The sequence below is a fragment of the Pelmatolapia mariae genome, linkage group LG3_W, assembly GCF_036321145.2.
Source record: "Pelmatolapia mariae isolate MD_Pm_ZW linkage group LG3_W, Pm_UMD_F_2, whole genome shotgun sequence".
NCBI classification, from domain to species: domain Eukaryota; kingdom Metazoa; phylum Chordata; class Actinopteri; order Cichliformes; family Cichlidae; genus Pelmatolapia; species Pelmatolapia mariae.
Genome location: NC_086229.1, coordinates 66,928,288 through 67,000,143, shown reverse-complemented (window position 1 = coordinate 67,000,143; position 71,856 = coordinate 66,928,288). Strand labels below are relative to the sequence as shown.

The 71,856-nt window shown below is 41.8% G+C and overlaps 3 protein-coding genes across 8 annotated transcripts; all 3 read left to right on the top strand.

The window, feature by feature from the left end:
• Positions 1-31,338: 31,338 nt before the first annotated feature.
• Positions 31,339-36,629, top strand: LOC134624746 (programmed cell death 1 ligand 1-like). Of its 6 annotated transcripts, none has more exons than XM_063469760.1 (4): positions 32,474-32,641; positions 33,472-33,807; positions 35,401-35,464; positions 35,590-35,699. In XM_063469760.1, exons 1-4 carry the CDS (start codon positions 32,581-32,583, stop codon positions 35,678-35,680), a joined length of 552 nt encoding a protein of 183 aa, XP_063325830.1. In that variant the 5' UTR covers positions 32,474-32,580; the 3' UTR covers positions 35,681-35,699. The 6 variants fall into 6 exon arrangements, 2 of the variants coding, with proteins under 2 accessions (XP_063325830.1, XP_063325831.1); XR_010573614.1 differs by lacking the exon at positions 32,474-32,641 and adding an exon at positions 33,987-34,121 and having other exon boundaries at positions 33,699-33,807; XR_010573613.1 differs by lacking the exon at positions 32,474-32,641 and adding an exon at positions 33,987-35,081 and having other exon boundaries at positions 33,699-33,807.
• Positions 36,630-38,994: 2,365 nt separating this feature from the next.
• On the top strand, positions 38,995-51,857 carry LOC134618050 (low affinity immunoglobulin gamma Fc region receptor II-like). The gene is made up of 7 exons (XM_063463247.1): positions 38,995-39,096; positions 39,481-39,516; positions 43,588-43,851; positions 43,931-44,176; positions 44,263-44,448; positions 44,734-44,835; positions 51,727-51,857. The coding sequence occupies exons 1-7, from the start codon at positions 39,066-39,068 to the stop codon at positions 51,768-51,770; spliced, it is 909 nt and encodes a 302-aa protein (XP_063319317.1). The 5' UTR covers positions 38,995-39,065; the 3' UTR covers positions 51,771-51,857.
• A 5,865-nt stretch (positions 51,858-57,722) lies between these two features.
• Positions 57,723-65,636, top strand: LOC134618046 (uncharacterized). The gene is made up of 9 exons (XM_063463234.1): positions 57,723-57,877; positions 57,957-58,202; positions 58,289-58,495; positions 59,250-59,336; positions 59,781-59,876; positions 63,968-64,015; positions 64,820-64,872; positions 65,013-65,102; positions 65,188-65,636. Exons 1-8 carry the CDS (start codon positions 57,856-57,858, stop codon positions 65,073-65,075), a joined length of 822 nt encoding a protein of 273 aa, XP_063319304.1. The 5' UTR covers positions 57,723-57,855; the 3' UTR covers positions 65,076-65,102; positions 65,188-65,636.
• Positions 65,637-71,856: the final 6,220 nt, after the last annotated feature.

The window sequence follows — 71,856 nt, the reverse complement described above, 5'->3', positions numbered from 1 at the left end:
GGATGGCCTTGCAGTTCATATGCATGTAAAGACAGATGAGTAAATACTTTTGGCACTACCTGTCATGGTCCTGGGTCGTTAGACCCAGCATTTGAGGCGATCGTGGCTCAAGAGTTGGCAGTTTGTCTTGTAATCGGAAGGTTGCCAGTTCAAGGCCCTGCTAAGACAGTCTCGGTTGTTGTGTCCTTGGGCAAGGCACTTCACCTACCACCTACTGGTGATGGCCAGAGGGGCCGATGGCGCGATATGGCAGCCTCGCTTCTGTCAGTCTGCCCCAGGGCAGCTGTGGCTACAACTGTAGCTTGCCTCCACCAGTGTGTGAATGTGAGAGTGAATGAATAGTGGAATTGTAAAGCGCTTTGAGGGTCTCAAAAAGTGCCATATAAATGCAATCCATTATTAGTTTGCGTTTGAGATTGGTGTCATCTTATGTTTCGGGTTAATTCTTGTTTTCTTAGTTCCTAGCGTTTTGGTTCTTGTGTTTAGTGTTCTGTTATCTTCTTACCTGTACCCTCCCCCAGTGTTCTGTTCATGTCTCTGGGTTTAATATCCATAGTTTAGGTTTGTTTTTAGTTCTGTCCTCACCACTCCCATATTTGTTTGTTACTCCCCACCAGTGTTGGGTGTAACGCGTTACTGTAATTAAATTACTTTTCCACTGAAAAAGTAGAGTAACTAAATACTGTTCATTTTTAGGTATTTTAATTACAGTTACTTACAATGTACTTGCGTTACATTGTAAAATAATTAAACTCGCTGAATATCATTATTTAATTTCAATAATTTATCTTCTAAAGGTAAAAGTAAACTCTGCCGCTTTAACATCGCTGTAGTGCAGCTGCACGTCATTTCGCGCCAGTTTGCTGCATAGTCGTATTCTACAGCGGAAGACGTCGGACTCGGCTGAAGCGTGTGGCTGTTTTATGAAATGGACATATTCCTGTCTCTTTACTTTTCTGAAACAAGCAGACAAGAACATTACAGTAATATGTAAGCTATGTGCTGGGGAGAAAAAACTATCGGCTGCTGTTAATAGCGCGAGTAATCTACTGAAGCGCCTGACACCAGAGCATAGACGAACACTTCTAAGTGATCCTTGTTCATCATCCATGGATAACACCGCGGCAACTCCTGCTAAGCAGCAAAACCTGATTTTACTTTAGCAGCACAGAAAGCGTCTGAAGGTGAGCTTAAAAAATGATTGCAGGCTACATTGTGGAAGAGATGCTACCGCTGCGTACTGTAGAATCTCCGTCTTTAAAAAAATGTATTTATTATTTAAAGAGTTTAATTTCTATTGTTTGTCCACTCAAGATTTATAGGGATTTTAAAAAGTATTTAGTTAAATTACTTATTGAGTATTTAAGTTACTTTTCTGACACAGTAATTAGATAAGTATTTTAAATATAATATTGACTAAGTAATTAGTAATTAATTACTTTTTTAAAGTAACTTACCCAACACTGCTCCCCACTGTAGCACTGTCACTGTCACAGCCGTGACACTATCCTCCTGAGAACCAAAGAAAACTTAATCTTTCCATTTAACTTTTCTTGTGATTTGCTTCCTCCTTGGAGCTAACAGAGGCCACCCAGATTCATGAGATATCAATGGAAAGCAAAAGATGTCCTCTATTTCGTACACCAGGATTTATTAGGGTTATTAGCTCATATAAGTCAAAAGATATAGACCACTACAGAGGATGTAAATGAGCAGGCTGGTGTATGTGTTTGTATATAAATATATATATATATATATATATATATATATATATATATATATATATATATATATATATATATATATATATGTACACACACACACACAACACTGGAGGAAGGGCTGGGTATACAAGTCTGGCCTAAGTCTTCGGTCAGAAAGACTGCAGCAGTCCGGGAGTTTACTTCACTGTCTTTAATTATGCTCCACAGAAGAATTGGTTGCATACGAGCTAGCCATGTTCAATCCAAACAGGTTGCTGCCAGATATGAACTTATAGTTGTAGCAGATGCAGTATATGTGACTATAAGCATGGTTGTCTGGAAACAGAAACAGGTAGTAGGGTCAAAGATAACTAAGAAACAATGATAACACATCATCTACTCAGACACAGCAATATTTTACAATGTCCACAAGGGGTCGCTGTAAGACCAGAAGTTGGCTAAATAGATAAATAAATCTTACAAGTTGCTAGTACTAAGGCAAGAATTTGGCAAGCTAACAACAGTTAAACTAAACAATAAACAACATAAAAATCCTTTAACCGCGGGATGTAATCATTGGAGGAGATTCTGGCCACTGTTATTAACTTATTGCAAATTAATTAAATACTTAAATAAATCTACAACATGATATCAGCGTACCGAGGCATAACTTTAGTTTTAACATGCACAAACAACTATAACTACTGTCAAACCAGTTAACCTGTCAAAGGTACACTTACAGGTTCATTAACGCACACGGAATCACACAAAACTGCGTTACAACTGCCATGCTCTGCCGCTGCACCTTTCGTCTCTCAGGCTGTGTCCCAATTCAGGGTTAGAGCCTTAAAGGCTCACTGCGTCAAATACGTGTCGACATTCCTCCCCCCTGAGATATATGACGTGTGTACCTATGTACTAGCGTAACACCCTGATATACGCCACTGTAGATGTGAGTCCCAAATAGGAGTGTGTGCGCCCGCAGCCAGCACACTGCAGAAACACAGCCCAGGACATGCCACACACGTGCAATTAACCAAAAACCCAAATAATGTCACCACAAGCACAGTGTCTACTGCCTGCCAAGAAAGGAACAGCAACAGTCAGAATAATAACTAGAATAAAAGAATGTCTGTCATGTCCTGTATTTACTTTCACTTTCCGTTCCACTGTCCACCGCATAGTGCACAGGGTCACAGAGGAGGTGCTGGCCACGCGCCACCCGGTCATCCACCTCCCACGGACCCCCGAAGACATAGATGCCATGTCCAATGGGTTTGCACAGCTGGCAGGCCACAGGGCCTTCGTGAAGGCTGCTCGTGCAATTGACTGCTGCCATGTCCGCATCACGATCCCAGCGGCCCTGACGGTCAGTGCTACAGGAACAGGAAGTTGTTCCCGTCCATAATCCTGCAGGCGGTATGTGACCATCAGGGCCGCTTTGTCGATACACATGTGGGCTGGCCGGGGTCAAGGCATGACTCCAGGGTCCTCGGTGACAGCCCACTGTACCGACAGGCTCGTTACCCTCCCCCAGGGCATTTCATCCTTGCAGATGGAGGGTACCCATATCTCCAACATCCACTCCCCCTCATCACCCCCTACATATCCAGTCATTCACCCATTCACACACACATTCACACACTGGTGATGGCAAGCTACATTGTAGCCACAGCCACCCTGGGGCGCACTGACAGAGGCGAGGCTGCCGGACACTGGCGCCACCGGGCCCTCTGACCACCACCAGTAGGCAACGGGTGAAGTGTCTTGCCCAAGGACACAACGACCGAGACTGTCCGAGCCGGGGCTCGAACCGGCAACCTTCCGATTACAAGGCGTACTCCCAACTCTTGAGCCACGGTCGCCCCATGGAGCAACATCTGGGGACACCTGTGTGGAATGCTCCACTCAGTACCTGGCTATGCAAACCGGGGGTCTTACCTGTGGCACCTCCCTCATCTCTCTGGTCCTGGTCCAGCAGACCAAGCAGCCCTGCCCAAGACTCCCTGCTCAGGCAAATGTCAGGCCTGGTTGATGATGTATGTGCATGCTGGGACACTCAGGTTTATCCTGGACCACAGTGGGCAGTGCATTTCCCACAATCATGTTGTGTTTTACATTGCACTGTTTTTATTTTCACAATTTGGCATGTGCAATAGGCAGTGTTGGGGAGTAACGGAATACATGTACCCCTGTTACGTATTTAAAATACAAAATATGAGTAACTGTATTCCGTTACAGTTACCGTTTAAAAAGGTGGTATTTAGAATACAGTTACTTTGTTGAAATAAATGGATTACACTGCGGTACTTCCCTGTTTCATATTGTCGCGGGTCAGGATTGTTTGGGTTTTGTTTGACAGCTATGTTCTGTTGTTCCAGGCGGTAGCGTTACGGTTGCCATGGTTACAGGGTGACGCACTCTCTCTGCGTGTTTCCTGGGTGAGAGAGCGCCTTTTTGTTGTTGTTGTGGTAAGCTAATAGACAGAATGCTACAGGCATAGCTCTAAAGAATGTAGCATCATGGGCAGTGTAGTCGATGCTGCAGGGAGAATGGACTACCATACACGTTATGTGTCTGTGAGTGAGGGAGGGAGAAAAGGGAAAAGTACAGTTGTCACCGAGCAAAAACGGGAGCTGGAAGCATGTAAATATAATAATAACCACTGCAGCCAAGAAGAGTGCCTGACTAGCCTAGTTGTAAGTAAGCTATTAAGACTTGACTGTACACTGTGTTCGTGTTTTCCTCCGGAAAAAATAAGTCCCGTTGGAGCAGCCTTTCAACGCCTTTCTCTGTCTTTTGCTAGCAAAGTTGACCCAGACAACAAAGTAAAGCTAGTTTTCACCTACGAGTCCGACGCGAACCTGACGTATTAGCCAGAGGCCCCTTTACTACGGTTCGGAGCCGCGGACCTTCAGTAACAGTAATAAATCACAGCAATAGTGCATTAATGTAGTTGTAAACAGCATGATAATATATTAAATAATCCAAAGTATTCAGAATACGTTACTGTCATTGAATAACGTAACGGAATACGTTACAGAATACATTTTGGGGCATGTATTCAGTATTTTGTAATGGGATACATTTTAAAAGTAACCTTCCCAACACTGGCAATAGGTCAGGCCCCCCGAAATTGTGTTATGTAGTTTGTGACAGACATGCACTCGCAGTTGGGATATTCCCACTGTCTTTATTTACATAACTGAACAATTCATGTTAGTACAAAACAAAGGTTGGGGTGCCAGCATAAATAAAGTGCAACTATGTACAGTGGCTGTCTGTGGACACGAGTGGGCTGCAGACTGCTGCACTGGGCCCTGGTGTGTCCTACTGGATGGAGGAGATTAGGACAGGTGTCCTAGCACCTCATCCATGGCACCAAACCAGGGCCATGTTGCGGCAGTGGGCTTCCCACTTGCACCCTCGCCCGTCGCTGGATACTTGCACTCCTGAGGGCATCACAAGTGGCAGTTGGCTACAACAGCAACAGTGCAGGTTTACATAGGTGACTTCTCAGTGTTACGTGTGGAGTTACATCTGTCACTACCACTGTACATACTTTGTATTTCCTCTTCAGGTTCTCCCATTTGCGTTTGGCCTGCACAGAAGAGATCTTCCCCACCAGGTCCCTCTTCTCCACGATTTCTCTGACAGACGAAATATGAGAGCACATGTATATCAGGTCATTCCGTTTATGGCATCCACAGCAGGATGTACTGATTGGGACCACTTGGCAGACAGTTCACCGTCCCTTGTGCCTCAATAATTGTAAACCTCATAGTGATGGGAGTCAGATTGGGGTCAGGGGGTTCTCTGTCAAATTTTTAATTAAATTCGGTTTTATTTAGATAGTGCCAAATCACAACAAAAGTCGCCTCAGGGTGCTTTAAAATATCCCCTTTAAAATATTTGACATGGCAGGAGTGATAACCGTTGCAAATATATATATAATGTGCTGCGGACACAGCTACATTCCTGCCTTGTATATGTTGACATTTCTGTTTGCGGCTCAGGAAGGGTCATATTAGTACAGTTGATTGCACTTGTAGTGGTGATACTTTGATTCATACTGCCCTCAGTCTGGTACAGCATTCACAGCTTTGCGGGTCTGTGCATTTACGGTCACGTGGGCCCGACAGGTGTCACATGATTCACCTTGACGTTTACTATTAACCTTCCATTAACTTATACATCTTGGCATTTGTTTCACTCCTTCACACGTTTGCAGGAGTTGCTGTCCTCCGCCACCGTTTCAACCTCGTCCGCAGCTGATGCCAACATTCCGCACTGACCTGGCTGCGTCGCGCTATGCATTGTGGGATATATGGGACCACGAAGCGTGCACCGGACCACGCTTGATATTTGGAGAAATCAATGGCGCATTTGGAGTATGCATTTGAAGTACACTTCAAATTGGGACAGCCATCGTCGTGTGCCGGTGTCAATAGAAAATTGTATTTTTTAGTCAGTATAAGCTTTTAATGATATAAGTTTGCTTGTGATAGAATGCTGCATGATGATCATTTCCTTGCTTAGAACTGATTGTTCTTTTCATTGTTCAGGACTGATTCTTCTTCATAACACGTGTTCTGATATTTGTATCTGAGTCTTCTCACAGCGATAGTAAGAAGACAAACAAGCAGTTCTGACCTCGAACACACACACACTCACACACACACACACACAATCACATACGCACATGCTCACGTCAAATGTATTCATTTTTCTTGTGTATAAATAAAGACAAGTGCAAGAGCAGAGTGCGCATCGCAGGGCCCCCACTCTGGTGTGAGCGTTCTGTGATCGCCCTTGTATACATGTAAATGCTGCAGCATCTGTGTGTGTTTCTCCTCTTAGACTCTTAGCTGAAGAAGTGTCATTTAGAGTAAATCTCTTGACATTTATTTTGGTCCTTCGAGCCGGATCAGAAACATCAGAACTGTTATCTGTGACTCTGTTCCAGGATCCAGCACTGCCTCCCGACGCCGTGGGAAGCCAGCACCGAAGTCTGTGCACAGCCCTCTTAGACGAGGCCGAAAGACCTGGGACGCTAAAATTCGGGTCCAGGCCGGTGTTTTTAGTCTGGTACACGGCGGTGGGATTCAGTCTGACGATCCGAACCACCAGTGAGACGTCTGAGGGTGAGAGAAACGCTATTTTGGTTAGGAATCGCCGTAATGAACCGAATAACAAACAGAATAGAAAAATAAAATAGGTTAGGATTCGCCGAAATGAACCGAATTAGATTTAGGTTTTAGAAGTAGCCGCAATTACTTCATAACAAATTAAAATAGGTTAGGATTCGCCGTAACGAACCGAATTAGACTTAGGTTTTAGAAGTAGCCGTAATTACTTCATAACAAATTGTAAAAGCGCGCAAATGTCTATGTCTGTATGTGTCTAGAAGTAAGTTGATTTTACAGCACAATACGCTGCTGAACTACTTCTATTTTATTTTGTTTTCTTTGCTGAGGCTCACGTACTGGTGACATAGGAGAATGGTTGGGCTTCGACTCGTAAAACTGATACCGCTTGACCTTTAGGGTCAAGTCGAAGGCCGTATCAGTAAACCACTCTGAAGTCAAGCGTGCCAGTGACGGCCCAGCAAAATCTTTGAAAATTGAGAATAAACAAGCAAAATTAACACCAGATGAGGAATGATTAGAAAAACAACAAGCCGGAGCAGGACTAATCCAAAAGACGGAGAGAGGAATGGGGAGGCAGACAGGCGAAAAAGAGTAAAAGCATTAACAAACAATGAAGACAGTGACTCAGAACAGGATAGCAGCTCAGGTGAAGAGAATAGTTCAGATCAGGAAGAACATAATAATCCCTCACCAAGTGAAAAATTCAAGATCAAAGTAGAAGTTTAAAAAGGGCTGGAAACAGACCCGACTGAATACATATAAATACAAGAGGAATAAAGTAAATTAAATGAAAGGCTAAATTAAATTGGAGCCTAACTGTAATGTATTCAAACTGATAATAGCAAGGATAACAACCTGTAAACTGGTATTAACAATGACACATAGTTAGGACGAAGACCATGCCCAGCATGAATAGCATTCATGAATGTAATGAATGAAAGCAGATAATTCACACAAACACATATTAAATGAAATAGAGAGATGCATAAGGTATATTAAGGTTGTGTCATTGCTCAGCCAGTGTGTGAAAAGGTAAATGTCTCCAGCTTGGGAGGGGGTGAAACTGCAGATCACCCCCAGCCCATGGTGGATACAAAATAAAATATAAATAAAATATTGTAATATGCTATTGCTGTTATATAAAGATAATAGCATTGATAATGAAATAATATTAATATGAAGAGGCACCTCAGTCAGTTATGATGTGAGGTGGATAATTGTTAGAAGTAGTCTGCATCAAGCTTAAGGTTGCTCAAATTCAGTACAATGACATATGAGATGAAGAAAATAAAGAAAATATCTAAACTAATTAAGTGCATAGAGGCACTTGACCTGATTGAAAACCTGTCATCCTAGATGAGATATTGCTGAAATATAGAGCACACCTATACTAACAACTAATAAGCTAAAACCTGTATACAATAGCTAAAGCTACAAAATTGAGAAGCTGAATTAAATATGTGGTCACTGCTAAGCTAATGAGCAGGTTACACATTTTTTACAGCAGGAGCTACATAAGAACACATCAGAGGGAGGGAAACAGCTATTAAGGCTCAAACATGCAGCTGTCTGTGGGCTCAGTTTTTTTCCCTCACACTTCTGATTTGTCTTTGGCAGCAGCCTTTTTGCATCCTGACTCGTGTGTAAAACGTTGATACCATCAGCAACTTGTTTTTGTTTTGTTTTGTTTTTTGTTTTGTTTTGTTGGTTTGAAAATTAATTAAATTTGTGATCACACTCGTGGATCACAGTGACACATAATGATTAGGCATATGATTTACTAATGCAGATGTAATAAGTTTATTCTGTGTAGTGCGCATGCGCCATTAGCGTGCTGCCTGCTGTAACCCTAATTTCCCTTGGGATTAATAAAGTATATTGCTTGATTGATTGATTGATTAAAATTCAAGGAGAACAAACAAGTACAACACCTTCAGTTGTGTCTTGGCTGTTGTTCTCTGTGTAGTGTGCTGAATTTTGTTTTGTTTTGACGTGTTGCTTGAGTGAGGAGTACTGTGACTTCTGTAGTAGCTCTCACCATGCGACCTTGATGATGATAAGTTCAGAGCCAGCTGAGAGCTGGGTTGTTTACTTTGTTTTAGGTGATAAGGCAGAAAAGTTAAAACTTAGTTTCTTGTCCTGAAAAAAACAATAAAAATACAAAAACAAAGGGGGTTTGAGTTTCTCAGCCAAGAACAACTACAATTTCATTTTCTGTTTTTGAGAAAAGAGGATTTAAAATAATAATAATAATAATAATAATAATAAACAAACAGAGAGTGATGTTTTATTTAAGTAGTGAAGAAAGCTAATACTGCAAAATACCGACTAGTGCATGATCTGCGAGCAATAAATGAAATCACTGAAATGATGCCACCAGTAGTAGCAAATCCTCACACTATACTGAATCAAGTCACCCCAAAAGAACAATGGTTCTCAGTTATAGATTTATCAAACGCCTTTTTCTCAGTGCCTTTACACCCTAACTCACAGCATCTGTTTGGCTTCACTTTTGAGGAACAGAGATACACCTACACTAGGTTGCCTCAGGGATTTCAAAACAGCCCCACTCTCTATGCTGAAGCTTTAAAGAAATCAATGATGTCCTGCCTCCTGCCAGCAGGAGGACAGTTTCTACTTTACGTAGATGACATTTTAGTGACTGGCCACACAGAGGAAGGGTGTAAACAAAATACTATGGCTGTGTTACGTCACCTAGCAGGACAAGGCCACAAAGTGTCTCTGAATAAACTCCAATTATGGAGACCTGAAGTAACATACTTAGGGTACACCCTCTCAGGTGAAGGCAGAAATATACTAAACAAAAGAAAAGAAGCCATACAAAATGCGCCACAGCCACAAAACTAAGCATTTACATTCTTTCTAACTCCCAGTGAGCCTGAGTTATGACCTTGGCCCACTGTTTTTCTGCTCCCGTGCAATGTGCTCTGTTGTCTCTACAATGGAAAAAAAAAAAAAAAAGGCCCTGACTCTCTGAACACAATATTCTCTTTATAACTCAGCAGTATGAAATGTCATGAAATAGTCTAACTCACTCACAGTAAATCAGCAGTATAGGATAATACCAACCTATCTAATTAATCGAATGATTTTCACATTCTTTTAACTCAGAAGTATGATGCAAACTAAAACTACATACTGATTACACAAGAAGTCTGATGTGGCCTACAGCGGTGTCATGATTCACTCATTTTGATTACAGGTATAATGTAATATATAGCAGCATAATAATCTTACAGCTGCTAATAGCACATTTGCCTTTTTGTAACACACATGAGAGAAAGGCAACTGTTAAGAAAATGCCCTTATGGGTGAGACAGGCCCAGAGGCCCTGCATGCAAGCATACTATCACACATGAAGAACAATGAAGAACAGCTTACACTATAGCACAAACTATATACATGCGCCTCTATATCTCTCATTGGTGTTAAAGCAGGAAAAACTTAACAGAGTTTTTTTTATCAAATGCTGAACTTATCCACCGCTGACATTTAACTCTTCAGCTTGACAATAGGTGAAACGTTTGTGAAAACAGAGAAGCATAAATAAAGACAGAGAGAGTCTGGTATGACCAAGCAGTAATCAGACAATAAATTTAGTTGGTAATACAATAAATTGTGGAATGCTTTCTGTTTGATTGATGCAAAACAAGTAATTTAATGTATGAAGGAAATTCTCTTTTGTGATAATATTTTGAACATGCATTTCTGTTGACCTATCAACTTAGCGCATTATGAGCTGATATGCAAATTAGTTGATTGATACTGGATTTGAAAAAATGACTGGATTATAAAATAAGTGAATAAGATGTAACAACGGTTGAAATTAGTTTCTTATTTCTAGTGTGTGGAGGAAGATTTTATCATGGCACACATCTGTTTACATGGGAGAAAACTCGTCATGTGATACAACGTTTAGCAATATGCTTCTGATGTTCAGCACATCAGAAGGATGACTCTGAAATTAGAAAGGGAAACAATTTTGCTGCAAAGCTGAAAAAACAGCAGCAGCCAAAAAAAACAGTTTTATTAACAACTCGTGAAAATCAGACCATTCGACTGTCTGTACTGCAGGACGAACAAAAAGCAGCACCACCTAAAGAACAGAAAACAATGGCTAAAACACAGAGCAGTACTAGACACTGATGACATATTGAAAATAGCAGGAAAGCCCATTCTTCCCAAATCATTACACAAAACAGCCGCTCTAGTGAGTCATAGTTTTGAGCCATGGCTCATCAGGAGGGGTGATCCAAGGAATGGTCCTTATTAGAAACCGACAATTTTACACTATTAATTTTGAAACTTTGAAACATCCAAAAAGTGCAGGATTAGTGGAGAGAACAAATGGCACTATAAAACAAAGGCTCAGGAAAACAATGGAAGAAACTGGCAGGCCGTGGCCAGAATGTGTAGGCCTAGTCAAAATGTGGATGAGAATAACACAAGGAAATAACAAACTGTCCCCATTTGAAATCATACATGGGCGACCTTTTCCATTGCCAGTTATTAGCGAGCCACTAGATAAGTCAATCCGTGAAACCACTCTGGCAGATTGGATGACTCAATTGTTGACAAACAGAGAAGTCGTTTTGAACAATAAACTGCCGCAAGACTCTTTTTCATCTATTTCCTGCAGGTTGAAGCCAGGTGATTGGATCCTTGTCCGAATACTCCAAAGGAAAAATTGGAGCTCGCCCCGCTGGGAAGGTCCCTACCAAGTGCTCATCACCACTCCAACTGCCTGCAAAATAGCAGAGAGACCCTCCTGGATACATCAGAGCCACTGCAAAAAGGTTGAGGTCCCAGGAAACCCCGGCACCCCCAAGACGGCACGTTAGGGAAATCTCGCCCACACTTGGTTGCTTCAGTGGTGAGGGGGGAGTGCAGATTGGGCCCCCGTCGGGTAAGCTCGCACTTCAACCTCCAGCCTCTGATCAACTCTAGGGCAACCAAGTGCGAGGTGTGACGTACCTGTGTGCAACCATGGGAATGTGGACCCTCTTGGTTACCTTGACTACGACGCTCACCCTTACAGGACCCCAGCTGACGCCAACAACAGCTGAACCACAAGGCAGACAGAGAAGATGGACGCACGACAACTCTCACCTAAGAGATATGACGCAAGACCACATACACCCTTGGATGAACAATGCCTGGTACCGCTACATCCACGACAGGACCAGAGCAGAATCGGAAAATACAGACTGTTATGTCTGCTCTTATATGCCCAGCACATCAACACATCCCACTTTTTATGGAAACTACATGAATAAAACACAAGCCAAGTGCGCTGCCAGCTTCGCGGGCATTGGCTATCAACATAAGAAAATCATCATTGATGAGACAAGCTCTATCATCTATTCGCTTAACCTTCTTAGTATCTTTCAGGGACCACCCCGACACGAGGTAATCATCGTCGAAAACGCTGGACTTGACAACGGAACGTGTGACCGGCTCTTCTGGATCAACTTCAACGTGACGAATCGGAACACGTACATTCACTTCCCAGTGTTTTTGGACCAAACCCCAGGGAAGAACCACTCCATGTGCTACCGACAAGACAACGGTAACAGACCCCTAGGCAACACCACCAACTGTAACCAAACTGCAGCCAATGGAGAGGGCGCACCTGTAAACACGTCCGCGCCCAGCAACGGCACCTACTGGGTGCAGGGAATGGCCTGGCTGTGTGGACAACGTGCCTACTTCATACTGCCACCCGGATGGACGGGCACCTGTGCCCCAATCTTCATCTCAGACCACACCTTCAGGATGTCAGCTGTAAATGACTCTCAGACTACAAGACGACGACGAGACGTCTCCACACTACAACCACATGACCCCATCTATGGCGGTGATGTGCCAGAGGAATTTAAGCTTTGGACCACCGGACAAAAGGTTCTCCACTCACTGTTTCCATGGGTGGGCACCGGAAAGAACATGTTAAGAATTGAAACTTTGGACTACCGCTTTGGACTGTTCCTGAATGCCTCGTGCAAAATCAACAATCAACAAAATGAAGAGATTGATGCCCTGCGCATAACTGTGATGCAACACCAAGTCGCACTGGACATGATTCTGGCTGAAAAAGGAGGACTTTGCGTCCTCTTCAACAACACCTGCTGCACTTACATACCAGACAATGTACACTCATCAAACATGACTGATGCCCTGAACGCCTTGAGACAGATCCAGCAGGCCCAAAGTCAGGACTATGTGAGTAATACAAGTGACTGGTTTTCTTGGCTTTACACTGGCTCCTGGCTACAGGTGCTAAAAAGACTACTCATCGGAGTTGGAGTATTTTTACTTTTATTTTGTGTTTTTGTAACATGTATCCTGCCATGTCTAAAACTCATGATTAACCGCATAATCATTTCCACTGTAGCTGCATACATAGCCGTGACAAATGATGATGATGACTCCGACCTGTTGGAATGTGAAGACTTTGCGTGATTAATGATGATGTGACAGAAAATGTGCAACAAGATGTTACATACTGATATCTCACTTAAAGGTTATACTGACAACAGGAGGGAATGTCAATAGAAAATTGTATTTTTTAGTCAGTATAAGCTTTTAATGATATAAGTTTGCTTGTGATAGAATGCTGCATGATGATCATTTCCTTGCTTAGAACTGATTGTTCTTTTCATTGTTCAGGACTGATTCTTCTTCATAACACGTGTTCTGATATTTGTATCTGAGTCTTCTCACAGCGATAGTAAGAAGACAAACAAGCAGTTCTGACCTCGAACACACACACACACACACAATCACATACGCACATGCTCACGTCAAATGTATTCATTTTTCTTGTGTATAAATAAAGACAAGTGCAAGAGCAGAGCGCGCATCGCAGGGCCCCCACTCTGGTGTGAGCGTTCTGTGATCGCCCTTGTATACATGTAAATGCTGCAGCGTCTGTGTGTGTTTCTCCTCTTAGACTCTTAGCTGAAGAAGTGTCATTTAGAGTAAATCTCTTGACAGCCGGTGAAGTAATCGCACTCAAAATGCGTACTTCAAGCGTGCGGTCTCTAAATGAGCACATGACCACTGATGCGCTCATTTGGGTGCACTTGATTCTTGACATTCTGAGGCCCAGTCAGCAGGGAATTCGCACCTAAGTCATGGTTGGCTTTGTTCAGCATGAAGACAGCTAGCCTTACTCTATTCAAAATTGACAAGCAGCTGTACCTCTGCGGTCTGATGACAATTTGCTCATAACTGACATCTTCAGTTTTCTCTGTTGAGTAGATTATGGCTGGATTATTCTTTGTTGCCCATAACACATTTTACTTTACATTTTAAAACAACTACAATATTATACTACAGCAACATCAAAATACTTTTACTTTTCTTCTTATATAAGATTTTACAAAAAAGCAGCAGGCTCCCACACTTCGTATTCTTAACATCTCATGAGAAACAAAAGCTTTCACACAAAGGTTTGTGTGAAACAGAAATACCCAAACCCACAAAGCTGCCATTTGCTTTCAGTGTACGCTGACACATTTTACCACAGAGCACATTCTCACGAGAAGAAGACTGTTCTTAGCTGAAACAGAAAAAATGAGGTTAGTTAACTAGAGTCAGCAAGAGCACTGTGGTTTTAGTTTCAGAAATTTAAGGAAGTCAAAAGTACTCACTGTATTAAAAGGATGTTTGTGTCACGGTCTGGCTGGCAGACCGTGGGGGTGTAGGGAAGTACCCAGGCGCAGTGCTCTGTGTGTGAACAATGCGTTTATTTACAGTGGAACCAAACAACAATAAATCCCCGTGTTTTCCCCAGACTCCCGTGTCGTGTCTTCTCAAAAAGTCCGTGCTCCGTGTTCTCCACTCTCGTGTGTTCCACACAGACACACCCCATGCCTGCTGCCCTCCGATGTTCCACGCTCCTCCTGAGGGGAAAATAACAGAGGCAGCCATCAAGACACTGTATTCCGGTAGGCATACACTCACAGACTTTAACTGAGCTAAGACTGACGTGAAGACTCATGCAATGATCCCGCGTCGGTGGCAGCTCCAAGATTCTCCTAAGTAGCTAGTAGTGAGACTTGGTTTCACTAACTGCCTCAGATGTTGACTGGCTGCCCTTTATAGACTGCGGCTAACTGGCCCTAAAGCCACACCATTACCTCAGGTTACATGGTAATATGGTCAACTACACCACACACACATTTTCTAAGAACCCTCATTAACAATGAATCAACACTGTTGACATACAATAATTTAGTATTTCCCACTTGGCCTACCGACTACAGTGCACCATAGCTGGGCATTGGGCATACTATGCATTTGTCTGGTGTGCAGATGGGGATTTTTCATTTTTATGGTCCATTGCTTTTTGTTTTGTTCTGTTTTGTAACAGCATAAAAATGAAAAGTGGTGGATTGGCCAGTTGGTCATGATCGACTCTAGGCTGAACCAATTACAGCTGAGGAGGTCGGATTCAGCCTCCCCCATGCTTGGGCAACAGCTCTGAAAGCAATCTTATCACGGACAAACAGAAGAAAATTGTATTGAGATGTAAAGAAGCACAATTTGTACCATACTTCAGCTAGAATGACAAAAAGACCCAAAGCTGGAGTTATTCTTTGTCTTTATGCTGTGCAGCTGTCTCTTCTTCTCATTCCCTCCCTTTCCCTCTCCTGTTGCTACTTCAATAATGAAACTGATCCATGATCAGCTGATCGGCTTTTGTGATGGAAGTCACTCTTGTTTACGCCAGAAAAATGAAACCAGCAGATGTCGCGCTAAACAACAGCAGCAGGTTTAACCTTGATAAGCTGTTGTTACAATTTATTTAATATAACTTTCTATTATTATTTTATTTAATATCAGCTGATGATTGCCCGAGCTACAGCCATTAAAGCTGCTAAAATGTCTAGCTTTTAATAAATAATTATCTGAATCTTACAACTGATGTAAAATGTATAGAAATCATACAATCTTCCTCAATCTTCCTTACATCTGCTTAGTTTGTCCTCTAGAAGGTTTATGTCCCAATCTGAACTTTCTGAGACATGTTGAGAAGGTAATTTATCCATTTAAATCAGCTGTGATGGATCAAGGACACATCTAAAACCTACAGGTGCACCGGCCCTCGTGAACCTCTGATCCAGGTACACGAAGATGAAAGGCAATACAGTCCATCAATCACTGAAAAGTCATGGCAGCACTTTTCAGGCAAAACAACATGCGCAAAAACCCGCAAGGTGCTTTATATTGTGCAGTAAATCGTACAATAATAGATACAGAGAAAAACCCAACAATCATATGACCCCCTATGAGCAAGCACTTTGGCGACCGTGGGAAGGAAAAACTCCCTTTTAACAGGAAGAAACCTCCAGCAGAACCAGGCTCAGGGAGGGGCGGCCATCTGCTGCGACCGGTTGGGGTGAAAGAAGGAAAACAGGATAAAGACATGCTGTGGAAGAGAGACAGAGGTTAATAACAGATATGATTCAATGCAGAGAGGTCTATTAACACATAGTGAGTGAGAAAGGTGACTGGAAAGGAAAAACTCAATGCATCATGGGAATCCCCGGCTGCCTACTTCTATTGCAGCATAACTAAGGGAGGATCCAGGGTCACCTGCTCCAGCCCTAACTATATGCTTTAGCAAAAAGGAAAGTTTTAAGCCTAATCTTGAAAGTAGAGATAGTGTCTGTCTCCTGAATCCAAACTGGAAGCTGGTTCCACAGAAGAGGGGCCTGAAAACTGAAGGTTCTCCCTCCCATTCTACTTTTAAATACTCTAGGAACAGCAAGTAGGCCTGCAGAGCGAGAGCGAAGTGCTCTAATAGGGTGATATGGTACTACAACCTCTTGTCTTGCCAAAGTCATCTGCTGGCCTGTCAGCTCAGTGTGTCTGGTGTCCTACTAACTCAATAGCAGCAGGGCAACTGTTGTTTAGCCATGTTTCGACGAAAAACACGCCATTTGAGTCCATAATCTGTCTGTTGTTGGTGAGGGAGCTCTATATCTCATCCATTTCGTTTGTCAGAGAATGGACACTAGCGAGGAAAATGTTGAGCAAAGGGAGCCAAGGTGGTGTTAGCTTTAGCTTAGCTCAGAGCCCTCTACACCATACCCACCTTTGTTTACATTCTTGGCGCCGCCTGCATGCACATCCGCCCGGCCGGGAATAGTGGACAGCCTCCGGTGTTCTGGAGATCTCTGAGATTTGAGATTCGGGAGTCGAGATCGGCGACAAAACTACTGGAGTTACCCCAAATGTCAAGAAGCTCTTGTCTGCTGTAGGTCAGCAACACACAGCAATTCAGGCTGAACAATCCAGTCAAGAGTAAAAGAAAAACCCTGCTACACAGCAGATTCTGGAGAGACACTGAGCCTGTTTTACTGTTGGATGGTTTCATCTGTGAAAACACATCATATTAAACAAATTCAAGAAAAACTGTCAGACTTTATCCGATACAACATAATGAAGAAAATCACCTCCATCATAAAGAGGAAGTGTAATCAGTTACTGTCCTGTTCTCTGATTACAGTCGCTTGATTTCCAGGAAGTGCTGCAGCAGCTGCATGCCCTCTCTCCCTGCGGACTATTTGCTGCTCGTCTGTTTCTGCTGCTTCTTCTTCGTCCTCACTGTAAACAGATATACTGAGAGACTCCTGCACTGATGTTTCATAGGAAAGTCCAAACAGCCTCACTGGTTCTCCATAAAGAACAAAGATTTGCTCTCTGTGGCTCCAACACAACTTAAAGACAATCAGAGTGGACGAAGTTCTCCAGAACAGCTGCACATGAGGTCATGACCTTTGACTTTTACTCATTAGACCAAGTTCATTTTATTTCCTTGACAGACAGAGTGGAGGGTTGTCTCTGTACACTGACCTGTTTTCTTTGAAACAAGGTCATTTCCTGTTACAGTAATACATTGCAAATGGGGTTGACTGTGGGTTAAATGGTTTACAGATATCTAAGACGCATCTGTAAAAACAGGATGTCAAAGTGAAACAAGAGTCATTTGAATCAGCTTTCTTCACCTGAGGTCAGTTCACCCACAGATTAACGTGTTACATTTCTTTTAATGGTTTACATTTAAAAATGCTTGTGTTGAATAAACCTAAAAAGGAGTCAGTGAGTCATATTTCATCCATCAGTGAGTGTAGCACAATGTTGTGTTCAACATGTTACAGAAAAAAAACAGCATTATAAAGAATTTTTAAGTTGTTTTGTGTTTTTTGTCATTTTACAAAAAATCTTGTAATATAAGAGTTAAACTCTAATTTCAACCAGTTGTCAGACACCAAAGTTTGTATGCCCAGATTCAGCTTTGCAAGTATAATTTGTGCCCCCATATTGTTTTCAGAAAGAAGAGGCTTTGTCCTGTTAACAGTCAACACTGCTTCAGTCTTTATTTAATTGTGTCATGAACTTAAACATTTTGTGCTGCTGTGCTGCTGCTTTGCCTTTTCTTTTGGGGTTTCCTTTCTTTTTGTCTTTCCTTTCTATGTTGCTGCCAGCTTCCTAGAAGTGAACATTCTAGAGCACAGTGGCGCCGTACATGCCAGATATAGAAGGCTGCTGATGTAGACATTAATGGACTGAATCCTCCAATTAGAGGAGTTGGATACACCCATATGGAAAAGAAATAGAAAAAACTTATAAAAGATTTGCATCAGATTTGGCTTGCTTCATATAGTAAATCATATAAGGCTTATATGATTTACTCATGAAAATGGCCACTTTCTCATTACTTTCATATATTGTTTTAGGAAGTGTCCAAAACATACAAGTTTCATTTATATAATTTTTAAGGGATCTCTGTTTTCACTCTTGTATGCTTTTCATACAAGTTTCACACAAGACAGATACAAACTTGATAAGATTTATATCTATCTTTTCCATATGGGCATGCTCTAGATTGAAGGGTTCATTTATTTTAATGTATATTTTTATTTTGTTTTACACCACTCGGAGGAGGCCCTTTGTCTAGCTGCGGATCACCAGTGTGTTTCTGCAGTTGGGCTAGCCAAGGGGGTATATTAGGTTTATTTTAAAATACATTATAATTTTGTTTGTTTTTTTCATTCAGATGAAAGTGTGGTTGTTTCTGCTGCTTCTTTGTCCTCACTGTAAACAGATGTACTGAGAGACTCCTGCACTGATGTTTCATAGGAAAGTCCAAACAGCCTCACTGGTTCTACATGAAGAACAAAGATTTGCTCTCTATGGCTCCAACGCAACTTAAAATGGTAAATGGCCTGTATTTGTATAGCGCGTTACTTAGTCCCTATCGACCCCAAAGCACTTTACACTACATTCAGTCATCCACCCATTCACACACACATTCACACACTGGTGATGGCAAGCTACATTGTCACAGTTGCCCTGAGGCGCACTGACAGAGGCGAGGCTGCCGGACACTGGCGCCACCGGGCCCTCTGAGGTTGCCAGTAGGCAACGGGTGAGGTATCTTGCCCAAGGACACAACGACCGAGACTGGGAGCTGGGGCTTGAACCAGAAACCTTCAGATTGCAAGACCCAACTCTTGAGACAAAAGACAAAGTTGCTTAAGAACAGCTCTAAAGGAGGTCATGACCTTTGAATGTACTTATTAGAACAAGTTTATCTGAATTAACTGACAGACAGAGTGGATGGTTGTCTCTACAGGTTCATTTCCTGTTATTGTAATACGTCTGTCACTTTGCAAATGTGGTCGACTGTGGGTTGAGTGGTTTTGCTAAGCAGACATATCTAAGACGCGTCTATAAAATAGGATGTCAAATGAAACAAGACTCAGGTTAGTTCAGCTGTTTTGTACACAGTTGAGTTCACCCACAGAGTATTTTAATTTACTACTTTTTAATTGCTTGTTTTGAATTCAGTAGGTTCCTTTTGACTTACAGAGAAAGCAGATGGATTATACCAACATCACATTGTTTTTTATATTCATATTTATATCAATCTTTGTTTTCCATTTCAAATCAAATCAAATCAAATCAAATCACTTTTATTGTCACATCACATGTGCAGGTACACTGGTACAGTACATGTGAGTGAAATTCTTGTGTGCGAGCTTCACAAGCAACAGAGTTGTGCAAAATACAATAACGTAAAACAAGCAAAATATAAAAATGGCTAATCTAAAAAGTAATAAATATATGTACAATATGTAAAGGTATATACATTACTGAATGTGTATACTAAATATGTTTTTCTACGTGTGTGTGTTTGAGTGTGTATATAGTATGTATATACATGTTTTACAAATGAAATAAAGTAAACAATAAAATAAGATATATAAAATATACAGAGGTTGGTATGTGCAGAACAGTGGTATTTATATACAGTATGGAGTGCATAATGTTGAAGTTCCAGTAGTGAGGGTGAGGTGTCTATGAAGTGTTCAGCAGTCTGATGGCCTGATGGAAAAAGCTGTCTCTCAGTCTGCTGGTACGGGACCGGATGCTGCAGAACCTCCTTCCTGATGGAAGTAGTCTGAACAGTTTATGGCTGGGGTGACTGGAGTCCTTGATGATCCTCCCCGCTTTCCTCAGGCACCGCTTCCTGTAGATGTCTTGGAGGGAGGGAAGCTCACCTCCAATTATCCGTTCAGCACACCGCACTACTCTCTGGAGAGCTTTGCGGTTGTGAGCGGTGCTGTTGCCGTACCAGGTGGTGATGCATCCAGTGAGGATGCTCTCAATGGCACAGCGATAGAAGGTCCTGAGGATGCGGGGGCTCATGCCGAATCTCTTCAGTCTCCTGAGAAAGAAGAGGCGCTGCTGCGCCTTCTTCACTGTTTTGTTTATGTGTACTGACCACGTAAGATCCTCAGCCAGATGTACACCAAGGAAGCGGAAGCTGCTCACTCTCTCCACAGCAGCGCCGTTGATGGTGATGGGGGTGTGTACTCCTCTGCACCTCCGGAAGTCCACTATCAACTCCTTTGTCTTTGCGACGTTGAGGGTGAGATGGTTGTCTTGACACCAGTGGGTCAGGGCGCTGACCTCCTCCCTGTAGGCCGTCTCATCACCGTTGGTAATAAGACCCACCACTGTAGTGTCGTCCGCAAACTTCACAATGATGTTGGAGTTTCTAGTGGCCGTGCAGTCGTAGGTGTAGAGTGAGTACAGGAGAGGGCTCAGTACACACCCCTGTGGAGCACCAGTGTTCAGTGTGATGGGGGATGAGGTGGTGCTGCCCAGTCTGACCACTTGGCGTCTGTCAGACAGGAAGTTAAGGATCCAGCTGCAGAGGGAGCTGCTCAGTCCTAGATCCTGCAGTTTCCTGTCCAGCTTCGAGGGAACGATGGTGTTGAATGCTGAGCTGTAATCTACAAACAGCATTCTCACATACGTGTCTCTCTTCTCCAGGTGTGACAGGGCAGCATGGAGTGTCAGGGCTATGGCATCATCAGTGGACCTGTTGTGGCGGTATGCGAACTGTAGAGGGTCCAGTGAGTCGGGTAGTGCAGAGCAGATGAAGTCCCTGACCAGCTTCTCGAAGCATTTGCTCACGATGGGGGTCAGGGCTACGGGTCGCCAGTCGTTCAATGAGGAGATGGTGGAGGATTTGGGTACAGGGACGATGGTGGCCATTTTGAAGCAGGCTGGGACTACAGACAGAGAGAGGGAAAGGTTGAAGATGTGTGTAAACACTCCAGCCAGCTGAGCCGCGCATGACTTGAGGACGCGGCCGGGAATCCCGTCCGGACCAGTAGCTTTGCGTGCGTTCACCCTCCTGAAGCACTTCCGCACATCCTCCTCAGACACAGTGTGCGCACTGACGTCATCCGCGGTGCGCACACTGTCCGGTCTCGTGGTGTTCGCTGTGTCGAATCTAGCGTAGAATACGTTTAGATCCTCACACAGAGAGGCCGTGGTCTGCGGTGTGCTGGTTTTCCCTCTAAAGTCTGTGATCGTGTTTAGTCCCTGCCACATACTCCGAGGGTTGTCAAAATGTTGCTCCACCTTGTCCCTGTACTCACGTTTGGCTGCTTTGATCGTCTTCCGGAGTTGGTAATGTGCGTGTTTGTAGTCCGATGTGTTCGCGGAGGCAAAAGCGGTGCTCCGTGCCGCCAGTGCTGTGCGAACATCTCTGTTAATCCAGGGTTTTTGATTTGGGAAGGATTTAACTGTTCTGGATGGGACGACATCTTCTACGCATTTTCTGATAAATCCGCAGACTGAGTCTGTGTACTCATCAATGTCTTTAGCAGCCACGTGAAACATTTCCCAGTCCGCGTGATCAAAACAGTCCCGCAGCGTAGACTCCGATTGGTCCGACCACCGGTGCACCGCCCTCAGGGTTGGAGCTTCCTGTTTCAGCTTCTGCCTGTAGGCGGGCAGGAGCAGGATGGAGCGGTGATCTGATTGGCCGAATGGGGCGCGGGGGAGGGCTTTGTATGCATCCCGGAAAGAGGTGTAGCAGTGGTCAAGAAGCCGGTCTCCACGAGTGCTGAAATGGATGTGTTGGTGGAGTTTTTGTGAGACTTTCTTCAGGTTACCCTTATTAAAGTCCCCGGTCGTGATAAACGCCGCCTCTGGGTGTGCGGTTTCCTCACTGCTGATCGCGCTGTACAGTTCCCTGAGTGCTCGGATGATTTTTTGATGATCGGAAGAGTTTTGGACAATTTACGAGATCTCTTGAGAACAACAGTAAGTGTTTGCTGTCTTTTTCTAACATCATTTTCAGTATAATTTCAAGACTGTCTTTCTGCTACTTCTGGGCACTGTCCAGGCATCGTAGTCTAAGGAGCTTAGAAAGAAAAGCATCTGGACTTCTTTCAATTGCTTGAAGATGTTTCACCTCTCATCCAAGAAACTTCTTCAGTTCTAAGGTCAAATGGTGGAGAGTCCCAGATTTAAGCCCTGTAGGAATATCCCCACCCAAGAGGGACAAAGGACCCCCTAATGTTCCTCTACATAATCACATGAGCCAAGGTGTGAAAACAGGTGTAGGTCACTGCGCCCCTTTGTTTTGATCACGCAGTATGGCAGCCCCTACATCTCAAAATTGTTTAGTGTGGCATTTCCATACCTTTAGAGGATTGGAGTGATCAATGTCTGTTCTGCTCGGGCTCTCAACTTGCTTTATTAGGCAGTGAAACCCCTGCATATCACGTATACTGTTACACAGAGTGGAGTAGGCCCGTGCTCGATTTTTTTGGCTCTACACGTGCCCTCTCCACTTCTCATGTTCCTACTCCCAAACCACCTAGCCTCGCTCATGAAGGAGCAAGCCATAGCTCCTTCTTAGCCTCGTTTTGGGTGGCACGCCGCCACCTCTGGCTGCCACAGTCCCGGCTCTGGTCGGACGACCGGGACTGCCTGATGAGGCTGCTGGTTGACAGTGCAACCCTTTTTCACCTGGAACCTGCAGCAACCTGGAGGGAATTGCTGTGCTCAGGAGATGTCATGTGGCCTGTGTGGGCATTTGGGTTTTCATCCCTAGCTCGGCCCTCCACGTCAAGGCTGAGCTGCTGCTGCAGGCTGTGTTCTCCTGGCACATTGCCCGCAGTTCAGCAGGTTACGTGCCAGTCAGTCAGCCTGTGAAGCTGAGTTCTCCGCCCTACAGCGCTGGCTCTCTGTCTGGCATATTGCCTGCATGTCATGGGTTACACAGTCAGAGTGTGCTCACTCATCTACTTGGTGGTCTGAGCTCCCTAGCTGTTATGAGTGTCATTCGGAAGTTTGGTCTTGCTGCTCATCTGTCTGTGGTCAGTGCAGAGCAGCTGTTTGGCTCTGGGGTCGGCTCTTTAGGTCATGTCCCTGGCTTGACCCTCCACTTTTAGCAGGCTAGGATGCCAGCCCCCTCCCCTGTCTGCAGACAGTGCAGGGCGGCTGCTCAGTTCGTGTGGCTGAACGACAAAACTTTTAGCTTTATTTAAATCTTAAATTTAATCTGATATATTTAGGTTTAAACTCAGGTTCAGTTCTTCAGTGAAAATACCAAAATATCTCATTTAGACATTTAGAACAAACTAAGAGTCAGATCAGCAGAACCTCGAGAACACGGACATGTCTACTGTAACTGTGTCACTCTGCTCCGCTTTGATGTTTGTTTCTGCAGGTGAGATTTAACTGTTATTACTCTGGTTAAATTATTAATAACATTTCTCAAAGGATTTCATATTGATTCGGTTTGTCAAATTTTTCAGAATCAGAATCTTTATTGTCATTGAGCTTTAAGAAAAACAAAAATTGTATGCAAACCCATTCAGTGTAAGGAAAAAGACACACTATTAAGACAAAAAAAGAATATATATACAATAAATTAAAGAATAAATGAATAAATAGAAATAGTATAGAGTATATACACAAAAATGGATCTAAGTCAAAGTTCAAGAACATTTTCTTCACTTTTGCAATATACAGTACAATGTATAGAGAGATCCACTGAGTGCAAAAAACAACAATAAATATAAGAAGATAATTGATATACCATTAAGACTAAGGTAAAAGGATCAATAACAAATTAAAATTTACAGTTTACAATTTACAATGAATGATTGAAAGTGACCAGAAAATGTAGAAGCTTGTAAACATGAGCAGGACATGGGAGTAGGGTTGTTCATAGAGCAGCATCTGCATTACAAAGGCAGTGGTATGTGGAGGGTTATAGAGTCAGTTAGTTGGTTTGTTTGAGTGTGTGTGGTGGTGGTTTTGGGTGCAGGGAGACACAATAGTAAGACACACTCACAGGAGTGAGTTCAAGAGTCTGATGGATTGTGGGAAAAAGCTATCTAAGAGCTATAAAAGAATGAACAGTGAAAAATGTGGTTGTCGCAATTAGAAATATTGTAGTGTCAGGAGTCAGTATACAGCTACAAAGCTTTTTGTTCAGTGTATACAAACAGCTGTAGCTCCATAAAGGCAGCATGCAGAGACTCACAGTGTCTTATAATGAGAGGCTGCTTTCTCTCACACATTATGTTGGTTTATGAATAATAAGGGTTAAATTTGGAGTTTTAGGTGGAGGAAACTGAAGTTCAGGTGTAGCTGTGCAGTGTGGGGAAAGACTGTTTTAGAAAAGAGTCCCATAATAATCAGTAGTATACCAGGCCCTAACCTAACAGTGACACTGATACCATCACATCTGATACATCCATCACTGCAAACTGCTGAGTTTAACCTGCACTTACCGTCCTGTGAATACAGAAATGGTAATTTGTTTTTTCATTTGCTGTCACACACCCACAAACACACACAGAGACACACATCAGCAACCAGGAAGCAGCTTCACCTCTGATCACACACACACTCAACTCTACTCACTCACCTGGAGGATCAACAACTCTCAGGTAGATGGCCTGTGGCCTGTATTTGTATAGTGCTTCACACACCTAGTCATCCACCCATTCACACACAGGTGATGGAAGCTACATTGTAGGCACAACCCCGCTAGGGCGCACTCACAGAGGTGAGGCTGCCGGACACTGGCGCCACCGGGCTCTCTGACCACCACCGGGTGAAGTGTCTTGCCCAAGGACACAACAACCGAGACTGTCCAAGCCTGTCGAACCAGTAACCTTCCGATTAGAAGGCGAACTCCCAACTCTTGAGCCAGGATCGCCCAGTTGTCTTGGATGTAAGTGAATTCAGTCAGCCTCAGTAGCCAGGGATCTGGCTGACAGTCTCCGCCCCTGTTCAGATCCAACTTTGCATTATTCAGCCTTTTTCTACTTGTACTGAACTTCAACCTATATTGTGCTGATGAGGCTTGTCGAGTTTGAGACGTTAAAGAAAAAGATTACTCCAGTCATTTATGAATAATTCCCCATGATGTTGGATACTTGGTAGAGTCCACTCAATAGGTGTTTTGGTCAAACAGTTGTACCTTTAACCTCTCTGATTTGTGTTTTTTCCTCTTTCAGTCCAGACGACCATCACAGCTGAGTCTGGACAGAACGTCACTCTGCAGTGTCGAGCTCCATCAGACAAAACCATCAGAGCTGTAGAGTGGAACAGAACTGACCTGGGAGATGAATATGTGCTTTTGTACCGGGATGGTCACATTTAGGATGATGGTCAGCATCCATCTTTTAAGAACCGGGTGGATCTGCAGGACAGACAGATGAAGGATGGAGACGTGTCTTTGATTCTGAAGAATGTGACGATTAATGATGCTGGAACATATCAGTGTCATGTCGTCCAGGAAGTAGGAGGACCTATGACTCTAATCAACAGCACCTACCTTCATGTTGATCCTCCAGGTGAGTGAGTAGAGTTGAGTGTGTGTGATCAGAGGTGAAGCTGCTTCCTGGTTGTTGATGTTTGTTTCTAAAGATGTTGTTGATGAGACTTTGTAGAAAGCAGCTGGTCTGAGTGATGTGATCAGAGTGCAGTAGATAATGTCTGACAGCAGTTTGAAGAGGAAATGAATTCTGTTCTGTTCTTCACTCATCACCTACCTGACAGCTGACACCTCACACCTGTTTCTCACCTGCAGGTCAGACAGGAGGAGACACAGAGGATGGATCTGTTGGACTGATTGTTGGTCTGTCAGTTTTTGCTGTGCTTCTTGTTGCTGCTGTTGTTTGTTTTCTGGTCTACAGAAAACATCAACAACCGTAGAGTCAGGATTCATAACAGCCTCCTGTTGAACTGTAGCCTTTTTCAAATTAGTTTTTTTTCCACATGAACTCTGAGTCTCCTGCTGCTGTTCAGACTCTCAGTGTTGTCAGTGAACATTCAGGTACAGACAGATGATCTGATCATCCAGCAGACAGACATCAAACACGTCCAGAGTTGGTTTAGGAACCATTAAGACGAAGCTTTAAACACACAATTTTAAACTGGCTGTTATTGTTATTATTTATAATAATTTATTTAAGGGCAGTGGTCAACAACTGTAAGGCAGAGATATAGTCAGTACATTCCAATAAGATATTAAATTAAAAGATTCTGAGGGTTTTTTCTTTAATTTCAAATACATCCAGCATTATCTTATCTTATCAATTGCACATCAGGTTGTTTGTTCTCCAGTTGTTTCCTTCTTACTCTGAGCCACAGTGAGGATGATGTTCGCTGCAGCAAAGATATCAGTCATCACTCCAGTGCAAACATTTCAGAAAGCTCTGCCTTTTCTGGCTTCCTCCTCAGACTGTTCAGTTTATTTTACCTCAGAGGTGCAGATTTCTCTGTCACGGCATCTTCACTGCTTTCTCCACTTCAGCCTGTGAAGTAAGGAAGGATGTGAAGCTGCTCATCAAAGATTCGTTATTCGACAGATGCTTAGTTGTACAAGTATAACACAAAGTGAAATGTAACCTGACACGCTCCTATACTTGTGCAAAAGGGGGTGAGAGATGAAGAACATTATATATTATATACATTAGATGATTGTGCAGTTTCAGTATGTTATGTGTCAAATGTGTTTGTTCATTGCTAATAAAGTTTTATAAACATTATTACTGAATGGTTTTCTTAATTGAGTCTCAATTCATTTGTTTTCTGTCTGTGGAAGTTTATTTACTGAAGTTTTCTGATTTGTTGAACCAGGTGATGCAGAGCTGATCTGACCTGGAATCAGTGCAAACAAACACTGAGCAGGTCTGATCCAACCTCCTGCATGTAGAACAGATGGAAGAAACAATCAGTCTCAGATAAAACCTTAGAATAAAGCTGCTCACTGAGAGCGTCTCTCTGCAGCAGACTGAGAGATCAAACTGACATCTGAGTCTGTTCCTGTAAGAAGAAACAAAGTCTACAATGATGCATAAAATAAAGGTGTTTTTCTCTCAGTGTAATGTTTATATGAAAAAGTCTTCACTTCAAACTAAATGAGATCAACATGTTCTGTAAAATAAGATGTAGAGTTGCTGAAATGTCCTGATTCTGTATAATCAGTTCATCTAAATGAGTTTGTCAAGTTCATAAATAGAAAATTCTGACACTTAAATTTCTCCAGCTGTCCCTCATTTGTTTAAATCCCACCAGCCCTCAGTCTTTCTGGCCTGCATGCTGCTTCGTTCACACTGCAGCCATCTTTACACTGAAAGGTCACCAGGTCAGAGGAAGTATGGCTGCTGAGGAGCTGTGGAGCCCACTGGTGGATGAAAGAGGAAGTGCAGGTTTGAGTTCATGCACAGCCTCTAACATCCACCAGAGGCGCTGCTGCAGCCTCAGCACCTCTACTTCTCACAGCCCGACTACAAATGAGTAAAAGAAATTTTGTGTTTATTTTATCTAAAAACATGAAAAACTTAAAATTTTAAAAATCTGCTTTTCACATTAGAAACACCATTTGACAAACATTTAATATAATAAAAACATTTTTATTTTTAAAATAAGCTTAAAATGTTATTCTACAAAATGTGCAGCATTTTACCAACTTGCATTTCAGTTTCTGTGCACTCCAGTCTCTTCTGTCCCGTGTGAGAGGATTTTCTTTAAAGCTGTAGAAATGATCTCCATAAAAAGAAACAGAGTCGTCCATCACACAGTGAAACAAATCCTCTTCTTAAAAGAAATGAAACAGGCTTACCTTAAATGCATCATGTTTTTACTTTGCAAGTTCAGAAGCATTTTCCCTTTACAGTTCATAATCAATTCTACCTCCAGGTCAAAATATGTATAAGAAAATTGGCCTAATATATATTATTTATAAACATACCTGTCCAGTGATTAATTGCCTGGAGGCGGGACCTCAGAGCAGAAGCATACTCCATGTGTTGTACATTATTATCTGTATTTTTCAATTATTGTATTTACCAAAATCAAGAAGTTAAGAAAGAGCACACCATGGTGAATGTTTAAACAAGGAAAGTTTATTGATCAAAATTATTTATTAAACAAATGAACAACAATCTTTTTCACACACACCAAAAATACAAAGCAACACAATGGTGGCCCAATATCAGAGAGAACTCCACTCTGTAGAGTCATAGTGAAGCAGCTCGTTTGTGTTTTGTTTTTTTGTTGTAGATTCAAGCTGCTCTTCATATTTTTGTCCACCAGATGTCACCAGAGAGGACTGTGTTTTAAAGCTTCTAGTAATGATCTTCAACACAAGCTTCATGCTTCAGGAAGCTTCATTTTGCCATCACTAGGTCACAATAACAGAACTCTTCTCAAAGCTGACAACAAACAATGCTGATAACTCAAACAAACGGACCTAACTAAGAGACAAAGGGAATATAAATCGTGGCTGATCAGCCCACAAAAACACAAAAAGGGGTAAAACACACAAAACCTAACTGAAACTAACATAACCAACTCTTGGTTCCCTTTATTTCCTTCCATACAAGGTTTTTACATCCATGTCCTGTGGTTGTCAGCAGATTGTGAAGTAAAAAACATTGACTATGATCATATAAATGCACACAAACACAGATATGCTAATGCATTATATTGCCTGAAAAAATTAGGCTAACTGCACAGTGTGGCCTTGAGGCAATGAATGAAAAATTAAAAGTGTATCAATAAATTTTAAAAAGTAGAACAAACAATCAAATATACTTCTTAACATATTCGTGCACATACAAGTATCTTTATATACATTTATTTCACTATAAACATGTAAAATAGTGATCTTTGTCCCTCATGTAATTCCAACCAGCTGTCAGACATCGAATGAAGAAATCTTTGTTCAGACGCAGCTTTGCAAACTTAAACTGTTCCCCCATGTTGTTTTCAGAGAGAAGGGCCTTTCTCCTGGTAACAGTCCACACTGCTTCAGTCTTTTTCTAACTGTGTCATGAACTTCAAGATTTTCCCTGATCACTGAGGCTGTAGAGTCGGGTCCTTTTTTCTGTTTTGTGTTTGTACAGGAGGTCACGACCTTTGACTTTTATTAATCAGACCAAGATGATCTAAATTCACAAACAGAGTGGGGCGTTGTCTCTGGACATGTGTTCAACCTGTTTTATGCAAACAAGTTCACTTCCTGTTGCTTTGGTCAAAAGAATCCACGCTTCATGTCCACAATTCTTTTTTATTCCTCTCACAATCACGGCGCACCGTGAAAACTAGAAACAAGTAAGATGCTATCAATAGCACATATGACATCATCTCAGCCACTTATTTCTTTTCACAAAGTGCACAAGTATATAAAACATAAACATGAGTACCAAATAAAGAAAACAAGTAGAAAACAAAATAACGATCTCAGACGCTCTTCTACCGTTGTCATGGCAACCCACACACATATTTCAGCATCAGCTACATTTATCAAGATTTGTTACTCAGATATGTGAGTTTACAGCAGGTGGAAGCAGATGTGGCTGCTAATGTGATGGGCACTGCAGATATAAGACGTGTCTGTATAGACATAACGTCAAAGGGAGATAACAGGAAGTTGGTCTGGAGCACAGAGCAGTTTACCCACAGATTTGAACTTGTTGCTTTCTAAAGAACTATTTTAATTTTTCAAAAACCTTTTCTTTGTGTGGAATAAAACTTCCTACACTGTTTTTCCATCCTGATGATCAGAAGAGTGTTTGAGGGTCTCAGAGACCCTTCAGAACAACATTAAGTGTTTAAAATGACGTCTTTCAGCTGTTTAGGTGATTACAATCATGTGATTTCCAGGAAGTGCTGCAACGCTGCATGCTCTCTCTCCCTGCAGACTATTTGCTGCTGCCTGTCTCTACATGTTTTCTCTGTGTGTGTTTCTGCTGCTTCTGTGTCCCTCACTGTAAACAGATGTACTGAGAGACTCCTGCACTGATGTTTCATAGGAAAGTCCAAACAGCCTCACTGGTTCTCCATAAAGAACAAAGATTTGCTCTCTGTGGCTCCAACACAACTTAAAGACAATCAAAGGTGGACAAAGTTCTCAGGAACAGCTGTGCAGGAGGTCATGACCTTTGACTTTATTCATTAGAACAAGTTTATCTCAATTAACTGACAGACAGAGTGGAAGGTTTTCTCTACAGGTTCATTTCCTGTTACTTTAATTCGTCTGTCACTTTGCAATTGTGGTCGACTGTCGGTTGGATGGTTTTGCAAAGAGATGTCTGTAAAACAGGAAGTCAAAGCAAAACGATAGACAGGTTAGTTAAGCTGGTTGTACACAGTTGAGTTCACCCACAGAGTATTTTAATTTACTATTTCTTCTAATTGCTAGTGTTGAATAAACCTTCAGTAGGTTCCTTTTGACCTACAGAGAAAGCAGATGGATTACACCAACCTCACACTTTTTATCTTTATATGGATTTTTGTTCCATCCTGATGATCAGAAGAGTGTTTGAGCATTTAACAGATTTCTTGAGAACAACAGTAAGTGTTTGTGTCTTTTTCTAAAATCATTTTCAGTCTTTTAGGTAAAAAGTTTCAGTTGTCATGGTTACAGTTTGGTTAACATCCACCCACAAAAATGTTTGAACAGAAAAACTGTTTCAAAACTGAGTGAGACTTCATTTAAAATGTCATTTCCTTTCTAGTGGACGTTAAACCTGTAAATCCTGAACCATGAAATCATTGCTCGATAATTCAAATTTTATTGGTCAAACATATCAAACTTGACTCCAACGTCACTTCCGTACGAGACGTTGCATCCTGTCAGTGTGGAGTTTGACCGAGCGGCTGAACGACAGATCGGTTCTAACAGTCAGTGACTTTCAGCTTTATTTTAAACCTTAAATTTAATCTTGTGTCGTCAGATTTAAACTCAGGTTCAGTTATTGAGTGAAAACACCAACAGACTCAGACATTTAGAACAAACTAAGAGTCAGATCAGCAGAAACAGAGAACACGGACATGTCTGCTGTAACTGCGTCACTCTGCTCCACTTTGCTGATGTTCGATGGAGTCTTCATGTTCGTCTCTGCAGGTGAGATTTAACTGTTAGAAAACAAACTGAGTGTCACTCTGGTTAAATTATTAATAATATTTCTCAAAGAATTATTTTCATATTGATTCAGTTTGTCTGTGTGTGTGAAGGAGACATGAGGCTGGTGGGGTCTGTGTGGACGTCCGTGTCTGTGACGCAGCTGTGACAGAGACACAGAAATCTAATGTGTGTTTTATTTTCTTTCAGATTTTCCACCCTGATGACCACAGAGGCCATTGAGGCTTCCAGACGTCCTTCAGAACAACAGTAAGTTTTTCTTTCTGTTTCTAAAACTCACTTTTAGTCTTTTAAGCTAAAAAAATCTGTTTGAAGGTTTCACTTTACAATTCACCTCCATAGAAAAGGAGGACATTTAGCAGAAAACCTCAAAATCTAAAACTGGTGATTCTTTGTTCTTTAAATTGGACAGCACTGGATGAACTGGTGATTTACACAGGCTACTGGTTTTGTAAACTGGTGCAGGCCGCTGCTGGTTCTCAGGTTAGTCAGAGTTATGTCGTTTGATAAGCTGCTCGGCAGACACAGACCTCCGACCTCGGAGCTGAAGCTGAATCGTAGCAGGAAGAGGTGGAGCAGGATGTGAGCTTGAAACTTGCTGTGGGAAACAAACTCGGTGCAGAGACAAAACAAACTTCTGCTTCAAAGACACAAACTGTTCATACCTGACGACTGCCACATGAAACAGGTTCAGATCTTTCCTGCCAGGATGGTTCAAGAACTGAAGCAATAAAACTTTCTTTCGACTTCACCTCTTCTGTTGTGACGCACTTGTTTCTGCTCGACCCCGCAGTGCAGCGCACCAAACGTCACAATGACACAACTTCCTGAAAACAAACGTTACTGATCCAATCGCTTTTTTAAACCTAAATTTTAATCTCATGACAGACTGAGACATTTAGAAAAAGCTAAGAGTCAGATCAAGAACACGGAAATGTCTGCTGTAATTACGTCACTCTGCTCCACTTTGATGTTTGCTGTGTTCGTCTCTGCAGGTGAGATTTAACTTTGACATAAAACAGGAAGTAATGGCTGCATATTAAACATTTTTCCCTGAGACCAGTTTTCATACTGACTGTTTCTTTGTGTGTGAGAAGGAAACAGGAGGCTGTGTGTGTCAGTGTGATATGTTGTAGTGTCAGGAGTCAGTATACAGCTACAAAGCTTTTAGTTCAGTGTATACAAACAGCTGTAGCTACATAAAGGCAGCATGCAGAGACTCACAGTGTCTTATAATGAGAGGCTGCTTTCTCTCACACATTATGTTTGTTTATGAATAATCAGGGTTAAATTTGGAGTTTTAGGTGGAGGAAGCTGAAGTTCAGGTGTAGCTGTACAGTGTGGGGAAAGAGTGTCCTCTAAAAGAGTCCCATAATAACCAGTGTTGTGAGCTCCAGTAGATTTGTTTTCTTTGTGTTCAGGCTGTGATCAGCTGACCTGCTACTGCTTCTGATGCTTTTCTGCTCTTTGTGGATTAAAGCAGCTACAATCTACAACATATAAGCAGGAGTTACACAAACAATCATGGCTGAACTGTAGCAAACATGAAGCTGCTACGAAGGTGACAAATGATCCTAAAGAACATCATCTGCTTGAACTGATGACTCTACCTAGCATCCTTCTAGAAACAAGTCCTGCATTTGGGCACTTATTATGAAGCATGATCTAAACTGAGAAATCCATCCACCGTGGTCAAATCTAAATGAGGATGTTGTCCCAGCTCATCAAATGTTTAAATTAAAAGTGATGTGTTGGTGTGTTTTTGTTTGTTTGGCTGCTGTAGACACTTGTACTTTGACCTTTAGCCTGTTGTTTCCTCTTTCAGACCAGAAAAACATCACAGCTGAGTGTGGACAGGACGTGACTCTGACAAGTCGAGCTCCAAACAACAACAAGATCATAGTTGTAGAGTGGAGCAGAGCTGACCTGGAGTCACAGCATGTTCTTTTGTACAGGCATGCGCAGTTTGATCCAGAAGAGCAACATCCATCTTTTAAGAACCGGGTGGATCTGCAGGACAGACAGATGAAGGATGGTGACGTGTCTCTGATTCTGAAGAATGCGATGATTAATGACACTGGAACATACGAGTGTCGTGTTCAGAGACAGAGAGAAAGTTTAAGTCTCATCACCAGTGTCTACCTGCATGTTGTTCCTCCAGGTGAGCGAGTAGAGTTCAGTGTGTCTGTGATCAGAGGTGAAGCTGCTTCCTGGTTGCTGTTTACTGATTATAAGTTGGAAGTGATTATGTTGTTATCGCAGCTGGATATGATAACCAGCTCTGCATCCTGTTTTTGTTTTCTCTCCCTGTGCCGTCTGTTCCCAAACTAACCCACACAGCACATGGTGATTTTACAATCTCGGGTAGGATCCTGTCTGTCCGAAGTCCAAGTCCAAGTTCCGGTGGTGGGCAACTTCTATTAGTTCCTAACGACTGAAAGTGATCAGTGTGTTGCAGGAAAATGCAACAAAAAGGTATCAAAAATACAACAAAGGTGCACAGTAGTTGGGAGTTCACCATCAACACCTTTCACAAAGCACTGAGCCAAATAGAGACCAGGAAGAGCTATGTTAGGATGCTCTTCGTGGACTACAGCTCAGCCTTCAACACCATAATCTCAGGCATCCTCAACACCAAACTGGACCATAATATCAATCGGCTGGCGTGGGAATGCATTGGTGCTCTTCTGGAAAGGCTGGAGGAGGTGGCCGGGTCTGGGCTTCTCTGCTAAAGCTGCTCCCCCCGCACCCCAGCCCATGATAAGTGGAAGAAAATGGATGGATTCTTGGAATCTGTCACCACCTTCACGGGCGATCGTGGCTCAAGAGTTGGGAGTTCGCCTTGTAATCGGAAGGTTGCCGGTTCGAGCCCCGGCTTGGACAGTCTCGGTTGTTGTGTCCTTGGGCAAGTCACCCGTTGCCTACTGGTGGTGGTCAGAGGGCCCGGTGGCGCCAGAGTTTGGCAACCTCACCTCTGTCAGTGCGCCCCAGGGTGGCTGTGGCTACAATGTAGCTTGCCATCACCAGTGTGTGAATGTGTGGATGACTGGATGTGTGAAGCGCTTTGGGGTCCTTAGGTAAAGTAAAGCGCTATACAAAATACAGGCCATTTTTACCTTCAGGTTTCTAGGCACCCATGACTCCACTGATCTCACCTGGACTTATAACACCAACTCCCAAGGTCCAGCAGCAACTGCACTTCCCCTTTGTCCTGAGAAAGAATAACCTGGACCAGAAGCTGCTGCTGGTCTTCTACTGCTCCTCAGTGGAGAGTGTGTTCTCCTGCTGCCTGGGTGTTTGCCTCACAGGGCCACAACTGAGAACAGGGCTGCACTGAGGGTAATTACCACTGCCCGTAAATCACTGGCTCCCCTCTGAAACCCCTGGAGATCATCATTAGATCCTCCTGTCTCAGGAAGACCAGGACCACCACAGGTGACCCTTTGTTCCCCTCCCACCACCTGTTTGACCCGCTGCCCTCTGGTTGACCCCTCAGGTCTATCAAGTCCCACACCTCCAGACTCACTGACAGCTTCTTCCCCTCGGCCATTTGCACTGTTAACAAACACTGTCCCTCCACATCCCGCTCTTGCAGACCCATATCACCAATCTGAGCCACGGTCTGAGGACCCCCATCACTCAGGCCACACACACATGAACTCAACTCAGACCAAGTCTTTTCTTTGCACTACTTTCAAGCACTTTGTTGCAACTATTTTGTTCTCTAATATGTGCCTTTCTCTTGTTGTTATAGATATTTCTCCTGTTTGCTATTTATTCCTGCTCTCTGCTATTTCTACTTTATTCCAGCACATTTGGTATGGAGCACACACAATTTGGTTTTATGTGTTCAACGACAATAAAGAGCTATTCTCTTCTGTTCTGTTCCTGTTTTTTTATGCTTGTTTTTTCTGAACACCTCCCCTCTGTTTCTTACCTGCAGGTCAATCAGGATGGAAAGTCGGTCTGTCAGTTTCTGCTGTGCTTCTTCTTCTTGTTGCTGTTGTTGGATTTTTGATCTACAGAAAACATAAACAGCCATAGAGGCAGGATTTATAAGAGCCTCCTGTTGAAGTGCAGCCTGTTTGAAATGTCTGAGTTTTTCTCAGTTTTTCACATGAACTCTGAGTCTCCTGCTGCTGTTCAGACTCTCAGTGTTGTCAGTGAACATTCAGGTACAGACAGATGATCTGATCATCCAGCAGACAGACATCAAACACGTCCAGAGTTTGTTTGATGATAAATTTCTCTGATTATCATCAAACCTGCTCAGACTGTGTCAGTGTGTCTCTGTGCTGTCTGTCAGTGTTTGTTCATCTTCAGTATTGTCAGGGAAACAAACAAACTTTTCCTGTTTTTGCATGTTAATCAACCAAAAAGTAATGTGATTTAGTTTTTTAAAATTTGTTTTTGTTGTAAAAGAAATAAATGTTACTGTTATGCTGGGTCAAAATGCATCCTGGGGTTTTAGGGTATTTTAACCAAACAGTATCAAGTACGTGAGTTATGAGGATTCCTCTGTTACAACAAACAAAGCTGTTGATTTGTTTTGAAATGATTTGCACTTTTTTGCTTTTGAAAGAATGATTTATGTAATGTCATTTTTGTTTGTGAAATGTTTTGGTTTATATGATTTGTCTTGTGTATTTGTAGATTATTGAGTGAATGTAAAATTAGCTAAGTGCTAGAAACGTGTTACAGTTATGCAAGACTCTGAAATTAGAGCTACGCAGCACTCTTTACACAAGCTGAATGTCTCTCTCTCTTTCCCTCTAATCTGTCTCTCAGGTCTTGTTGTGGTTCCTGTGCTATCTGTCATCCAAAGCACAGTTAGACTCATAGACACTGTGTAACTGTTTTCTATGAGAGTGTCACACATCTGTTCCCAGGATAACATTGTAAGAACTGCATAAATAAAACTCAGCTGTCTTTCACTGTGAATGCTTTTGTTTCCTTGCAAGTAAATAAATGTGATGAAGCTCATTACTCTGAGTGTCTCACTTTATAAGAGAATTCTTCTAACAGTAACTTAATAACTTTGGTCTCTCTGTTAATCCAAACTTGAGCCTGTGTGCTGCTTGCTGTCTTTAACATCATGACACCTGTTCAGACTGTGTTAGTGTGACTCTGGGAGCTGCTGTGTCTGTTCATCTTCAGGATTTTCATGAAATTAGTTTAAAGGAAGAACAAAACTGTTCATGAAGTTCAGTGTTCTCACTCACTGATTCATGATATCCTAATTAATGAGTGTGTCTGTTACAGAATAAATACAGATACTGAGCCAACTGACAACAGAAACACTTTATGTGATGATGAACATATAAAATACTATGAATTATAGCTCAGCAGTACTCTATGTGACTGGATCATGAACACTGAGTGTTAGAGTGTGCAGTATCATAAAACCAAACACATAAATGTGTTACATGTAGCTGCAGAGTCAGACGTTTCCTTTCTTAGATCAATGAAGCTTTATTTAAGTCTTCACTCCCTCCTCTTCTGTTTATCCTTGTTGTCATTGCATACTTTGTCAATTACCTAATACTTAAGATTTGCATATACTGGCACTCAATGTTTTTAATCATTATTCAACTGTATAACTATAGAAGTTTTCTGACCTGTTTAACCAGCTGATCTTGATGCTGTGTGATCTACAGGGTGGGCCATTTATATGGATACACCGTAATAAAATGGGAATGGTTGGTGATATTAAAGTCCTGTTTGTGGCACATTAGTATATGTGAGGGGGCAAACTCCTCAAGATGGGTGGTGACCATGGTGGCCGTTTAGAAGTCGGCCATCTTGGATACAACTTTTGTTTTTTCAATAGGAAGAGGGCCATGTGACACATCAAACTTATTGGTAATGTCACAAGAAAATTAATGGTGTGCTTGGTTTCAACTTAACTTTATTCTTTCATGAGTTATTTACAAGTTTCTCTTTGTTCACAGCCATTGACATGTCGAAGAGGTTAACACTTATAAAATGTGTTCAATGTGCTGCCCATTGTGTTGGATTGTCAATGCAACCCTCTTCTCCCACTCTTCACACACTGACAGCAACACCGCAGGAGAAATGCCAGCACAGGCATCCAGTATCCGTAGTTTCAGGTGCTGCACATCTCGTATCTTCACACCATAGACAATTGCCTTCAGATGATTACGGTGTATCCATATAAATGGCCCAACCTGTAGAAACAGTCCAAAGCAACTGCTGAACAGGCAAGAAGACCCAAGATAAGTAACAAAACATTCAAATAATTTTGAGACTGTCCCCATGGGATGAGAATTAGCATAGAGTCTGGAGTGCTAATTTATCAGCTAATGGTGATTATCTTTGTTTATCATCCTCCACCCACAGACTGTACATAGACTCTGTACAAGACAGATAAACTCCATTTCTCAGTTTGTATGTCAGCACCTTTTTTTAACTACACAAAATCTCCCAAAATCTCCTTCTAACTAAAAATGGGAAATATATGCATGCTGTATTTCATGAGCATCACTTTGGTCTGTATCCCAAACACTAAAAGCATGTCTTAAACTATGTTTTTTAAAAAAAGAAACATTCTATATAATTACATTTGCTGGGTTGAAAGCTTTTGTTTTGCTTTAAAAAAAAAAGCAAGAGACTCTGGAAACCTAAAACTTGGCTGGTCTGTGGATCAGCAAAGTACAGACTGTAATCAAACTGTACTTTTTACTGCTGACTGTGTTTATGAAATATATTCACTGTCTCTAGAATAAACAGCTTATAGTAGAAATATTACAGCCTGATCAGAGAGTAGACTGAACTCTGCAGTCAAAGAGTCCAGATCTCATTGTTACTCTGACTATATTTGAAATAAAGTAAACAACCGTTTTATCATGAACAGTACATGCTCAGCATGCCAAAAGAAACTCTGAAAGCATCACTGGTGACCTGCTTGTATCCATGTTAGTGTTTAAAGTCCAACATCTCCCTCTAGTGGCCATATATAAACCATGTGTGAGGATGGTGTTAATGTAAAATGTGAATCATAGTGTTCCAGTCAGTCATCAGTGTGTCTCTGCACAGCTGAAATTAAAATGTGTTCAGAGGGCCTCAGTGTCTGAATGGTTCCAGTTCAGCTCCATAACAGCAGCGTCCCTGGTTTGATTCCTGTGTTTCAGCTCATATCTGCCTCTCTCACTCAGGGGGACGTAACTACATGGACATGGATTTGTTCATCAATCAAACTACAGCTGACTGAGAGCAGAGGACATTTAAATTATTGATTGTGTTTCAGAGAAATCTACTGTAGTGTGGCTCTAAGTAAAACTCTAGTCCCTCACCTCTGTGTTTGAACCAATAGCAAAGCTGGTGCTCAGAGGAAGAGGGCGGGCTTTACTTGGTGTCAGTGACAGAAATGAAAAAAAGCTCAAATGAGTGAGAAGGACGATGAAGGAAACATCTGTGCTGTGTCTGCTCTGTAAGTAGAATCTCTGTGTTTGTTTGAATTCTTGTACTTTGACTGTCTGCTCTCCTGATAACTGATGATGGAGGAGAAGACATGAAAAACAAATCAGGCTGAATTCAAGTTCAAAACACCACGAGGACCAACTGCAGGTCTGAACTGACTCTTTATCTTTGCTCAGGAGTCGAGGAAACACAGTAACTTAGCAGTGTCATTAATATCAAGTTAGTGGTGAAAAAAAACTTAGATGTGTTAAGAAATTATAAAAAAACACAGAATGCAAAGCATTAGCAGATATATTTAATAGAGCACACACAGAGGTGCAGTGGTTTTTTGCGGTTTGTGTGGAGTTGTTCTTTATGTTCACCTCAAATCAACCTGAGTGTCATTTCTCTTTAGTTCTGATCTCACTGCTGAGCTGCACAACAAACCAAGGTCAGTAACCTTCTTCTGTCACAGTTTAAACCTGAGAAATGCTCACTGATATGACCTGAATGGGTTCATGTTTCACAATGGATCTCAGTAAAACTTAAAAAATGAAACAAACTTTTATGAAGCACTGACATTGTAGACCAAAATTGTGCACATCAGTATCCCCTTTGCTGTCACTGGGTCATGCTCTTGGTGCATGCATGCCTAATGGCACAACTCATTTAGCCAAACAGGGTGTGAGTGTGGGAATGTTGCTGACATGGGCATCCTGTGGCTGAGAGAGCAGAGCCGCTGACTGAAGTCGGAATGACCGGTTTTTCAGTCACTGGTCAAGAAAGGTCACTAGAAATGGCATCATACAGCACTTGACCTCACCCCCAGTGCTATCCCAGTCTGTTTTATTAAGGACACCAACGGGTGCTAGTCTCCCTTTACTTTGTCATAATGGCAATCCATCAGTACACCATTTAGTGTGGCTGAAAAAGAGGTGAATAACATGATGGATGAGCTCTCTGATTACATAGAGAGTATCAGCAAGAGACCTGAGCGAGCTCGAGTAGCCACACCGGAGTACTCCAAAGCAGCTGCTGGCACTGACTGTAATCCAGTATTCGGCACGCATAACATGAAGACCTGTTCTCTGTTAGGACAACAGCTTGTTGTCCTAATTAAATTTATATATCTGCATCTCATCACCCCGATGCTTTATGGCAAGTTTATCCTCTAATATATACCTGATCTTCTCCATGTGCAGCAGAGCAGTCAGTTCTGTTAGCCACATTTTAATTGAGGTACAATATCAAAAGTTTCGTAGCAATTACCATTCTGAACAAAACTGTAGTTTGTGCAGCAGAGCTGTAGAAGAGAAGAGGAAGATCCAAACAACGCAGTTACTGGGTCCTGCTCTGATGTGCAGTTGTACATATCAGAGAACAATTTAAAGATATCCAGCCGGTACTTGTACAATTTGGGGCATGTCCAAAATTGATGCATAAGACAGCCTTCTTCACGTTTACAATGATCACATATCGGACCAATAGAAGGAAAAATCCTGTGCAATTTAGTTTTTGGATATTAAAGACTGTGAAGCACTTTGAATTGAATTAACTGGTGTTTATAGAGCAAGAGTGGATCCTACACAGATTCCTCTCTCACACCTCATCTCCAATTTGCAAACCCAACTCTTCCTCCCATGTCGTCTTCAAACAGTCAGATTTAAAATTCAAATATCCTGAAAAAGTGTTCACAAAGCCAGAAACCGACTTTTTAGAATCCGGGGGACTCAAAGAAATGAAAAAATTGGTCCTTCTTCCTGAAAAGATGGAAAATTGAGAATACTCTGTCGAACATAGTTTCTCATCTGTAAATAATGAAAAAAAAAGTGACGCAGGGAGAGAGAACTTGTTCTGCAACTGGGAAAATGACACAGATTTCCTGTTAATATATAAGTCTTTAAGAGTAAATATACCCTTCTGTGTCCAGGCCTCAAAAGAAGGATCTAAACATGAGGATGGAAATGCATTATTACAGTATATTGGAGTATGGATCAAGTTTCTAGTAGAGCACAGCCTTTTTTTGATCTGACTAAAGATTTTAGCGAAGTTCGAAGCTATAAAATTATTGACCTTGGTTTGCGTATTTGAAGATGAAAAGAGAAGAGAAGGAATGGAACTATTATCAACCCCACCACTCTCTATGACCACCCAAGGGAGGGTATTAGCAGACATGAATTTTTGTACCCTTCCTGCCAATAAGCAAGAGTTCTGGCATTTGCAGCCCAATAATAAAACTGAAAATGTGGCAGACCAAATCCACCCTCATGTTTAGACTTACATAGATGAGCTTTTGATATTCTATGAGTTTTCAAGCCCCAGACAAAAGATGTTTATTCAAAAAGACAGGTAAGTTTAAAAATGTGTAAAAATTTAGGGAGAGAAATCATTTTAATTGCATTGATGCGTCCCACCAAGGACTAGGGAGAGCTCTCCATTTCTCAATATCCTTTTTGTTCAAGATAGTTCAACTTAAAGATCAATTTAGAAGCATAATAACACCCAGGTATTTCAGTCTGTCTATAATTTTAAAAGGTAAAGTTTTCAAAAAGTCAACATCCAGGTTTGCAGTTAAAGCCACAAATTCACTCTTCTGCCAGTTAATTGTATAACCTGAGATTTCCCCAAACGACCTCACCAGGTCTAAAAGTACAGCTTAGGATTTGACAGGAACAAAATAACATCACCCACAAACCTGTTAGTCTTTAACAGGGTCTTAGGTACGTGCATGTCAAAGTAACATTCACAGGGATGGGATAACCCAAGGTTTCCCAGGATAAACTGGCCCTAAGCATCACTGCCTTCTTCTGATAGTGCATCCTGGAGTGCTATTATCCTTCTGGAAATATTTTATTGCTAGATAAAGGGAAGCCCATCTGTAACTGGAAAGTCGCTGGTTCGATCCCCGGGCTCTCTGTCCTGGTCGTTGTGTCCTTGGGCAAGACACTTCACCTACCGCCTTCTGGTGTTGGCCAGAGGGGCCGATGGCGCGATATGGCAGCCTTGCTTCTGTCAGTCTGCCCCAGGGCAGCTGTGGCTACAACTGTAGCTTGCCTTCACCAGTGTGTGAATGTGAGAGTGAATGAATAGTGGCATTGTAAAGCGCTTTGGGTGCCTTTAAAAGCGCTATATAAATGCAATCCATTATTATTATTATTAATATTATAAACATAACTGCCTCTACCTGCATCTGTGAGTTGGAGGTCCTTCCATTTGGTATCACCTATAGCACTTTGCTTTGGGCCTTTGGTGACCAAAGCAAAGCAAGGTGTTGGATCAGTGGATGGACTCTGCCACTCAGACACTTTTGGATACAAATACTGCCCACAGGATCACCCTGTACCTACACACACTAAATAAGATAAGATAAGATAACCTTTATTAGTCCCACACGTGGGAAATTTGTTTTGTCACAGCAGGAAGTGGACAGTGCAAAAGTTATGAAGCAAAAATTAGAATAAAATAAAATAAGAATAAATACAGTATACAACTGTACAGAATAGAATAAAATAAAATACTATATACAGTAGAATAAAATAGAATAAAATATGCAATAAGATAAAAATAGAATAGAAGTGCTATATACAACTCAGTAAAAATACAACGATGCCAGAAAAGATTATTGCACATTAGTGTTATTGCACATGTGTGAATGTGTGTGTTGATCAGTTGGAGTCTTTGTTGTGGAGTCTGACAGCAGTGGGGAGGAAAGACCTGCGAAATCTCTCCGTCCCACACCGTGGGTGCCGCAGTCTCCCACTGAAGGAAATAATATCTATATAGGTCTTTCACATCTCTGTGAACCACTAGGCTTCATCCTTCCCTTTATCCCCAAGGCCAAGATGTCAGTCGAAGACCTGTGGAGGAGACCCAGAACATGGGATTGTCCAGTGCTGTCAGAAGCAGACCTGCAGATGTGGACTTGAAGGCAGTTAGAACACCTAAAGCAGATATCCCTCCCTGACTGCTATATCAGCTCAGTTGCTTTTATGTGTAGAGAAGACCAATGCGAGACAAGTAGATGTCTCATATCTAACTGCATGATTAAGAGTGGCTCCAAAGAATCACAAATCCATGCCAAGTCAAAGTTTTGCGGCACTTGCTCTCTCCCCTCTATTGAATATTGGGCAACAGGGATCCTATAACAAGCCCAGTGGGCCTCTGAGGAAACATGGTGGAAATCGTAGGTGTATGATGATTCAAGGCAGAAGGACACTGCAACTCGGTAACATTGTTATGGTGGTAGACTCTGTCTAGCCATGAGCACTTTGGCCAGTAAGCCATGTCACCACCTTGCACCTTGGTGGCAGGCAAAATTTTTATCAGGACTGTTAATTCACCCCCATACCTCACATACACACACATACACATTATGTAATTGTTCTCATGTCTTAAGTATTTAGTTGTTTACGTTTAGTAAATAACTAAATACAAACTAATTTTAATGCAACATTATTTTCACTGTTGTTTCATCATAAGAAAAACATAATAGATCATACAATTTTCATTTTAACCCTCACAGCTCGTCTGACTGTGAGTCCCAGCAGCTCTCAGTTCTTTAAAAGAGACTTTGTGTCTCTGAGCTGTGAGGAGGACGACAGCTCTGCTGGATGGACTCTGAGGAGAAACACAAGCAAACAACAGAAGACTCAGTGTGGAAGAGATGGGTGGGGAGAAGGTGCTGGTTCTTCATGTAATATCACTGTTTTCCTACTGGACAGTGGAGTTTACTGGTGTGAGTCCAGAGAGGGTCCCATCAGTAACATGGTTAACCTGACAGTCACTGGTAAGCTGAGTGTGTGGAGTTAGTGTTGATGAAGCTGTGTGTAAATGGATGAAATGCTGTAGTTTGTCTCTGTGTTGAGGTGGATCAGTGATCCTGCAGAGTCCTGTCCTCCCTGTGATGGAGGGAGATGACGTCACTCTGCTCTGTAAAACAAAGACCACTCCCTCCAACCTCCCAGCTGCTTTCTATAAAGATGGCTCCCTCATCAGGAAGCAGCCTACAGGTCACATGACCATCCAGCATGTTTCCAGGTCTGATGAAGGCCTCTACAAGTGTGACATCAGCGGTCATGGAGAGTCTCCATCCAGCTGGATCACTGTCACAGGTGACACACTCACCTGTCTGTGTTTCTGCAGCTTTCAACATTCACAATGTGACGACAACTTAATGACTGTGTTTGCTTTATTTTAGAGAATCACACCACCACACCTCCACCTACATCCACACCTCCTCCTGCTTCCACCTCCATCACTCGTCCTCCATCACTCTCTCCTCCTGTTCTCTCTGTGTTGTCATGTGTTGGATCAGTCTGTGTTGCGGTTCTACTGGTGTTACTGGTTCTGCTGGTGAGGCGATGTGTTCACAGGAAACCTGCAGGTGAGTCTCAGACTTCCTGATCTTTGAGTTTGAGTTTGTTTAATAGAATAAAGTTCACATTCATTATGTTTACACAGAGACAGCACAGCAATATACTGTAGGTACTTCCTGATCTTACATCCATGGTTTTCTTTTGCTGAATAATGTACACAGTCATTATTTCTGGACATTGTAAAATGTCTTATTTAGATTTTTCTAAATAATTTCCTTACATTTTTTAACAATTACATTCTGTACAGTACATTAAATACAGTAAATTGTTCTTAATTTTTAAAATCATTTCAGGAGGACAAGAAAACACTTTAGAAAATGAAGTCATTGATGACGTCATATACAGTGAGATCAAAACATCACACTGTCCGCAGCAGCCAATCAGACAAAGCAGAGGTAATATTGGTCTTGTCTTCTTTTTGTTTGTTTTTTTTGTAGTAGCTTCCGGGGTGGGGACAAGATTACTTTGGTTTTTGAAGTATATACAAATTGAAATATCCCATAATTTCAGGAGATGTGAAGACATGAGACAATGAATAAAGAAATTTTTACTATTTTTGCCATTTCTTTGTCACAAGTGGGTCCCTCCACCTGATTTCAAAGTGTTATAGGGGATACCATTTCCCAATCAAACCAATTGTCTTCCACTTACCCAGACACTGTGTTAACCACTCGACTAAGGAGACAAAGACATTTTGAGGAAGCTATTATTATGAAACAAATCTAAATAATGTTTTTAAATAGTTCTCAATCAACAGTTATTTTTGGAAACAAATGAGCAACATTATGACCATTTCAGCTTTTTGTAAAGTTATCAGCTAATGTTAGTTAGCTTGGTTTTAAATCCGCTTCCGTGAACTGTATGGGAGCATCACAGAGACACAAACATCCTAGATGCTAACTCACCAATACTGGAGCTCAGTGTTCTTGGATGATCTGTTAGTATAATTTACCCCAAAGCAGCCATATTACTGTACAGACTTACATTAAAATGCCCCCAAAACCTCCAACAGCACAGCCACAGTCTCAGGGATCCAGTTTTGGGATAATGAGCTCAGGTGAAGGCTAACAGACAGCTAGCAGCTACAGGCAGCTACAGGCATCCCCTAAAAATGCAAATATTAAGCCTTAATGTAATTATAGCAGGCAAACCTTGAAATCTTTCTGGGATTTCCTTATCTGGGTGACTCGGGAGGTTGTCCACACACTACAAGACGCCAACCACCAAAGGGAGATCATTTTGACTCCATCCTGCAACAGTTGCAGCACTGCTACTTTTCTACTCTAGAACGGTAGAAAACCATTTCATAAGTAGAAGTAAACTTACACATTTTAACATCACATTTTGAGCCTCAAGTGAACATTTAACATTTATTCAATTCAGTTCAAAGCCTTTATTGTCATTGCATTTGGAAATGCAACAGAATATGGCTAATGTGACATAAATGAATACTTGTTTTTAAATCTTGTTTGGGAACAAAGTCGCAAACAATTATAATTGTGTGTGCACAAGACAATTCGTACATGCACCATTTATTGGCATACATCCATTTTCTCCTGCTTCTCTTGGTCCAGACTGCAAAGATAACAAGACCTCTCTCTCTGGAGCCACCTCCTTTAACTCCTGTAAAGGAATTCCAAGCCAAGCCAACAGAAAGACAAAATCTTTCACAGAGAAATTATCTCTCCACCGTGTTTTGAGTTTATTCCAAGGTCTCAAAGCCTCCAAGGGAACAGCCAATTTAGCAATGAAGATACAGAACATGGTCCAGTCAGACTCGGTGTCCCCAGCTTCTTTGAACAGAAACATCTAGGTTTAATTTCTCTAAAAGGAGGACAGATCAATTTATTTAACTGGAACAACTAAGTAATAATAAGTTACCTCAAGGGCCAGTGTTTACCCACTAGAAACATGTTGCTTAAATATGATGGTATTAAGAAGGTCCGTGGTTGGGCAGCTCATGGGATTCATGAGTGTACAAATTAAAACCTCCAATTAGAATCACTTCACCCATTTTAATAATATGAGTCACAAAGTTAGAAAACCCAGTTAAAAGTGACGCTGTTGAAGTGGATGACCAATAAACTCAAACACAATAAAACAGCTTTAAGAGGAAGAGTGGAAAAAAAAAAACGTGGAAAATATACAGTGGCTTGCAAAAGTATTCGGCCCCCTTGAACTTTTCCACATTTTGTCACATTACAGCCACAAACATGAATCAATTTTATTGGAATTCCACGTGAAAGACCAATACAAAGTGGTGTACACGTGAGAAGTGGAACGAAAATCATACATGATTCCAAACATTTTTTACAAATAAATAACTGAAAAGTGGGGTGTGCGTAATTATTCAGCCCCCTGAGTCAATACTTTGTAGAACCACCTTTTGCTGCAATTACAGCTGCCAGTGTTTTAGGGTATGTCTCTACCAGCTTTGCACATCTAGAGACTGAAATCCTTGCCCATTCTTCTTTGCAAAACAGCTCCACAACTGCCCTGTGACGGCCTCAGAGGTTGTCTAAGAGAATATTGGGAGCAACAACACCATGAAGTCCAAAGAACACACCAGACAGGTCAGGGATAAAGTTATTGAGAAATTTAAAGCGGGCTTAGGCTACAAAAAGATTTCCCAAGCCTTGAACATCCCACGGAGCACTGTTCAAGCGATCATTCAGAAATGGAAGGAGTATGGCACAACTGTAAACCTATCAAGACAAGGCCGTCCACCTAAACTCACAGGCCAAACAAGGAGAGCGCTGATCAGAAATGCAGCCAAGAGGCCCATGGTGACTCTGGACGAGCTGCAGAGATCTACAGCTCAGGTGGGGGAATCTGTCCATAGGACAACTATTAGTCGTGCACTGCACAAAGCTGGCCTTTATGGAAGAGTGGCAAGAAGAAAGCCATTGTTAACAGAAAACCATAAGAAGTCCCGTTTGCAGTTTGCCACAAGCCATGTGGGGGACACAGCAAACATGTGGAAGAAGGTGCTCTGGTCAGATGAGACCAAAATGGAACTTTCTGGCCAAAATGCAAAATGCTATGTGTGGCGGAAAACTAACACTGCACATCACTCTGAACACACCATCCCCACTGTCAAATATGGTGGTGGCAGCATCATGCTCTGGGGGTGCTTCTCTTCAGCAGGGACAGGGAAGCTGGTCAGAGTTGATGGGAAGATGGATGGAGCCAAATACAGGGCAATCTTGGAAGAAAACCTCTTGGAGTCTGCAAAAGACTTGAGACTGGGGCGGAGGTTCACCTTCCAGCAGGACAACGACCCTAAACATAAAGCCAGGGCAACAATGGAATGGTTTAAAACAAAACATATCCATGTGTTAGAATGGCCCAGTCAAAGTCCAGATCTAAATCCAATCCAGAATCTGTGGCAAGATCTGAAAACTGCTGTTCACGAACGCTGTCCATCTAATCTGACTGAGCTGGAGCTGTTTTGCAAAGAAGAATGGGAAAGAATTTCAGTCTCTAGATGTGCAAAGCTGGTAGAGACATACCTTAAAAGACTGGCAGCTGTAATTGCAGCAAAAGGTGGTTCTACAAAGTATTGACTCAGGGGGCTGAATAATTATGCACACCCCACTTTGCAGTTATTTATTTGTAAAAAATGTTTGGAATCATGTATGATTTTCGTTCCACTTCTCACGTGTACACCACTTTGTATTGGTCTTTCACGTGGAATTCCAATAAAACTGATTCATGTTTGTGGCTGTAATGTGACAAAATGTGGAAAAGTTCAAGGGGGCCGAATACTTTTGCAAGCCACTGTATATTCCAGATACTAGAAAGAAACATGGTGTCACAATCTGGTAGTAGGAACTCAAGCGCAGAGCAGTTTGACGTCTCCAAAAACAGTTTATTTACAGCACCAGTGCACGATATATACAGTGAAGGGAAAATCCAAACTCCAGGGAATCACAGGGAAGCTCTCTCACGCTCGCTCACGTCTTCTTGCCCAAACTCACACACGCTCACACGGCAGGGAGGTCACAGGTCCGGGGAGGAAAGTCTGTAGCAGAGGAAAGGGAAGTCACTCACAGATCACGAATCACAAAGCACAGGTTCACAGGAGCTGGGTAAATCACTAACGTCTGTAGTACAATCATCCAGCGACAAGAAGATCTGTGTTCCAGCCTCAAATAGTGCTCCAAGTGATGACAGCTGATTGTTGTCAGGTATGTGGGCCAAGGGCGGGAGCCCACTCTGAGCTCCGCCCAGGCAGAGAGGGAGAGAGAGAGAGAGAGAGAGAGAGAGAGAGAACCAAACAACACATGTAGCCTTGTGGGGCCGGCCGGGCAGGCACGGAGACCATGACACATGGCCTGACATGTATGGAGTTTCAGTTTACATTCACCAGCCACTTTTGTGCAGCTTTCTAGTATGTGGTTGGACAAAAGTTTTTATTTACTCTAAATAAAGTTTTTTGAATGTGTCACTGTTACAGGTAATATGTAGCATCCATGGACAACTATACATCTGTCCGTAGGAGATGCAGCTTGTTGTTGCTGAATGATTCATTCCACTTCATACTTTATGACAGATCAGTCAGATCATTACATGTTCTCTCATCACATAGACAACTGCTATAATAATAAATGTAAAATGTTCCAAAAGAGTGGTGTAATCAGCACTACCTTGACGTGTGACTAGTAATCGTATATCTTAAATGCCAAAATGAATGACACCCCTCCCCCAAAAAATAACAGCTTATTTTGGTTTTTAATTAATGCCTGTGTGTTACCATGAGACCAACTGAACAGACCTCTGATACAATGAATCATTTTAACTTTAAACTTCTGCATGACAATCCACGCTTTAATGATTCCAATTATCTATAGTAGGAAGCCATCTTTTCTAGTTTGGCTAAGAATAGTCTGCTTGTTGTTAGAATACGTTTGCTTTGTGCTCTGTGGTGAAATGTGTCACTTTGCACTGAGAGAAGATGGAAGCTTTGTGGTTGCTCACCTTCAGTTTTCACACAAACATCACGCAGATCGTTGTCATCTGTTAGCATTTCTCTGCAGAGGTGTTAAGAAGTTGGAAAAAAACTGTGAAAAGCTTCTGATGTTTGTAAAGGTTAGGACTTATTTTCTTCATAAACAAGAATAAATAACATTTTGCTATAGAAGCTGTTTAATACTGTTCCATTACTACTATTGTATCTGCAGTAATTAGGAAGGCGCCACTTATGGACAAACACACATCAGATCAGGCCCAGAAGTGCGGCTGCTCTTTAACTTTGAACAGCGCTGAAAGTTAGTTGGTAGCTAAGCTAGCCTGACTCAAGCTCAGGATATTCAATTTCTAAGAAACTTTCTCAGAAAGAAACCTTCCCAACACTAGCTTTATCAGCACACAGGTTCTTATTTATATAGCACCAAATCACAACAACAGTCGCCTCAAGGCACTTTGTATTGTAAGGTAGACCCTACAATTATACATACAGAGAAAAATAGAAAAGCAAGCAGTGGGAAGGAAAAACTCCCTTTTAACAGGAAGAAACCTCCGGCAGAACCAGGCTCAGGGAGGGGCGGACATGCTGTGGAAGAGAGACAGAGGTTAATAACAGATATGACTCAATGCAGAGAGGTCTATTAACACATAGTGAGTGAGAAAGGTGACTGGAAAGGAAAAACTCAATGCATCATACGAATCCCCCAGCAGCCTACACTCATTGTAGCATAACTAAGGGGGAATTCAGGATCACCTGGTCCAGCCCTAACTATATGCTTTAGCAAAAAGGAAAGTTTTAAGCCCAATCTTAAAAATAGAGATGCTGTCTGTGTCTTGAATCCAAACTGGAAGCTGGTTCCACAGAAGAGGGGCCTGAAAACTGAAGGCTCTCCCTCCCATTCTACTTTTAAATACTCTAGGAACAACAAGTAGGCCTGCAGAGCGAGAGCGAAGTGCTCTAATTGGGTTATGTGGTACCATAAGGTCATTAAGATAAGATGGGACCAGATCATTCTAGACCTTGACTGTGAGGAGCAGGATTTTGAATTACATTTTGCATTTAACCTCAATGGATGTGCCAGTGAAGGGCCAAAAGGCTTTTTTGTTGGGGCCAGCACTGGCTTGCCTCCTCCCATGAGAATGCCCACAATCCCTTTGGATGTCCCAACATATACACCCTTTTATGAAGGTCTTGGCTGTCTTCACACTCACTGGCCAGTGGCAATCTACCTACTCCACCTTTCTAATTAGAAGCCACAGTACCACCTGCTCCAGGATCTAACTGTAGCATGTCCATTCCTTCCTCAGCCATTCCCGTTTGCAGCTCCCTGATTGCTACATTCTTTATCTTTTGTTTGTAGGAGAAGGGTCAGTTCCCCACTTTCAGACAAGAGCTGCAAAGGTGGTGACAGTAGTTCTTGGGAATAGCCAAAGTGATCCAGCACAGCATTCTGGACTTCCAAAAGATACTGACAGTAGGCTGAGCACTGGTATCTGGGCCTCCTGTAACCCCACTGCCCATTGTGCTTCCAGACATTTACATGCCACATGCACGGCCTCAAACAAGTCTAGCAATCACTGTAGGTAATCTGCAGGGATACAATGTGCTACTGCATACTCTTGATGCTGTGCCGTGATTTCGGCCAGGGCTTGCACTGGCTGTGCAGACTCAGTCCAACATAGTTCTGTGGGTTGGGTCAAGTTGTGCACCACTGTAGTACTATGTTGCTAGCATGAATTCCAGACACAAAGTCAGAGTTCATGTGTTTTACTTTTATGTTGCCACAGTTTATAGCGATTGTCTTTTCAGACATTAACTTGATTAGTTCAGCAACATTTCAGCGTACTCCAACACACACACACACACACGCGCACACACACACACACACACACACACACACACACACACACACACACACGTAAAAAAACACAGTTATTAGTAAACATCACAAGTCGCCGTACCTTTAAGTGTGAATCCACTTGTACACTGAAAACGGCAAATGTAAGTGGAAATAAATAATTTGGGATTGGCATGGTCCTGGTTTTGTAGCCATGGTTTAGAGTTGAACTTGTGAATTTTTGATTATTAAGGAGTCTGTATTTCAATGTTTGTTTATCAATTACATTTATGTCTTCATGCATTTCCTTAGTACTTTGAGTCTTTAGTCCTTAGTTTTAGTTATTGATCATATTAGTTTATTATTTCTCTCAGTATTTTCTGTTGCTTTCCTTAGTTTTACCTGGTGTTTAAACTGTGTGTGTGTGTGTGTGTGTGTGTGTGTGTGTGTGTGTGTGTGTGTGTGTGTGTTTGTACTCAGACTTTAACCGAGAGCCCAACGTTGTCTACTCTTCACTGGAGTAGTCCACGGGTCCAACCGCTGGTGTCTAACTGGTCCCCTCAGACAACAGGATATGTACATGCTAAATAGATTTGTATGCATTTTGCGTCATCTCTTCTTTATTTATCTGCGTTTTTAAAGTGTATTTTGCTGCAAAATCAGCAGCATGATTATAATTTTTTTTATGTCCTCAGTAAGCTCACTGTTATTTATATTTTATTCCTGTTTGTTACAGCTTGATCTTTTTGCTGAAGTAGCAATTTAGTTCCTCTACAAGATTAATAAATGTTTGTTCTCACTTGTTTTCCACGTGTGTTTCTGTGGGTTTTGCTGAGGTATCCGATGGAAAATCTGACTTACTTGAGTTTGCTTTAGCTAACTGACACACCTCTATTCAGTGCAGAAAAGTGTGAGACTAAAGACAGCAGAAGTGTCACTCAGTGGTTTCAAACACACTGAAAAGCTTTAGTGTGTTTGATACTGATATCTGACATTTTACAGCTTTACTTTGAAAATATGTTGGTATAGATGTGACCCGTGGGAGGTACTATTTAATTAGTAAATGAGCGTCAGGAATATAGTCAGTTCACAAACTTTTAAGCTAATACAAAACTTTCTATACATGTAACAGTAACACAAACAAACAATTAAAAGATCTACTTTATCAAATCCATTAATAACTACAAAATGAACAATTGTATGAGGAAGACCAGATAAGCGCTGCGGGGAATATATTAAAAACCATGCCATGCCATGTGTCATCCTTTGAATGCCTTCGTCTTTCCAAGGGTCCAAGGGTCCCGTTCAGCCTTTGTCTGTCCTTGCTGTAGGGTCTGAGGGATCCATCCAGCCTGCAGCACTGTCCTGGGTCCGTGACCCAGTGTTTTCTGTTTCGTATTATTAGTCTTTGATTTCATGATGCACCTTTTTTAATTTTTAGTTTGGTTTCTCTGATCCCTCTGTTTAGTGTCTGTACAATGTCTCTGTGCATTTCCTGTTTTATTCTGAAGGTCTCATGTGAGTGTATTCTGTTTCACTTCCTTGTCTCATCTTCCACAATCAGTCCCACCTGTGCTGCCACCTGTTCCTTGTTCCCTCTTGTGCAGGCGCATGTGTATTTATACTGGTCGTGTCCAAATTCATGGGCTGCATCCTCCTGAGGACCCGGCCTTCGCGGTCTACGTGGGCCGGGTCCTTAGACGGTCGGGTAGGCTGGAAGTAAACGGCAGTGAAATTGGACGGTCTAGCCTTCTGATTAACGTCACCGCTGTCTCGGTGGAGTTTAATAAACTCGGCCGTCTGCTCCTTGCCATGTAAAATATAACAGGACACTGGAGTAAATTCTCAACCGTCTCACACTTCTGTTTAATCAGTTTTCTGTTTGACGTTTAGTCAGCTGTGTAAAAACGAAGAGGAACCCACTCGGGGGATTAATAAAGTTTTATTTTATCTAATCTAATCTAATAACTTTAATCTCAGCCAAACCGATTTACTCACGAACAAACAAAACACTGAAAAAGCCCAACAATAACATTTTTAGGTTGTCTCAGGTACTTATATACTACGTTTAACCCTAGTAGCGAAAGTCCGCGGTGATCTGAAAATGATGTGCCGGGAGTTGTGCCGTTCTCAGCGGCTTCAGTGACCCTCGAGCTCCCGGCTCGCTATCGAGCTGGTGGGTAGCAGGCGTCTTCGAAAACGTCGAAGCACTTTTCCAAATATGCGATATCTTGATAAACCGAGCAGATATTTGATGTTTACACAGCTACTTTCTCGCCTGAAAATATGTTAAAAGTTTATTTTGTGAAAAATTAATAAGAGTAATTTTAAAACGTAGTACCGGCCGCCATTGCTGGAAACTAGAGTTTGGCTGGGCCGCGCTATGAATTCTGGGATATGGTGGGCCAAGAAGGATACACCCGACCCATCCTCAAATTCGGGGAAAAGGAGGACGCATTTGTCGGCTGCATTCGGAGCAGTCTACGAATTTGGACAGCCTTTGGCGCGTCGCTGTGACGTAATCAGTCTACAAATGCGGCCTCAGGAGGATGCAGCCCATGAATTTGGACACGACCAGTGTGTGTCATCTTGGGGTCGTCGCTGGTTCGTCTGCGTCATTTCCTCGCGTCCTCCTGTGTCTCTCTGTAAAGGTATCAGGTCTGTGTTTTGTTAGCTTACCCAAGGTTGTCTTAGGTTCTGCACTTCCCATCACCTCTGCTGTTTGTATCTTCAGTGGCACAATAAAGCTCCCTCATATCAGAAGCTGCCTGCATCCTGGGTCCTTATTAAATTCCACATGGCTTGCCCCACGAGCCGTGACAGTTAATTAAAATGCAAGTTGATATGACCATTGATCAATGGCCATGTGTACCATTTACAGAGAGTTGGGGAATGGCTGCAGTCACAGCACTGTAAGATAGTGAAAGATGTAGTCTACTGGTAAGATAGTCAACAATCCACATGGACAACTGATGGTCCACTCCTGCTCCCTGCAGCTTCCCCCTTAGCACTGAGGGTTGGATTGTATTGAAGGCACTGGAGAAATCAAAGAACATGACTCTCACAGTGCACCCGGTGCTCTCCAGATGAGAAAAGGCCCAATGCCGCAGGGAGATGACAGCATCATCCACCCCGATGTTTGGCTGGTAGACAAACTGCACTGGGTTTAGATGTATCACTCCTGATGAATGGCATGGGGGGAGGAGGCAGTAGAGTCGTTGAAAGAAAAGGAAAAAGAGGGCAGGTGAGTTGCATCTGGTATCCCCGGTGCTATAGGGGGTTGCAGAGAGGTGTGAAGGAGGTGTGAAGAGCTCTGGTAGATGGGGGAGGGAAGGACTTCTGAATCAAACCTGTTAAACTGTTTTAATTTATTAGCCTGAACCTGGTCTACTTTCCTGGTCAATACAGTGTTATCCACACAGAAGCTGATATAGTCTGTTATGCAGGTTGTTAGGCTGGCTGGATGGGGGAGTGGCGTGTGCCTGGCGGCACTTTCGATGGAGGACACTAAGGACAATATACTTAAAACAGATCGTGAGAGCAGCTGAGAACATCATTGGAGCCCCTCTTCCCTCCATCACGGATACTTATAGCACCTGTTCCATCGGCAAAGCCACCAGCATTGTGGAGGACCCCACACACAGTTTCTTCCCCCAACTGTAGTCTCTCACTCTCATATACACACACACACACAGAGTGAGAGAGACTAAGTTACTTTTGCACAATACTCAGCATTTCGCACATATCGATTGCGTCTTGTGACTCTATCATCTTGTTCCATTTAGTGTTGCTGTGAGTACTCAGACTGCTACAGAACGCAACATGGAGGCCTGTCGACTTTTTCTTAAAAGTGGGTGAAATGACACTCTTTCTTCATTTGACACACACACACACACACACACACACACACACACACACACACACACACACACACACACACACACACACAGATATACAATCACCCTCTCAAAACACCTCCAATGCACGTCCTTTATGTTGTAAGGTGTGAAGATTCACGTGCTCTCTGTGCTGAGGTGTTTTTGGTTTTTTTCTCTGTTCTCAAACTGTTCTCCTCTAGAAGCTCAGTCTGAGTGGAGTTACTTTTTCTCCTCCTCCCTCATGCATTCTGATTCCTGTGTTTCAGCTCATATCTGCCTCTCTCACTGAGGGAGATGTACACACACACAAACACACACACACACACACACACACACACTGACCCCTCACTGTGTTTGAACCAATAGAAAGCTGGTGCTCAGAGGAAGAGGGCGGGCTTTACTTGGTGTCAGTGAGAAAAAATGCAAAAAAGCTCAAATGAGTGAGAAGGACGATGAAGGAAACATCTGTGCTGTGTCTGCTCTGTAAGTAGAATCTCTGTGTTTGTTTGAATTCTTGTACTTTGACTGTCTGCTCTCCTGATAACTGATGATGGAGGAGAAGACATGAAAAACAAATCAGGCTGAATTCAAGTTAAGCAAATAAGGATAAGCTGCATTTGTCGGTTGCAGCTGAGATGACAGACCTAGTCAACCATACATACAATATACAAACATTACAGTGGGGAGACAGGTCTGGCTAAGTAGCAAAAAAGTACAGACAATGAAATATGTAACTATAGGAAAAATATTTTTTCCCTATGTGTTACATATTTCCCTAAGATTTCTGCTCATAATGACTCCCTTGTTGGGAGAAAACAAACACAAAACACTCCATAGCACATAAAGAAGCACAGATACCATCACGCTATAACACCATGAAACACAGACAAGCATGTGCCAATGTTCACATGGGGGTCATGGACGCTGCTAACTCATCGCGCCTCCGGCTGAGCTGCTGTCCCCATTGGGTGGGAGGTAAGTGGGGGAGGAGGCATTGGATCCGTAGAAAGGAGGGCAATGGTGAGGGCGTATCAGTATCACTGTGCGTTTCTTTCCTGAGTTCAGCCTGAGAAAGTGTCCTTACGCCTATTAATCAAAGACTAAAAGTCCACAGCCTACGCAGGTGGAGGTGAGGAATAGGGCAAAGAGTCAGTTCAGTCTCGTTATCCTATCTCTTGGAAGAATGTTGTTGTCAACCTTCAAGCAGCTGGTGCTGTCTGGGGTGGGGGTGTATCCACATGAGAGATGTTGGTTATGTGAAACAACCATTAATTGCATTAATTTTTCAGTCATTTTAATGTCCGTCACTGGTCTTCAGGTGTATCTCTCATTTGGAGATTATGTATCAGAATTTCAGGAGCAGGACCACACCTCCAAACACGCTCCTTCCGGCTGTCATCTATATAGGCTCCCCTAGTTCTGCAAGCTGATCGTTCTCTTTACGTGCCCCACCCTCCCTCCCTCCTTCTCCATTCTTCAAGTGCTTCACTTCTATTTAGTAAATGCCATCGCCAGTCCCCTTTTTGAGCCCTTGCCCAAACCGCAGCTCATTTCATGTCAAAGCATCACTTTTTCCTACTAAAACACTGTCAAACAGAAATGAGGACGTGGGCCCAGCTAGTGAATTAAGAGCCGTGAGCTCTTCCAAGATATTTCCCATATTTTCGTTCAGTAAGAACAGTCTGAGCTCTCACCGCTCTTCCCACACTTTTGATTATAGTTGCAAGCCAGGTGGGTTTTGAACAGTAGTTACAGCTACAGCTTTCTTCAATTTCTGATAAGCTAGGGCCAAGCCAGCTCCAAACAGCAAGAACCCCGTCATCATGGTCCCGAATAGGTAGATGTCTTCAGTATCCTTGATAGACAGTCCCGCCAGGAACACAGCGCACCACTTCCGACACCCGTCCATCGTGTATCCAGCAGGGAACGTCCCTCCAGGATACTCAGGCTCTCCTGAACCTAGGCTTCTTGTTCAGAATAGAGTGTCAATTGCATGAAGGGACCAGTTGATCAAATCGATAGTTCTTCTTTAAAGTTTAGGGAACAATAGTGAGACTGAGAGGCTCTATCAGGGTTAAAAACACCATGAGGACCAACTGCAGGTCTGAACTAACTCTTTATCTTTGCTCAGGAGTTGAGGAAACACAGCAGGCAGTGAAAAGCTCAAATCATTCACTCGATATATGAACACAGCTGTTTGTGTGTTTGTCAGCTGTTTGTGTGGAGTTGTTCTTTATGTTCACCTCAAATCAACCTGAGTGTCATTTCTCTTTAGTTCTGATCTCACTGCTGAGCTGCACAACAAACCAAGGTCAGTAACCTTCTTCTGTCACAGTTTAAACCTGATAAATGCTCACTGATATTACCTGATTGGGTTCATGTTTCACAATGTAGCTCACATATTAAACTGATGAAATGAGGATTCTGCAAAACATTTATTTTACCATTTTATCACATATAAAATTATAAGTTTTTCATTTTAGCCCTCACAGTTCGTCTGACTGTGAGTCCCAGCAGCTCTCAGTTCTTTAAAAGAGACTTTGTGTCTCTGAGCTGTGAGGAGGACGACAGCTCTGCTGGATGGACTCTGAGGAGAAACACAAGCAAACAAAAGAAGAGTCAGTGTGGAGATGGGTGGGGAGAAGGCGCTGGTTCTTCCTGTAACATCACTGTTTTCCAATCAGACAGTGGAGTTTACTGGTGTGAGTCCAGAGAGGGTCCCATCAGTAACATGGTTAACCTGACAGTCACTGGTAAGCTGAGTGTGTGGAGTTAGTGTTGATGAAGCTGTGTGTAAATGGATGAAATGCTGTAGTTTGTCTCTGTGTTGAGGTGGATCAGTGATCCTGCAGAGTCCTGTCCTCCCTGTGATGGAGGGAGATGACGTCACTCTGCTCTGTAAAACAAAGACCACTCCCTCCAACCTCCCAGCTGCTTTCTATAAAGATGGCTCCCTCATCAGGAAGCAGCCTACAGGTCACATGACCATCCAGCATGTTTCCAGGTCTGATGAAGGCCTCTACAAGTGTGACATCAGCGGTCATGGAGAGTCTCCATCCAGCTGGATCACTGTCACAGGTGACACACTCACCTGTCTGTGTTTCTGCAGCTTTCAACATTCACAATGTGACGACAACTTAATGACTGTGTTTGCTTTATTTTAGGGGAACACACCACCACACCTCCACCTACATCCACACCTCCACCTACATCCACACCTCCACCTCCATCCATACATCCACCTGGCTCCATCGCTAGCCCTGGTTCCCCTCTCATACCTGTGTTCTCATGTGTTGGATCAGTTTGTGTTGTGGATCTACTGGTGTTACTGGTTCTGCTGGTGAAACGATGTGTTCACAGAAAACCTGAAGGTGAGAATCAAACTTCCTGCACTTTTATGAATGCGGTTGTTACTTGATGCATGCTTGCATGTTACTTGACTCATTTTTAGAACTGAGCCCAGTCTTTTTTTTCCAAACACGGTAGTGTTGCCACTTTACTATTTAGCATTCCAAATGATCTCCAAGCTACCCAATCCCACTGAGGTCATACAAGGAGATAAAAAGCATCAGAGAATGTCTCTGTGTGGGTCGTACAGAGATAACTCAGGAAAGACAGAGTTAAGGAATGTATAAATGTTCTCCTACTTATGAGCAAACCCATGTCTCCACTACAAAGGGGTTACCACCACCTAAACCAGGGGTGGGCAATCCCAGTCCATGAGGGCTGGTGTCCCTGCAGGTTTTAGATCTCACCTTGGGTCAACACACCTGAATCACATGATTAGTTCGTTACCAGGCCGCTGGAGATCTTCAGGACATGTTGAGGAGCTAATTTAGCCATTTAAATCAGCTGTGTTGGTTCGAGGACACATCTAAAACCTGCAGGGACACCGGCCCTTGTGGACTGGGATTGCCCACCCCTGACCTAAGCAGTAGATATAGGGTATGTGAGTGATATGTCTCTGCACTGTGCTGCATGGAGCTCAGTTTATCGATTACTTACCTCTCTGAAAATGTGACATTGCAGCCATGGAGTTTTCTGTTTGTGCAGTAACAAATTTCTTAAATGTAATCTCTGTTTAGATATTTAATTGAATTTTTTTTTATGTTGAATGATTTCAAGAAGAAACTGAAGATGACATCATCACTTATGTCAAGTACAACATCAAGACATCCAGTCATCAACAACAACCAATCAGACAAAGCAGAGGTAATGTTGTGGTTTTTCTTCATGGTGAGGTTCAGACAGTTTTAGCTCCTTGTTACCGTAGTAAAGATGGGGGTCAGTGTACTTGGTGTTTTGTTGGATTACTGCGTTGGACATGGTTGTCTGTGGTGACTGATTCACTTTTGGAGTGGGTCATACAGAGAGAGGCAGAATGCAGGCAAAACAGCACTAAGAGATGTAGAAATGTCCTCTTCTCAATGTCCAAACACAGATCTCCACTACAAAGGGGTTACAATCTTACAACCAAACATGTGCAGTACATGCTGGCTAAGTCCGAGCACCATGCTCGATGAATCTCAGTTTACCGAGTAACTCTGTGATGTCCATATTGCGGGGATGGAGCACAGTGTCTGTGCTTTCTTAAATGTAATCTCTGTTTAGATATTTAATTGAAATTTTTTTTTTTATGTTGGATCATTTCTGCAGATCAAGAGGAAACTGGAGAAGATGACATCCTCACTCATGTCAAGTACAACATCAAAACATCCAGTCATCAACAACAACCAGACAGACGAAGCAGAGGTAATGTTGTGTTTTCTTCATGGGGTGGGGATGTCCAAGATGAGGGTCAGACAGTTTCAGCTCATTGTTATCAAAGTAAAGATGATGGTTCGTGTACTTGTTGTTTTACTGCGCTGGAAAACGTGGTTGTCTGTGGGGACTAATTTGCTTTTGGAGCCTCAAGTGGACATTAGAGTAATTGCACTTTTTTCAGTTCATTTTTTGGCTCTGGCAGTGTCACGGTTCTGGGTCAAATTGACCCAACATTTCAAGTTCTGATGTTTTGGTTTGATTTTGTATTTTTGGTTATTTTCTTGATCTACTGTCAGGAGATGATGATGATGATGATGATTAGTATTATTTAGTATGTTCCAGCTTATTCTGGTTTAGGTTTAGTTCTGCCCGTTTAAAGTCCGTGTTTCTTTGTCTCCGTCTTTGTGTATTGTTTCCTGTTTTATTTTGAAGGATTATGCCTTATGTCACTGTGTCCAGCCTCGCTCCCCCCTGTCTCGTTAGTCCTAATCTCTCCCAGCGGTGTCTCCCTCCTGGTTTCCATTCCCTGTGTATATTAGCCCTCTGTTTGCCTTTGCTCAGTGTTGCGTTGTACTCTCACGTTTCTGCGTTCTGGCCTGCCTGGCCTGCGTTTTGGATTCTCAGTTTAGTGAAGTTTCTGTTTTGTTGCTATCATCAATGAAGCTGAGTCTTGTTGAGTTTACGTTTGCCTCCGAGTCCTGGATTTTGGGTAATTTCTCCCTGCCTGCCTGCACACAGCCAATTTCTGTTTGGTTTGTTTGATATTTTGATTAAACTTTAACGCACAGAGTTTCACCCATATGTAGGACAGGTATTACCAGTTTGGCTGCTGAGTGGTTAAATTTGCTTCTTTGGACTTTGGTGAAGGTTTACAGTGGGAACATTTATGCAACATAGGTGATGGTATTTAAAAAAAACATAACATCGAGATCAGGTGTGCTCATGGTGGTGTGGCCACAAGCATATGTGACCAAGTGCTCAACAAGGATTATATCAAAATAATACAATGACACTGGCACCAAGGGGTATTTTACCCCCAGTTAATATAAAATCTCCTTAAAAACTAGAAGGTTTATGGACTCAACACCGAGGCAGATTGGCTCCAATATTAATATGTCATTTATTTGTATTTATCACAATTAAACAACGGATAAAAAAGATGAAATCTGACTGTGGCACAGCGTATTCAGTGTCCTGAATTACATAAAACCATACATTGAACTGGACTTACCAGTAGCCGAAAACCACACAAAAATCAAGTTTGCACCCCAGGTGCTGTACAGCAAAGGAAGTGTGGAAAATAACCACCACCAAAGGTCCCTTGTAGACACTCGACTACTGGTGTGTCCTCAGTTCACTTTAATAAAAAAAAACACAACAGTCAAAAAGTTAAAAGTCAAAGAAAACTCTTAAAGGACACCAAGCTTGTTGCGCACAGTCAGGAGACAGTGTACATTTGAATATTTAATTAAAACGCACGCACGCACACACACACACACACACACACACACTCTTACTTAAAAACAAAATACCAAATACCAGAGTAAATAGCTGGCACCATGCAAGTAACAGTGGTCTGTACTGGTTATAGTAATTAAAATATTGATAGTGGCCCCTCACAAGAAGAAGAATCCTGTACAGCTCCCTATAAAAACGGGAGCAAGTCAGCTGGATAGGTATAGATGTCACAATTAAGCAGCACAACACACGGGCAGAGGATCACTCTCGCCTGAACACGTGGGCACAAGTATGAACAATAATCCAAAGTAGAACTGAATAAAACAAGGTGAGCTGAGATAATCGATAATGAGAGAAGTACAAAATCAAATTGGACAAGACAGCAGTTAAGCCCCGATCCTTTCAGCACACCGCACTACTCTCTGGAGATCTTTGCAGTTGTAAGCGGTGCTGTTGCCATACGAGGTGGTGATGCATCCAGTGACAGTGCTTTCAATGGTACGGTGTGCACACTGACGTCATCCGCGGTGCGCACACTGTCCGGTCTTATGGTGTTCGGGTGTGGTGAGGTTGGCCATTTAGTTCGAGCGTGTCCTGGAAAAAATGTCTCTTCGAATAATTTGGAACAAACTCGGGTGGAAGGAGGAGAGAAGAAGCAGAGAACAAACAACAGAAGCCAGAGATTTGTGGAGCAATGGATTAAACGAAACAGGAGAGCAAAGTGGTGAGAAACATGGTCAGAAAGCAGCTGCAGTGTAGGAAAAGCAGACTAGAGAAGAAGAAAATGTGGAGCAAATTGTCCACACTCAAAGTCAAACAGTAATAGATTCACAGGATAATCAGGAGAATAATAGAAGTGAAGGAGAGCTCAGGGGAGACTCAAGAAGGGAGAACAACTGTTGTGGATAAGATGGAGTTGGAAAGCTCAGGACAGAATCAGGTAAACTCTGATAGTGATATTATGTTAAAAAATGTTAAACACTTTCTCAAGGTCACAAAGAATATGAAAAAATTGAAAATAGAGGATTTCTTGTTGTTTTTGTTGTGTGTGTGAGATCACAGTTGAGCAATAAAGGAAAGGGTGATTATATGGACAAAGAAGTCTATAGACTGAGAAAGATAGTTGCAAAACTTAAGAAGGAATTTAATAATGACGAGGAGTATGATGGCATCTAAGGTTTTGTGTTTTCTATCTTTATTTATCCTTGTATATTTTGTGATGAGTAACTTCAGAGTCTCTACTTTAAACCTGAATGGAGCCAAAGATATAAGGAAGAGAGTCAGTGTGTATTAATTAATTAATTAAATGAAAGCACATAAATGTATTAATGGTCCAAGAAACACACAGTGATTGTTTAAATTGTTTACAGACTGGAAGAGGGATTGGGAGGGTGAAGTTATTTTGAGTCATTTAAGTAGAGCCTGTAGTGGGGCTCCTTTTTTCGAAAGACTTTCTACCGGAGTCTTATGATTTTCAGGAGGTGGTAAAGGGCAGGCTAATGATGGTGAAGGCAAAGTATGAATGTTTCACGATTGTGCTTGTGAATGTGTATACTCCAAATTTGGGGCCAGAGAGAGTTCTTTTTTTAACGCAAGCTTGAGGATGACTTGTGCATGTGTGATCCAGAAGAGTTTCTTTTTTTGGCTGGAGATTTTAACTGTACAGAAAATGATGTCACCATCCGCTGTCAAATGATCGATCCCCAGCAAATGATTTCAAACCATGTATGAACTTGCTCTGTCCTTTCTTTTTTTTCCAGCGAAAAGAAAAACATCGTAGGTGTCACGGTTCTGGGTCAGTTTTGACCCAGTATTTTGAGTTTTCATGTTTTGGTTTTGGTTTCATGTTTTCTCCCAGCTGTGTCTCCCTCCTGGTTTCCATTCCCTGATTACCACTCTGCGTATATAGCCCTGTGTTTTCCTGTGTTCCCTGTCGCGTTGTACCCTCGGTTTATGCCTGTGTGTTTTTGGGCTCACTATTCAGTAGTCACTTTGTTTTGTTTGATGTCAGCAATAAAGATGTGGTTTTCAGTTACATTTCCGTCTCTGAGTCCTGCACTTGGATCCACATCTCCACCTGCCCACACAGAGAGCCCTGAAAGTAGGAGCGTCAGTCAAACACCTTGAACCACTGTTTGTTATGTTGGAGTATGTCTTTGAAAAATATGGAGTGGGTTGGTCTTCATTGGCATTTCTTCGTGCTGGCTATACAAAAACAGAGGCTTCAAAGTGGAAGCTGCTAAATTTTGTGGTGGCTCAAGCAAAAATTTTATATATAAAAGTAAAAAAAATAAGATTGATAATTTTTCAGAGGAAATGTTTGATACTACTTTCATTTTGCTAGTTAAATATAGAGTTAAAGCAGAGTTTCAGTTTTACTCGTTGATGAATAATTTAACAGTTTTTTCTTCTCAGTGGTGTTTTAGGAATGTGGTGTGTTCTGTTATAGATGGCCATTTGTACTTCAGCCCTATGTTCATGTGGCAGTTTTGTTTTTTTTTCCTTTTGTGACAAAACTTGTGATGTCTTGATGTTTATTTATTTGTAATAAATGTGTTGTTAAAATAAAAACTCTTTCTTTCTTTCTTTCTTTCTTTCTCTAATGCTCCCTCAACCATCAGTTTTGACAGTGTATCCTGACATTGTCATCTTGGAAGATGTACCATTAGGTAAGGCAAAAAAAATCCACTTATGTAAAAACCGGCCCTGACCTTACCTAATTTTTTTAATAATAATAATGGATTGCATTTATATAGCGCTTTTCGAGACCCTCAAAGCACTTTACAATTCCACTATTCATTCACTCTCACATTCACACACTGGAGGCAAGCTACAGTTGTAGCCACAGCTGCTCTCAGACAGACTGACAGAAGCGAGGCTGCCATATTGTGCCATCGGCCCCTCTAGCCATCACCAGTATGCAGTGGGTGAAGTGTCTTGCCCAAGGACACAATGACCGAGACTGTCCAAGCCAGGGCTCGAACCGGCAACCTTCTGGTTACAAGACAAACTGCCAACTCTTGAACCATGATCTGCCACATAACTTTGCTAAACCTCATCCTAACCAACCTAAGCAACCCCAATCCTCTTACAGTAGACAGAAAACATGATGGTGTCACTTCTACAGCCCCTCTCTTTACGCTAATGTGCCCGTTATACAGGAAAATCTGGGCTTATCAGATCACATGACCTTTTCCCATTGGTCCACAGTCCAATATTCAATTTCCTTAACAAACTAAAGCTTTCTTTTTTGATCAGCATCTCCAACAAATGGTTTTCACAGCTGTTTAGTCCCAACCATTGAGTTCTCTTTGCACTGTGCATGTGGAAAAGATTTCTCATTCAATATTAAAAATAACTCATACGTACGTCGTACTGTTAATTTGTTATGATCTGATTTTTTTCAGTGAGTCAGCATAACATTTCTATTCCAGTTGTTGCACCTGCAGTAATTTAAATGTTTTATTCTGCAGAGATTGATCCAGTTGCAGTGAGAACTGAAGACACGTTGAGCAACGAGGTCCAGGTACAGCTGCTCTTTATCTTTATATTTGGAAGAAGCCAAGCTAGCTGCTCATTCAGCCATCACAAGATAAGCTAACCAAACCACATCATGACATAACCTCAGATCTTTGAATAATATCAGACTTTTCATCTCTCTGTCAGAAAAAAAGGTTTCATGTAAAGTTGACTGGTTTCTTTAAAAGAGAGATGGACAGGAGAATGTAAGGTTGGTTACACGCTCACCTATCATAGGTAAACTGATTCAACTGCTCATTAACACAGATATCAAATGACCAAATCACTCATTTGATTAACTTATTTACTCTCCACGTCGTAGGCCCAACAGCCTTGTTGACCAAGTCCATCCCTTTATGACCACAGTGGACCCGTCTTCTAATGGTTCCTGTGCACCACTGCTCACTGAAGCCAGAGCACAGTTTATGTGTCTGCAGACTCACCACTGATCAGTACAACTGTGCAGAAATGTTTTGTCAGGCTTTTCTTTTAAATGTCATTAAGTTGATAGCAATGAGGTGATGTAAAACATAGGTGTACATGGTATTCACTTAAAAGTGAGAGGAGACCGAGTGTTCTCTATTGTGGCTCCTAAGCTTTGGAATAATCTTCCTCTTCACATTAGGCAATCGACATCAGTGATGGTTTTTAAATCCAGATTGAAAATGCATTTTTATTCACTGGCTTTTGACTCAGTGGTTGACTGACTTGTATTTACTTATACTTTATTGTTTTCTCGCTATGTTTATTATTTTATCGTATTTATTATTCTTATGGTATCTATTATGTTTCTATTCTTCAGCACTTTGGTCAGCCTTGTGTGTTTTTAAAGTGCTATATAAATAAACGATGATGATGATGATGATGATGATGAAAAGTCTTTTCTTTTTTTAGTTGTTTTTGTCATGTGGTTGTGGGTTTCACTAAGAGTCAGATGGAAAAGATGATTTGTTTGAGTTTGACTGTGACTAACCGATACCCACCTCTACTCCACAACCACAGACTAAAATCAGCAGGGACATCATTCAGTGGTGACAAACTACAAAGAAAAGCTGCAGTGCATAATTTATTTGTGTTTGAGACTGAAGAGATATTATTTATTTTTCTTAGTCCCTCAGAAACCGATCAATAATATCAATGCCATCATTCCAGCTTTTGATCAGCAGCATCATTTCTTTACATTGCATACTAAACATAACTTAAAATGCTGCTGCTACTAACATATTGTCTTTACATGTTTGCAATGTGCCACAAATGACATAGGCAAAGGTAGGAAGTACAAGTAATATATGTTCTTGTAAGCTAGGCCTTTATTTTATTGTTTGATGAACTATAAATGAACATGTGACTTATCCCAGAAATCTTTCAGGAACACATCACTTAAACCAGCACAGAGTTCTTCCTGTTAAACTTCCCAGTGACACTAGAAATGCACATGAATCACACTTAAAGTCTGCTCCCATCTACTGGTATAACCTGGTGTTACAGCAGAGCAGCTTTAATAACGGCAACAATTTAACCTCTGTCAACTAGGTCATCACTTACAGGTAGGGTTAGGGCTTCGTTCATTTTCTCGACATGCTAAATGTCCCATTTCAAATCAGCAATATAAAAATCTATTTCAACCAGATTTTTTATGTTAAATAGACAAAATCCCACATACAGGGTATATTTTGTATTTCATCTGATCTCAGAACCGTCCAAGTAAGCATAAAATAGTTGCGAGGGAAAAGAACAAGATGAATTCAATTGGTCCCAGTACAGAACCCTCTGGAACTCAAAAACTACACATAAAGAAAATAAATGTGTTTTTCGTTTTAATTTTTGGTGAATGCACTTTCAGCTAAAACAAACTAAAATGTACACTGTGCTGTAAAATGAAATGTAGAATTGCTGTCATTTCCATAACCTGCCTACTTCCTGATCCAAATGAGCTTTTGTGGTTTATGAACATGTGAAGATTCCTCTTTCTTTTGTTGCTTTTTATTGTTCCACTTCCACACATTTCCACTTCCACCGCCGGCAGGGAGGAGGTGGATTGTCTGGCTGACTGGTGGGACACCAACAACCTGCATCTCAACACAGAGAAGCCCAAGGAGCGACAGGAGGAATGCTTACCCACATCCACCCATCTATATCAAAGGTACGGCTGTGGATCGTGTGAGCAGCTTCAAGTTCCTGGGTGTCCACATCTCCAAGGATCTCACCTGGATGACCAACTGCTCCAAGCTGGTCAAGAAGGTCCACCAGTGCCTCTTCTTTTCTGAGGACTCTGAGAAAGAACCACCTGTCCTCAGACATCTTCAAACACTGATCTATTGAGAGCATCCTGACTAGGGATGGGTATCCTTTAGGTTTTATCCGATACCGGTGCCAAACCGGTAGTTTTGAAACGGTGCCGGTGCTTAAAGAATGGAGAACACAAACTTTGTCCAAAAACCTCTCATGTTTAGCTGTTTCCCACTTTTTCTTTGGTCATTTTAGCCTTTTTGGCCAGGGTGAAGGGAGCATCTGCCCTCAAACAAGAAGACAGCCGCATGTAGCTACGACAGTGTTTGCTAGTTCACCTTACACGCATTAAGTTAACAGTGTGGTTAGCTATTTATTGCCACATTTAATTAATTATTTAATGGTGTATTTAATGAATTCATTATGGCAGTCCTGGCGTTCCATAGTTAGCCTACTCAACGAAAATTACACATGAACAACATTCAGCTATTCGCCCAGAGAAGAACGGCGGCTGCTGCCGTCATCATTTCTGCTACACTGGGAGGGCTAGGGGCCAGGACTCTCCTCTTCGGGTTCTTGGGGGAACTCATTGAGGCGATTGTCAACAGCAGGCCAATTACCAGAACGTCTAATGACTCCAACGATTGAGATGCACTTACACTCAATCATCTTCTTCTTCTTAAAGAGAAGCCAGTAGTGCCACCTGGATTATTCCAAAGACAGGACAGGTGGGTCCCCTGTGCAATACCTGGCAGGCATTTTTTGGAAGCGTTTGACTAAAGAGTATTTGCCCCTTCTACAAGAAAGACAGAAGTGGTTAGAGACTAAGAGAAATTGTAGTTGACGACAGTGCTCCAAGAAGTTCCAAGAAGAGAACAGGTGCTGATTCACATTGACCTTTCAGACGTGTGTTTGTCAAAACCAAAACTAGTTAACAACAGCAAGTTATGTTTATTGCTTGAAATGGAGGCAACAGTTTGAATCTTAGCCTCATGTGTAACAGATTTATGTTCAAGACATATTATTTGTGTTTCATATAGTGTTTGGTGAAGCCAGTTAAATTCTGATTGTTGATATTAAAGCACACTTTATTGTGTTAATCTGTAATTGTCATGCCTCATCAGTAATAATTAGGGGCTGGAATGTTAGCGCCATTTATAGTTATTTAATGCTTTTGTTTTTGAAAAGATTCAAAAGGATATGGTGCTTTTATAGTGAAAGGTTTTGTAAAGAAACAAAACAAAAAACAAGCAAATAGCGGAGCTGGTTTTACAGTTGTTGTTGTTGTTGTTGCACAAACCAACACGTAAAACGTCTCTTGTCCATCTAGAGCAGGGCGTAAATTTGGTTTTGGCATTGGTGGGGACAGATGATTCAACCACCGAACCCTGCCCTGTTTCTTTGTTTTAAAAATTATTTTTGTCTTTGCTTCTTGATAAAAAAAGGAGAAATATACTTGCCTAAATATGCTAGTCTACATGCTTTAAATATTACATTTAAAATTACAATTGATAGTTTTATATGTGAATTAAATAAAAGGCAAAGGTGCTGCAACAAAGTATTAGTTTAAGGGTGTGCATATTTGTGCAACCAGGTTATTTTAAGTTTTTTTATTTTATTATCCCCCTCCTTAAGGGTTTCTGTTTGTTTTTCAGGTGCATTGTACATTAGAGGTCACATAAAGGTGGAAGAAGTTTTGGAACTATTTGACTTGCTGTAATTTTTTTACATGACAAAAACCTGGCATTTGAACATGGGTGTGTAGATTATTTTTATAGCCACTGTACATGCGTTTTATCCTCAGATTAAAATTATTATTATGCACTTGATGTGCCTCACCTTCGGCCCTGGCTCCTCCCCTCTGACTGCACTAGGACATATTGCTACCTGATAAAATAACACATTGATTCGTGCCATATAAAAAGTGAGACATGTCAATTCACATTCTTTGTCAAATATACACTAATGAATCAATTTACATCAGCAGCCTAACAATTGCCATGATAATAAATACTAGTTAATCTATAGCACCAAATCATCAGTCAGTCACCTGTGACCTCGCCTCTTCACCTCTGTCTGAGCTACAACATGGCAGAGCTGCCTCTGTCACCTGATCAATAACAGTGAGACACTCCAAACACATGCAGTCACACATGTGCTTCAAATACAGTCATGAGCCACCAAGTCATCACCCAATTTCACTTGTGATATTGTATCACCATTACTCTCTGAGCTTTGTGTTGGTTTTTGACTCAACCGTAATGTCTGTAGGGTGAGTGCATTATTAAAACAATTTGTTCAAACTGCACTACAAGGTGGAATATTTGCAAAATCATGACTACCTCATGATATTGGAATGTGGTCTGTGGTCTGACGACAATTTGTCCACAACTGACATCTACAGTTCTCACCAGTTTAAGGGTTAGTTAACTAGAATCAGCAAAAGCACTGTGGTTTTAGCTTCAGAAATTTAAAGAAGTCAAAAATACTCACTGTATTAAAATAATGTTTGGTAAGTTTTTCTCTTTATATTCCTCACAGTGAGATTAATTGCTCAGTTAATGACCAAAATGGAGGGTTTGAAAACAAGGGGGTCAATTTACAATTTCACTGTACATGTAAAATGAAAATAACTGGCTGCATAGACTGGAACTAACTGGCCCTTAAGGCCATACCATACCATACCATACCATACCATACCATAGCAAGCCATACTATATTAGGTTACACATCAATAAAGTATGAAAGCAATATTTTCACCAGTTTAACCAAAATTTCCATACTAATTGAAATGTCTTTTCCAAGGCAGAAATTAAACCGTACCAGCTGGAAGACTGCACACAAGGAAAACTTACTGCCAAATAACCAATAAAAACAAACTCTTTGGATGACTCGCGCGCCGTTTTTTAAAAAACATTAATGTTAACATCAGTCAAGTATGTTTATGAGGCTCAATAATAAAGAGGACCTTCATCCATGTACATGTACATAATTATACCATGACCTAGTTAGACAAGCACACCAAACCATCACAGCACAGCTTCTTGTCTGAAGCACGGTTTCTTCCAGCTGCTACATTACATAAGTTGAAAGAATCAACTAACCAACCTCTACAAATTTTTATGTATATCATTCACACAAAACCGAGTTACACTCAGCACGTGATTATTAGGACACTAGTTTGCTGTTTCCTTATTCGACACTAGATGTCGCAAAAACAAAGCTTTTAATGAGTTAACTAATTTTCATTAAAGCTTAGAATGCGGCTCAACACTGTTTCACTAGTGCTAACCAAAATACAAAATAATGCATGTCAAAAGGACAAATTAGTGATTAATCAAACAATAATGAAGCATCACTAATAGTTTCAGACACTAAGGGTGAAACCTCACATTGATGCGTGTATCGCTTTAAGAGAAATCATGTGATCGGTGCAGCTGCTGTGTCTTGTGGTGGAGAGGCGCCAAATTCTGAAGCCTAACTTTTTGACTCATTTGCATTTATGCTGAGGAGGACATGAGGCTGTTTGAGCTGTTTGACTTCATGTTTTTGGCTCGTTTCTCAAACACTACAACAGAACCACAGAGAAAAAGGACATTTTCTCCAGACTGAGATTGTTTTGATATCATATTAAGGTGAATTAATATTTTTTCTGTAGGTAAATGTGTATTTTCCCCTATATTACAAGCAGTTAAGCACACACCACTGTCACGAGCACTTTACTTTATAAACAAAACTTTTACCTTTTATGTAACATTTTTCACTCATACTAAAGTGAAACAAAGTTTAAAAGTCTACATTTGAGATACTGTATTAGTGATTAGTTAGATTATGATTAGTCAGTCATAATATTTTGTTATAATCACATGACCTGAAATACATACACTACCCTTCATTCAGTTATAACTTTATCATAAGCTGGTTATGTAGCTGGTTATGTTCAGTCTTTATCCAGGTTATCTGCAGTGATTTTTTTAATCCAACAGATGTCGCTCTTGAGTGTCACACCAACACAGTGTGGACACAGAAAAGTGAATGTCCCACACACTCCAAGACATCATCTACTCATCACTATCTTAACTAGGTTAGTCTCACATGAAGGTTAACTATAATCTTCATGGGACACAGCCGTGAGGGAGAGCACAACAAAGAGCAAGAGAAGACTGAGACAACATGTACACACAGGAAAACATGTGGGAGCACAGCTGGGCCAATCACAGACGATGAGACACAGGAAGTAGAACTAGACCCAAGAGACAAGGAATAACAGAACAAAATAAAACAGAAAAAAACTAAAAAGCACAAAAGATCAGATAAAAAACTGAAGACAATAAAGTTAGAACATAAAATATTGCATCCATTTGCTTCCGCTTACACTTTTTAGAGTTGCTGGGGGACACTGGAGCCTATCCCAGCTGTCATAGGCCGAAAGGCGGGGTACACTGTGGGAAGGTCGCAAGTCTAACACACAGAAAAAGACAACCATTCACACTCACATTCACACCTATGGGGCATTTAGATTAAGGGCATAAGAGGTTAAAACAAAAATTAAACATGAACTAACAAACAACTCAATATCCCTTTCAAAGATCCAAAAAAACAGTTAGTGTAAAGCATTAGATTTACTAATGTGAAAACAACTCATATGAAATGAATTTAAGAAAAGCTGTCATACACAGAGTGGACAGTTGTTTCTATATGTACCTGTTTTCTTTTAAGTAAATTCATTTCCTGTTACTGTAATATCAGTGTCACATTGCAC

Excerpts from the sequence above, each read along its gene's own strand:
- LOC134618046 (XM_063463234.1), top strand. The coding sequence starts at position 57,856 with ATGGTTAACCTGACAGTCACTG. Across the intron at positions 57,878-57,956 it reads GGTTAACCTGACAGTCACTG|GTGGATCAGTGATCCTGCAG; the intron begins GTAAGCTGAGTG and ends CTCTGTGTTGAG. Across the intron at positions 58,496-59,249 it reads TGTTCACAGAAAACCTGAAG|AAGAAACTGAAGATGACATC; the intron begins GTGAGAATCAAA and ends AATGATTTCAAG.
- LOC134624746 (XM_063469760.1), top strand. The coding sequence starts at position 32,581 with ATGTCTGCTGTAATTACGTCACTCTGCTCCACTTTGATGTTTGCTGTG. Across the intron at positions 32,642-33,471 it reads TGCTGTGTTCGTCTCTGCAG|ACCAGAAAAACATCACAGCT; the intron begins GTGAGATTTAAC and ends TTCCTCTTTCAG. Across the intron at positions 35,465-35,589 it reads ACTTTATTCCAGCACATTTG|GTCAATCAGGATGGAAAGTC; the intron begins GTATGGAGCACA and ends TCTTACCTGCAG.
- LOC134618050 (XM_063463247.1), top strand. The coding sequence starts at position 39,066 with ATGAAGGAAACATCTGTGCTGTGTCTGCTCT. Across the intron at positions 39,517-43,587 it reads GAGCTGCACAACAAACCAAG|CTCGTCTGACTGTGAGTCCC; the intron begins GTCAGTAACCTT and ends TAACCCTCACAG. Across the intron at positions 44,177-44,262 it reads CAGCTGGATCACTGTCACAG|AGAATCACACCACCACACCT; the intron begins GTGACACACTCA and ends GCTTTATTTTAG.